Source organism: Nyctibius grandis, chromosome 5, assembly GCF_013368605.1.
Source record: "Nyctibius grandis isolate bNycGra1 chromosome 5, bNycGra1.pri, whole genome shotgun sequence".
NCBI lineage: Eukaryota > Metazoa > Chordata > Aves > Nyctibiiformes > Nyctibiidae > Nyctibius > Nyctibius grandis.
The window spans coordinates 50284550-50356638 of NC_090662.1; the positions used below are offsets into that span (position 1 = coordinate 50284550).

Consider the following 72089-nt stretch of genomic DNA (forward strand, 5'->3'; position numbering starts at 1 on the left):
TTGTGATGTAGAGATAGGTGGAAGGAAAGCGAGAAGGGATGGAAGAACATCTTCCCCAAAGTTTTCTGGTGTGGGGTCATCTGAAGGATCCATTGTGTATAGACTTCTGGTAAAATTCTGAAAAAGATTAAAAACTCTTTTTTCCCTTGCTGGCATAAAGTTTCTTTTTTCCATGTGAGCTCAAGAGAGCAGATCAATAATTTGTGATTTAAAAGGGTATATGTCAATACCAAGCCCTATGACACTGTGTTCTCATGTTTTTGACATTTGTTCCATGTACATGTATTGGAATTGGAATTGTAAGATTATTGCTTAATCTTACAAAAAACTTCTGAGAATTTAATAAGCTATGTTACTGGCAGTGCAAGCCTAACATAATTATAGCACTTCTGTTTGTGTGCTTCATGATTTACGGTGAATATATAAAGAAAAAAAATGCAAAAGTCATCTTTGCAGCTATAGTTTTATAGGAATAGCTTAAAGGGACTTCACAGAATCACAGAATGTTAGGGATTGGAAGGGACCTCGAAAGATCATCTAGTCCAATCCCCCTGCTGGAGCAGGATTACCTAGATCATATCACACAGGAAAGCGTCCAGGCGGGTTTTGAATGTCTCCAGAGAAGGAGACTTCACAACCTCTCTGGGCAGCCTGTTCCAGTGTTCGGTCACCCTCACCGTAAAGAAGTTTTTCCTCATATTTAAGTGGAACCTCCTGTGTTCCAGCTTGCACCCATTGCCCCTTGTCCTGTCAAGGGATGTCACTGAGAAGAGCCTGGCTCCATCCTCATGACACTTGCCCTTTACATATTTATAAACATTAATGAGGTCACCCCTCAGTCTCCTCTTCTCTAAGCTAAAGAGACCCAGCTCCCTCAGCCTCTCCTCATAAGGGAGATGTTCCACTCCCTTAATCATCTTTGTGGCTCTGCGCTGGACTCTCTCTAGCAGTTCCCTGTCCTTCTTGAACTGAGGGGCCCAGAACTGGACACAATATTCCACATGCGGCCTCACCAGGGCAGAGTAGAGGGGGAGGAGAACCTCTCTCGACCTGCTAACCACACCCCTTCTAATACACCCCAGGATGCCATTGGCCTTCTTGGCCACAAGGGCACACTGCTGGCTCATGGTCATCCTGCTGTCCACTAGGACCCCCAGGTCCCTTTCCCCTACGCTGCTCTCCAACAGCTCTGCCCCCAACTTGTACTGGTACATGGGGTTGTTCTTGCCCAGATGCAGGACTCTACACTTGCCCTTGTTATATTTCATTAAATTTCTCCCCGCCCAACTCTCCAGCCTGTCTAGGTCTCTCTGAATGGCTGTGCAGCCTTCCAGCGCGTCAGCCACTCCTCCCAGTTTTGTGTCATCAGCGAACTTGCTGACAGTGCAGTCTAATCCCTCATCCAAGTCATTAATGAATATATTGAATAGTACTGGTCCCAGTACTGATCCTTGAGGGACTCCGCTAGACACAGGCCTCCAACTGGACTCTGTCCCATTGACCATTACTCTCTGGCTTCTTTCCTTCAGCCAGTTCACAATCCACCTCACTACCCGATCATCCAGACCACACTTCCCCAGTTTAGCTGCAAGGATGCTGTGGAAGACTGTGTCAAACGCTTTACTGAAATCGAGATAGACCACATCCACAGCTTTACCATCATCTATCCACCGGGTTACATCCTCATAAAAGGCTATCAAGTTGGTTGAGCATGACTTCCCCTTGGTGAAGCCATGCTGAGTGCCTCTAATGATCCCCCTATCCTTGATGTGCCTAGAGACAGCACCAAGAACAAGTTGTTCCATCACCTTTCCAGGGATGGAGGTGAGGCTGACTGGTCTATAGTTACCCAGGTCCTCCTTCTTGCCCTTTTTGAAGACTGGAGTGACATTCGCTTTCCTCCAGTCCTCAGGCACCTCTCCCGTTGCCCACGACTTAGCAAAGGTGATGGAGAGTGGCCTAGCAATGACTTCCGCCAGCTCCCTCAGCACCCGCGGGTGCATCCCATCAGGGACGTCCAGATTGCTTAATTGGTCCCTGACCCAGCCCTCATCTACCAAGACAGATTCCTCCTCTATCTTGACTTCTTCTGGGGCCTCAGGGGTCCGGGGCTCCTCAGGACAGCCTCCAGCAGTATAGACAGAGGCAAAGAAGGCATTCAGTAACTCCGCCTTCTTTTTATCCTCTGTCTCCAGGACCCCCACCTCATTCATCAGTGGGCCTACATTGCCTCTAGTGTTGGCTTTACCTGCAATGTATTTGAAGAAGCCCTTTCTGTTGTCCTTGACCTCTCTTGCAAGGTTTAATTCCAAGGAGGCCTTAGCTTTCCTAGTTGCCTCCCTACATCCTCTGACAACAGACTTATATTCCTCCCAAGTGGCCAGCCCCTCCTTCCATGATCTGTACACCCTCTTCTTCCACTTGAGTTTGCCCAGCAGTTCCCTGTTTAACCATGCAGGTCTCCTGGTACCCTTCCTTGACTTCCTACTTGTTGGGATGCTCTGATCTTGAGCTCGGAAGAAGCAGTCCTTGAATGCTAACCAACTATCTTGGGCCCCCTTACCTTCTAGTACCCTGTCCCATGGGATTTCCCCTAGCAATTGCTTGAAAAGGCCAAAGTTAGCCCTACTGAAGTCCAGGGTTGCGATTCTGCTAGCTATTCTGTTCCTGCCACATGAGATCCTGAACTCTACCATCTCATGGTCACTACAACCAAGGCTGCCCTCAACCTTCACTGCTTCAACCAGACCCTCCTTGTTAGTGAGGATAAGATCCAGCAGCGCTCCTCTCCTAGTTGGCTCTTCCACCATTTGCATCAGAAAGTTATCATCAATGCACTGGAGGAACCTCCTGGACTGAGGATGGCTGGCTGAGTAGGCCTCCCAGCAAATATCAGGGTAGTTGAAATCCCCCAGGACAACCAGGCCCTGTAATTGCGAGACTGCTCTCAGCTGCCTGTAGAAGGCCTCATCACCCTCCTCATCCTGATCCGACTTGACTTGACTGTGATTACATGACAGAAAGTTTAAATGACCTAAACCAGCTCAGATTTTAAACCTAATAAAATAAGACCAAGTTTCGTTTTTTAGATTTTTTACTTCATACACTCACATGCAGCGGAACTGTCCCAAGCCTAGACTGAAATGGTAAATGAAAAATTAAGAATTAAAGTTGAATTAGCTTGGAAATTTACAATTCATCCTAAAAAGGATGTGGCATACAGCTAAGAGCTAAAGCAGAACACAGAATTAATACCTCTGGGCTATGGTGTTTCCCTTCTCAGTCTTTTGCATTGGTGAAGAAAACAGTCAGAAATTGCTTCCCCTCTTTTATTTTATATGGCAAATTATATTCGCTTTGCATTCATCCATTCTCCCCATCTTCTTTTCACCTATTGTCAGGCGTTGCACACAGAGTTCGCCCACTCTTTGAGCCCTGCGTAGTATCACAGTAGGAAAGATTTACTATGTGCCAGGGCTTTGTCAGTCTAGTTCCTTATGACCTTTCTGCTTCTCTTCCTCCAGTAAAGTGCTCCATGATGCGAGACAGGATAGCAGAAACTAGATAGGAGGGAAAGTCTTAGCATTAGTAGCATGATAGATCCACTCCTGATTCTATTCATTCCCTGGCTCTGACAGAAACTTCACAACTTTGAGTGACTCAGTCATTCTGAGCCCAGTTTCTCACATGTAAGAAGACAGTTTCTTTGTCTGCTTAGACAGTCATTGCATGGGCAGATAAATCTCTACATGGCTTGACATGAGAGGTGTACACTGTGGAGGTGTAGGTAATACTTTTTTCAACTGACAGAAGAGAAAGTAGTAGAGAACTCACAGCTTGATATTTTTGTTTACGAAATTTTCAGTTAGGCTGTGACTACAAATGAGTCTGGGGACATAATAATTCCAGAACAAGCAGATTTGCCCATTCTGGAAACAATGGTGCTTTATTATAAGGAAAACATTTTAGATCAGTGTTTCAGCCCTCCTCTTTCACTTCATCATTTTCTGACAAGGTTTTGTTTCTGAGCAGCTGTAAATTTTAAAAGCAGATTTTAAGACACAAGGATCATCTGGTTTGGTCTTTGCCTAACACAGGCCATAAAATTTCACCAATAATTCTTGTAGTGGAACATATCATTCTTCCCCTAAAATGTAAGTGAATACTGTCAAGGTCAATAACTTGCAGTTTACTAGAGCATAAAAACATCCTGTCTCAATTTCAGGAATCCTGCAGATGATGAATTTCCTTCTTCCTTGGCAATGGATGATTGCTATCACTGCAGAACAGTTGTTTCTAATTTTCATTTTGAACCAGAAACAAATACAGGGCTGCCATATAATATGGGTGGGTATGGCCTGAAAGTTTGTCACACCCACAAGAACGGACAAAATACTCTATATCTGTGCGTATGTCCTTGCTCTGCTGGCCTTTTATAACCATGTTTTAAGGGTTTTATGTTATGGTTGGCTCCAGTTCAACCCTTACTTTACTTTTATCCTATTCCATGCTAAACCACACTTAAATTCATTCCTCTCTCAGGCCTCACAAAAGCTGTCTCAGGCCACAGAAAAGAGAAGGCAGCAATTATCTGATATGTCATGGGATGTAACAGACAGTGGATTGTGTGATGATGGTGCTTTTTACTCATGTAAGATTAGATTATATGTTAGGAGAAAAACTATGGTAGCACAATTCAGCTGTGAGACTCAGAATTATCTGCCTTGTGAACCAAGCATCTGCCAAGCATAAACTTACCAACTTCTGCATAAATCATGCTGGGACCTCAATTACCAGATGCGACTGGTCATATCCAAGCTTTTATAAAACTTTTATAAAAAAGAATAAAACCCCCAACCTCTCCCACAATGAAATCCTATAGATAGTTTCCTTATGCTCTTTATGTGTTGGTGATTTTCCATTCTCGGTGCCAGTCTATACTGTAATTGGCAAAACAATGTATTTGCCTTATAAATACAGTTTTTAAAAGTATTGATAAAAAGTCTATCTCAATAGAGTAGTAGCTGTGATAACAAACTGAAGCGTCTAAAGCTGTGTGCACTGATTATGGGTCAAAATGCTATTTGGGGAGACTCATAGTCTAAAAAGAAGGAAAAGCAAATGTTAATTAACGAAGTATAGATACAAACTATAAGATTATTACTTGGCAATGTAAAAAATTAATTAACCCAGTAGTGTATAAAAACACACACTATGTTTTAAAAATAAAAAAGAAGTCATGTAGAGAATGCTATAAAAGTGGAAAATTAACCAGGAATCATAACAAACCATTGCGCTTTTATGCGGAAATACAAGGATATTAACCTACTTTTAGAAAACAGATGACAGCATTCTTTCCTTGTTTTATTCCACTGAATTTACTTATAGCATAAATTTGAACTACTGTATCACTCATTCAATATAAAAAGTGGTGTAACATTTCTGAGAAAAATCCTACAGTTTTTGTGTACAATTCAGGGGAGCGTCCAATGATGGAATAAAGCAATTTCTCAGATGCCAGATATCAGGATGCTATTTTGATGGATGATTTTCTTGCATACTCCTCTGAGGTTCTGTTGTCGTTCAGTAAATTCAGGTGTGGATAATTTTTTGAGGCAAATGTGTGATTTAAAACCACAGTTTTACCAACCCAAGAATTAAAAGACATTATCAAGACGTCCTGACCATGAATTTAGCCTAAAGGTCATAAAAATTTGTTTGTTTTGAACTAGCTTCTTGTGTTTGAGCAAAAAATTACATGTGGATCATTTTTCAGGCAGTCTTCTGCAAACCTAGAACAGGAAGTTTATTCCTCTCCCCTAGTGAAAGCAGAGTCCCATGTAATCACAAAATTCAAGAAATTAGCTTATCGAGAAATTACAGCTTATAAAGCATTCTCTTGCCATCTTCACCAAGATGCAGTTGTAGAACACTCATGTTACAGCAGATTCTGTGAGATGGCTCTGCTTCCACTCCACAGTCATATATAAACAATTTATTTTTCCTGAATCTCATGAAACTTTGCAGCAATGAAACAGTTACACAAGCACAGGACTTGGCCTTTCTCTAAATGCCTATGTTGCATAGCTCAAATATTGACTTAACTGCAAACACTCTCAGCCTGTAATTTTAGACATCAAAACCAAATACATGAAATATGTGTTGGAAAAGAACACTGAAAGCAGCAATAGTATGCAAGTGACTAATCCGTACAGAAAGGAATAGTACAATTGTTTTTTTCAAAACACTTGAGCTGAAATTTGTTTACATCATTCCACTTTTGCAAAAAAGAGAAACGAAAAACAACTAAAGATCTGCTTGTTAATACAAAGTCTTTCTCAAAGAAATGGAAGGTTCGAATTTACTGAACAAAATCGTTTGCATAGTAAAATAATCATCCAGATGGCAAAAATAAGCAATTGTGAAAATGGTAAATGTTAAAAGGAAGACTACGCCTCTTGGGGTCATCAACAGAAACAGTTTCATAACAACTACGTCAAGATCTCAGCTTTAAACATACCAGAATATTTTAGTGAACATTAGCTAATCCCTGTATTGCTAATCTACTATTCCTGAAATGTGTGACTCTGCAAATCCTGGGTTTATGATTGACCTGGTCCGGTTTGACATGAAAATACCGCAAAAGAAATACCAGTTTAGATTTTTTTTTTTTATAACTCCTCTGCTGTCAGAATTCAGTGCAACTATAAACCATGTAGAAAATATTTTAGTCAAGACATTCCTATGTTACATAAAAGCATCTTCCGATCCACTTAAATTTTTTCATATATAAAGAGCGAAAGTAAGGGCAATTTACTATATGCATACTATTGAGAGGCTAATCAACTTTGTGAATTAAGATTTAAGCAGTAACCTCCTTCCCCAAGAAAGTATGTATAGCTATTTTATGAATATTTAAGCAAAATAAAATATGAAGCAGTAGCTACTTAATCTGCAGTTTAAAACACATACATGCACTCAGAAATAAGAATTTGAAATACAGCTCATCTGAAGCAAAATAGGAATGAACATAAAATAAAAGAGCACGATATTTGATGTTGGAAAAAATTCTAAATAAAATCTGATCTAACCACTGAATAACTCAAAAAAAAGTGCAGATATGAACATAACAGAAGTTGCATGGACCTGCAAATAAAGAAGACTGGTAATTACTTAGGTAAAGTATGGAGAGAATTGGGGAAAACGGTCAAATAAGCTTTACATTCACACAGTCTGTGGCACCCTGCAAAAGAATTAAAATTACCATGAACACTATATTTTTCTGTGGCTACAGTCTAATACAAAAGGAGTCCACGCTACTTCTAGGTCATGAATGACAAAAGCTCTCGGAGTCAAAAGTTCCTTCTTTGTGCCTAGCAAATACTCTGAATACAGATAGAAAGGAATTAACAACTACTTCCTCATGCAAATAACTCTCTCTTTCCCCCTATAATCTGTAACAGAGTTGCTGACATAGTATTCTCAGGAATGCACTGATAAAGTACTCAGATACTTTTGTATCTTGTATACTATTCTAATGCTTTGCGTTGTGGAACAACACAAATTTTTTATCACAGCAAGTAACTCCACGACTTTCTCCATAGTTAATATTATATGATCTATCCAACCTTGATACTCTGTAGGATTAAATTGAACTTCTAGCTGACAGCGAACTTTTTGTACCAGCTGGGCTTTTACTTTATCTTAACTTGATGCTAGCAAGATGATCCCTATATTGCTCTTAACAAAATAATTCCTCTCTCCCCAGAAAGAATCATCATTTCCTGAAAAATGGACATCAGTGAATGGATTGAACATCACAAGTTAAGTTTTCATATATTTGTGTGAATTAAAATCTCAACCAACAGGCTAGTCAAGCAAAATATGCATAAAGTCATTGCATAAGCAAAAACCCGTGTTTTGCTTACACACACAAAGACTACATTTTCCCACCCTTATGTACTCAGCTGACAAAGCTAGCAGAGTCAACAGTTCTTACTGTAAATATTTTTGAAAATGGAATGATAATTTGGTTTTTGAATGAATCATTGATGCAAAACCCCTCAAATTCCAGATGAATAAGACAGAACACTGGTATGAATTCTAGTTAGATTTGAAGTTTTGGATTTTCTTTTTTTTTTTTTTTAAAACACCTGGAAAACAAATGTAGCATAAAATGTAAGCACTTAATTCAGAATTCAGGAAAACTGAAATACTGCCCAAATGTAACTACATGTTCTTATTTGGGAATGTTTCCTCAATTAAACCTCAAGGCTTCTAAAGCATTATGAACAGCTCCCATTGAAATTAGTCACTGGAGTCCAGTTGGACCTGATCTGTTGGAGATGCAAGGCAGCCACAAGTCTGATTCCAGAAAATCAGTCTGTAATCACCTGTCTGAAAAGCTATGTTTGATGTAAGGCATATTAACTAAATATTAGAATCTGTTAAGTATTAGAAAGAAAATCTTGATGTCTGTATTTTATATACCAACAGTCCTGTCTTAGGAAGATAATAATTTCAGTCATGGACAGTTTTGTTTGAGAAAGTACTATGAGATTTTGACATAGTATAATACATTCTGAGCTGCTTGTTAAATTAAAAAAACAACAAACTTTGGAATGAGACTATTACATTTTAGAAAACACTGTATCACAAAGGCAATATAATATTAAAAAAAATGCTCATTTAAACACATTTCAGGAAAAAATTAACAGTTTTAATATATGGGAAAAATGATTATATTATTGACACTGTAAATGTAGTCATATTTGTTTTGAAGTACGTTTATGTTGTCAGATGGAGCCCTGAGAAAGATAGCAAACAGCAATTTATTTTCGGAAGTTATAAAATGCCAAATAACCTAGTTGTCTTTTAAATGCTGTGGTAAAATACCCAGAAGGATAAACATCACAGCTCTAGGAAAAGAGAAATATTATGTTTGTAATCATTATGAGCATGCTACTGTTGGAAGAAAACAGTCATTTATGTTCAAGCTAACTAAACTGGTGAGACAGGAAGAGATGGACTAAGGTAAATTTAGAAAAAAGTCCTTTGGATTAGAGACTTCTGTTTTTAAGTGCATGTTCCACTTGCACTGTTAATGAAAAAGTTTAGCATTACCAAAGATATTTTATTACAAAACCAGTGTTTCATGAGATGAAAATGGAAAATAATTAGTGTTCGTTGTTTTTTTTAACAGAATGAACAGTCACAAGAATACTGAAAATTTAGCAAGGAATGCTCACATATTATTAAAGAAAATATAATATGCATCACACACAAAATCATTCCAATTATTTGCTTAAAGCTAGATGTATCTATACTTTGCTGAATTAGGTGCATGGATCTAAAACTTCATCCAAACTGATGAACACAATTAGGCAATCAGAAATAGAAATTACATGATTTTGAAATAATGATTTATGACACTACATCTATTTATGTCTTTACACAGTTGGAAATATGCAGAAATTAACAAATGATGATTCTGGGCATGTAGAGAAATGTGAAGCCTATTAATCTTAGCAGCCTAACGCTGCAAGTTGAAGCTCTCATCTCTGTGAATTTCAATCTGTTAGTATCATATAACAGAATACCCTGTGTTAGCAATATGTATGTACGTATGTAGCACAAGAGAGCCAGTAGAACAATCCCAGAATGTACAATCTGAAGACAAATAAATAACCTACAAGTCTGAAGCGATAAAAGTTCTTGGGGATTGCTCAGTTTTGCAGGGGGAAAAAAAAAAGCAATAATTCTGTAATTACACGGTCATTTTTAAGAACATAAATGGATGGTAAATACTGTAAATTTATTTCTAACCAAATGACAATTATGTTTTATATTTGAAAGAGTCATCAAGGAACTGAAGCAGGTAATTAAATTGACTCATCTACTTTCAACAAATTTGTAAAAGTACATAATAAAGTCAGGCAGAAACATGAGACTGGGGTATACACTGTGTTCCCTGTAGAGTTATATTGGTTATAAATACATATGTGAAACTATTTAAGTATGCAGGATCCAAAGAACTTTGTATTAGGCAAGTCTATTCATTTCAGTACTGTTAACCCAGATGACAGTCACTGAAGTTCTCTGCCTAGATTCATATCAGGGACTAATCTATCCCATCCCCAAATAGTCATGATACAGGCAGAGTCTGGTACCTACTCACCACAATATTCCTCTCACTCTGAAGAAGTAACTGTGTTTCTGTCAAAATCCCCTTGTACAGATGAGTGTAGTGGACCAAATTTCCTTTCATTTAAGTTCGACATTTCACATTTCCACTCCCTGGGTGGAACTTTTCTCTCCTCTTTGGCAGGACTTTTTCAGTCTTCCCCTTTGTCAGTAAGTATAACATAGTCCATGGAAAAATTTATAAAATAAAACAAAAATGTAAAGATGGAAAGAGAACTGGCTTAAGAGAATGACAGGAAATGAGCCAAAGTGTTGATTGTGCATTTCCTTATGGGAATTAAAAAAAAAAAACATAGATAGTTGACACAAAGGAAGAATGGTTAAGTAAGGAGCATAAAGGTTCATAAAGTATACTTTTAGCATCCTAAAACCAGGTCAAACAAGTATATGAAAAGTGTATAGCAGATAAACTGCACTGACTGCACACAGTCTTTAATCATCTTGCACATTCATCTAAATTCTGAAAGAAAAAAGTTAGTTTGAGATATCAAAGTATAAGCTTCAAATATAAGCTTCAAAACACTGGATTTTTTAATATTTTATTTTTTAAGAAACACTCTCTCCCAAACCTATTTTTCCTATTTTCTTCTTAAAACACAGTAATACTTTTAAGATCTACACGTTGCAGGGGATGTACAATCAACCACGTAGTGTGGATAAAGATAGTTCTGAGAACCAGTACAAGGTCCTATGAGTGAAATAAATCTGATGGAGTATCAGTGGAAATTAGTTCCCCTGTGGGTCTTGTACTAGCCTGCACAGCTGTGAATATTATTCTGCTTGAACTCTTTATCCTCTAAGTATTTATATAAAAAAAAATTACTCATTAGAAATAACTGTTAGCTAAATTCGCAAGAACTCATAGAATACATCAGCCTGCTCTCAGCATTCAGAGCTCTGTGCTCACTACTTGTCACGAGTGATAGCACAGAATTCAAAAGATGCTGAGTTGCGTTAATAAATTATTACAAAGATAAGATAATATATTTGATACATACTTGTGTTTCCATCAGGAGCTGATGAGTCTAAATACGACATATTATTATTGAAGTATTCAAATAGCATTGTATGACAAAAACACAACACAAAATATATTAAGGCAACTAGCACGCTTTCCTGGAACAGAAACTATTTATAATATCCAGGATTAAAAAAACTTGAAAAAAAAACCACAAAAATTGCCTTTTTAGAAAAGGCGCTTTTTATTTTCCCCCCCTTTTTTTTTTTCTGCATCAATTATGTGCTAATCAGCAGTCCTAGCACTTTGGTCATTTTAGAAAACAGATGGTTAACAGACATTTAAGATAAAAATACAGAAAGGGAAAGCAGTGTATCTGAAAGTATTTTACATTTATACCTTCTAGGTACTGTTCATTCATCTACTTTGTGGGCTTTTAATTCCAGGACCTGTTTGAATTTTGCTAGAGCTAAACTTTGTTTAGAAATCCTGTAACTACTTCTCCATTCAACTCATTCAATCAAAAGTGTTAAAGAGATTGATCTGCAAAATAGAAACATGACAATCCAGAAATTACTCATGTGCTCTGTTAGCAGAGTCTCTAGCTCAGAGTTAGAAATCTTGTTCAGTAACTGACAACACCCCAGTTATACACCTTCGCGTAGGATCCACAGCAACGTGTTGGAGAAGTATTTGAGATCAACTACTACATCCTAAGTGAAATTATCTGACTTAACCACACAGTTGTAAAATTCTCTTGTTTTGTGTTCCTTTTTTTTTCCTGGGGCTCAATTTTTAATTAGCTACATAAAGTGGATCAGCTTTAGCTATATCCCAAAGCCTTCAACTAGGAAGTTGGATTTACAGGTCCATATCCCTACTCCAAAACAGCACGAGACGGGATTTGACAACCTACCTGCTATGTGAAAATGGTAACTACCTGGCTATTGGGAAACAGTGTCTAGCCAAAGCCAAAATGTCTGGTTCCTGCCTGTCCCTTCTGTTATTCTTTATTTGGTAGTTATGATCTGAGGAGGCCTAAAACACTGGATCCAACTGCTGAAATAGGCAGGAGAAAGCCTTGCTGAAAATGCCCCTGGGGTTAGGTGTGAGCTTGGGATTTGAGCGTCTAGCACAAGCAGGATGTAGGCAGTTCTGACATGCCCGCTGGCAGAAACTATGTGGACTTAAGCATCACTGGGGCAACTACAGGGTAACAGCAGATAAGTAGGGGTTTAAAGTATCTTAGAAGCAGTTAAACGCTGCTGAAATAGAATTGAAATTAAAAACCTATGTGTGTAAGGAAATTTTTAAAACAGGACTTAGGTGTTTTTGAAAATATCATCCTGATAACTCAAAACTAAATTTAAATATACAGCATAAATGCATTTGCATTTCTTTTGTCCTACAGTATCATAAAACCCATTTTTTAACAGATTATATGCTCAATTATACATTCCTTTACTGCAGCTTCATGGCAGGGAAACTCCAGCTGAATAAAGCTAATGTAACAGAGCAGAAAATCAAGCCCTCTGCCTAGTTTGATCTAATCTCTAATTCACATTCCTAAAAAGTCAGAGATGTAGAAGTGGACACAAAGATTAGGGGATATCAAATCTCCAGACTTTTGGTCCAAGCCAGTCAGAATGCTCCTGTTTCACTGAGTATCAATATTCCAAGGTCTAAACAGTCTGTCCTGATCTAGCAAAGCCAACAACCTTGCACCTATTAGCAGTTAACCCATGAGACTGCCCATGCATTTAAGTACAAATATACTATTAAGCACATAAATAGACACAGTTTACTTTGCTGAAGTGATGCCATACTTTTATCATCTTGAAGAGCTGAACTCTCAAGACAACAAGGTTTACTAATTCTTATAAAAACGTGTGTTTTCAACTATGTTGACAACAGTACCATGTCCCCTGAAGTTATTTCAGAGTCCTGACTGTGTGTAGAGCTGATTCCAGTGTCAGAGTCTGTATCGTTTATGTCCAGATTAGTCACTCTATGAACAAAGTCAGGAACAGCAATGCTGTTACTGGAGATGCCACTGACCTTGGTTGGCTCTTCATTTGATGGAAGCCTAGTTTCAATGTTGTCTTTAACATGTAGTAAATTAAATTCTTCTGTAAGAAGTTCATACTCTTTTTCCTTCTTTTGAAGCAGTGAGTCCCTGTATGTAAGTTCTTTCTGAATGCAGCTCAGGTATGAGTTGATTCTCAGACCATCTTTCATACTTTTTTCCAGCTCATATTTTACACTTTCCAAATTTGAATTTTCCAGTTCAGCATTAGCAGCTCCTTCTGTGTGAACATCATCTCCATTATTTTCTGTGCATATACTGTGTACCTCTCTTTCAATTTCAGCACATAGCTTCTCTATTAATTGTTTATGATGTTTCAGTCTCTCTTCAACCTGTACAATTCCCTCACTTTTGCTCAAATAGTCATGCATCTCTTTTTGATCATCTGGCCTACTCCCTTGCTGCTCAGCCTCACTTGGATTGATCATTAAATAGGAGTCCTGCACATAATTTTCTCCATCATTGGCCACACGATCTAGATGAAATTTCGCTTCACATTTTTCAATTTCCATATCTAGCTCCTTCATTCTGAGGACTTGTTGATGAATGGTATGATCTTGAGAAACGATCAGATGAATCAGTGTCTCCATATTATCTCTCTCTTGCTGAACACTGTCCTGTTTAAGCTTGGCCAGTTTCCGGAAAGTCTTCCTGACAATTTTCTTTTGCTTGTCTATTGGCAGCATCTTCATGTAATTTGCTGGACTGAGCTCCCACTGTTTTTCTACATTTTGTACTACCTTAGCTTCAGCTGTCTTCCACAATGGAAATGAGAGAAAAGCATCTGACTTTACCAACACAAAATGCAAATTAGACTGCTCTTCCCCCCAGGCCTTCCAAAGTCTCAGAATCTTTGTCAAAGGAGGAAGTACTCGCTCTGAGCCTCTCCATTTTTCTACAATGCAGTAATCACTAGGTTTTCCAAAAAGGACCTTTTTCTCTCCAAATGTTGCCTGATGTTCCTCAAGGAGTGCTTGAATCACTTCTGCGCAAGTTGTGCGCTTTGTCAGGCCACATACAATCTTCTCTTCCTGGCAAACCCAAACCACAATCTCTCTTTCATTTGAAGCCATGTCCTTGTTGGGAGACCTGGAAAACAAGAAGAGACCAAATATAAATTACATATTAATGGCACAGACTGTGTGAATAATAACTATAATTCCGATATGACTACTGCATTGAAAAATTCCCATATTATTGTACAAGACAATATACTTGTTTAAATTACATGAAGAAATATATTTGGATTAAGTAACAGAAAACCACACCCATTTCAGCTACTGCTTAAATGCTATTACTAGTCCAGCTGAATGGGAATCTCACACAAGATGTCTTTTATCAAATTTAGTTTTTGTACACATAAAAAGTGTGCATTAACAATAAGTGATAGCTTGGCAACCTGCATTACATTTCCAGACTGTCCTAGGATAACATAACTTTCAGATCTGCATATCTGTTCTCATCGCACAGACATTGCGCAAACATTTGTAAACTCTTAATATCACCAAGGCTTCTGAAGGGAAGAATCATGCCTCCAAACATGCACTGAACATAGATGGACTGAGAAAAGAACTTGATGATATGATAAATCTATAGCTCTTTTGCCACACCTGCACCCACACAAGCATAAACACCGTTGTCTTCCACTGTGATTTTTCACTAACAAGTCTCAAGAAATTTGTTGTTTTTCCTGAAGCACCAAATAGCCTGAATTCCAGTGCGTTGTGAGAGAATACCAACTGCGAAAGAATGCATATATAGGTCTGTATTTTATAACCTTTGTAATGCTACATAAATGCCAGAAAATATAAAAAGGTTTTTTTTATTATTATTTATTTATGAATTCCAGTGAATGTGCTATTAACCTGACATTAGCAGCTCATACCTCCTTATACATTGAGATACGTAACTTCAGCTGTCTAAGATCCCATTACGGCTCCAACCAGTGGAGCCTAGAGAGTAATTCAGCTGACCAAATGTAGAAGTTCACTTTACAGTTAACTCTTTAAGTTTGTCCCCATCTGAGTAGCCCTGGACTGCCATGGGCCAACATTGGCAGAGTGGCCTTGTGGAACCTGTCCAGGATATCCCTGTCCTCCAGCCTCCGCATGCATAATTTGCTGCTTGCCCAGACCTGGTGATTTGGCCTCTTGCTTAAAATGATAAAACAATAAATTCCCTGAGGAAAAATACATTTCTTTGGATTTTCTGGTATCACTTCCCATTCATTTTAATGAACGAAATTTAACCCAGTCTGACAGAGAAAGCTTGAAAATTAAAATGACGATTCGGACAATATTCAAAGGGCTCAATAAGACATTTGTTTCAATCTGGGACTACTTATTTGCAGCACTTTTGCAGACTTCTAAGGTGTAGGGGGAATGGAGTTTTACTTGGCTTAATTAGGATTAGACCCTATGATTATTAAAGCAATCCAACTTGTTTCTTTTTCTTAATTATTATGTAACATGACAGACACACTGCAGTCCAATAAATTAAACTATGATTGACTCATCTCTAGGTGTCACTCTGACCAGGAGGCAATAATCCTCAAAAGACAGGAGACTGCAAATAAATACCAATAACACCTACAAGAGTGAGTTTATTAGTATCATCGCACGGGAGAGCTCTGTTCAACTACATTGCTCCAGGTCTTGGAACATTCCTCTGTAAAATCTGTGTTTTGGTAGATTACTCTGAGTAATGACATCGTTTTCCCACTTCAATAGCTCCCTCCTACAGACCAGCATTTTACAGTAATTATTTCTTAAAAATGGTGTTCAGAAGATTAATAATATTTTCATAGACTACTTCTCAAAATAGGAAAGCATATGTCACAGATAGAAAATGGCAAAATGGTATAAAGAAACAGAAATATTCAAGTTTAAATTGGGGGAGGAGGGAATGAAAGACAGTATCAGATTAAATGACATTACTGTGAAGTATGTCACATTCTAAAAAGTCAGTATCTGTAAGTGGTTTTAGGTTTACAGAATACAGGATGCTATAGAAATATTTTTGTCTGTTGACAGATTGGTAGACAAATGAAACTTACATAAATAGACAATTGCAACATAAGTCAGCTGTGACTGTAAAATAACTCAGTATTTGTTTTACACTATAGATATAAAAAGAAAATACAGATAAACTACAGTTACATTACGTTAAGCATAAAATTACGCAAAATTAGTTCTCAAAAATACAGTGTCTCAAACCATTTCCTACTGATACATAAATAATTGACCTAGAAATAAAAGTGTATTATCAGTCATTGAATTTTAATTTATAAAAGTACTGACAGAAAAAAAAGGCATAAAAATATAAAAAATACCAGATTGGGACTTTGAGACAGTAAATTCAGGGCATGTATTCCCTGTTGCTTTTTTGTAATCAATAAATACATTTCAGGGAATGAGTATTACCTCGGTCTTTTAGCATTCTTCTGAGAGTCTTATGCAATTTGTTTGCACACTGAAACTCTTCCTATTATTTTCTCATTCTTGTTTTTGTTTGATTGCCATATCTTCTCCTAGTCAATATCTTCAGTGTGTTACAGGCTATGTGAGTTAAGCAGAAGCTTACTGTCTCTTTTCCTCCTGACTCCTTCAAAGTTTTCCTATGAAGACAGTTTCTCTGTGATATTAGTAAATCTTCAGATAAACGTGAAAACCCCTAGATACCCCATAGTATTAGTGTACTGATAAATACTTTTGCTACCCCCATTTTTTACATGGACTTCCCACAGATTTCAGCAGGAGTTAAGCAAGCTTCTGATGGAAATATATTGTTTATTATAAAGCAATCTCTACAGGATCTCTGCAAACAATATGGATATAAAATAACATTTTTAAATTACTGTTTTAAACCATTTTTTAGCTGTTTATCACCCCCTGTTATTTTTTCAGTTACGATGCACCTGTCTACCCAGACTTTACATTTAGCTTTTTTGGGAAGGATTCTTTACTTTGTCTATAGTGTATTTAACATACTGAAGTCCATAACTAGTAGTAGCACTGCACGAATGGATAATGTATGCACATGCAGGTACACAAAGAACTCAAGTAGCTTATACATTAAAATATATACTTAGAAATATATATATATGTATGTATGGCTTATGTAACATACACCTTGTAATTACATTGTTACATTTACAGAAAATGAAAGAAGAACAAAAAAGAAATTCTGAACATCACTGTAATTCATGGATCAAAACAGAACTGCAAAGTGCAAATTCTTTCATTATTTTTTCCATGTGTTTGTCACAACATATATTATCTTCATTTTTATTCAGTAGCCTCACTAAATTTTTGATCTTTATTTTTAATCAAAAAGAATTAGCAAGACATTTATAATCTTACAGTGCCATAGAATTCTAGTATCTGCTAAAAAATCAAAATTTTTTTTATTATCTTCCACTAAAAAATTATAAACTGATGTGGCCTACCATAGACCTTTTAAGTAAAATTTATTGTATAATTCTTTAATCATAGTTAATTCAGCTAGTGCCAAACAAAAATGAAGCTTCAGCGTGTCAGTCACAGCACAGCAATTATTAAAGACTTGCTTTCAGGATGCAAGAAGATGCTAACACTAGGAAACATCTTTCATTAAGCTGTGCTTTCGTCATAGAAAATGGAGAGCAGCTTTCGTGTATGCAAAGTGGAATTTATCTCATGTAGGCATCTGAAAGTTAAGATTTCAGTATAAATTCACCATCAAAGTTCCTCTTTGTCATGAGACTAGAGTGGACCTCCACGGAGAAAGTCATCACAGCCTAAACCATTTATGATCATTGGGATGAATTCATCAAATGAAGCTATTTCTCTCTTTCCTTAACTACAAGAGATGTATGTGGCCACCTTCAACTAAACAGATTATTTTCAGGTAGCTAAGTACAGGTAAGAGTAATCCAGTCAGATTCTGGTTTATTGTCTGAGAGAAATGTAACAAGAATGGTTGAAAGAGCAGTAGATTTAACAAAGATAACGAAACGTTACGACTTCATAGCTTAGTTTAGACACCGACTATTCGATTTGCTGTTCAATTTATTACTATCATTTATGAGGAAATCCACTAAGTCATTTTAATTTTAAGGAAGATGTAATGCAGTTTGTAACTCCTCGTCTTGAATAAATATTGGTCATTTACAGTGATTCTTTTTTTTTCCTGAGATGTAATACTAAAAATGACAATATTCAGCAACAAGATATTCTTCTAGATGATCATTTTAGTGAAAAGGCAAGCTGCTCATATTTGCTGCTTCCTTGGCCTTCATATCCTGCAGTTTTATAAAGGAAGCAAAAGAACTATCATTTTTAATAAACTATGTATTAATGAGCCTGTAATAGCTAAAGTGTTTTTCCAGTTTAAATGTTTGTCTTCCTTGAAAAACAGTTTCAGTAGCAACTTCTTCAAAACTAGTTAGGCAACTTCTTCATTTTTTTCAGAAGTTTATTGCTGTTGCTGTAAACAGGCTTTAAAGCTTTCAGTTCTGGCTTGAATTCTGTTTCTTTGAATTGATCTCTGAAATGTTCTACTTAGCCATCTATGATTTTAAAGCCTTGATGTTAAGAACAACATGCAAGTCTGTCTTTTTTTTTGTCAAGTCACTTGTTGTTCAGGAACAGATGGGAACTTAAGCTTAAGAACGGTCAAAAGTACATTTCCAGTCTTTTTTGTTTGTTTTGATTGCTAGTTTCATGCCTTCTACTCTTTGCTTCTCTTCATGATGACCCAAAAAAACATTCTAATCATGTTAGAGACCTCACACAAAGTCTTGATTGTGTTAGCACAAGCTGATTGTTGCATGTCAGATATACACTTTGCTAATTTATTATTCAGGCCTAGGGGAAGAAAGGTAATACATTCCAGCAATGTACAGACAAAACAAAAACATGTACTTATGTTGCAAAAAGTCAAAATATAAGATAGCTTAAATGCTGGAAGCAGCATTTTTGATACTCACTAACCTTAAGCGATGGCCAGCACAAAACCAGACATATCGAACAGATAATGCTTTGCCTTTCTGAAAATTCTAACATTCTTCCTAAATATGCAATATATAGTTTTACAACCAATCATGCTAATCAAATAAAGGAATCCCCCTGCTGTTTAGAATTTCACCTTCATGTCTACAAGATGCTCAGTTTTCCTTACTAATTTCCGCAAACATTCTGTTGGGACTAGATCACTTACACATCATATTGTTAGCAGTTTAATAGTGTTTCTGAAATATCATTGACACTAAAAGAATATTTTGTCTTTGCTAAGAAAAAAACAGATAAAACTCTTCTCTCTCTTCACTGTAATAAATTCTTTGTAGGCACAGAAAAATAAAATGGAATTCCTTTCTCACCATTAGCATATTTCTTGATATATCCTCCCCAAGGAAAAATCAAACTGAGTAACTAAAAAATACCTAGGTAATTGCTAAAAATTTCACAGCCAGGACATTTTTGTGAACTCCTTGAAGCTTTATTAATTTTAATTCAACACTGAACCAATTTTAAGTCATTGTCAGCAATCAACTGGAATTTTTGTGTTAGGAAAGGGATTCAAAACTTGAGATTATGTTTATGATCAAAAATTTTATTAGTTGTTTCCTCCCAGTCACTGAAATAATTTATACGGAATAAAAAAATCTGCAGGTGAAAATAAATGGCAGACAAAGCAATATATTAATCCTTTGCTTGAAAATGTATATAACTGTTAATAATTCATAAATTTGTCATCAAAAAGTTCATGCTGGAAAGCCATCTGTGTGAAATAGCTTAGCCATTTTTTCACCAATTTATTGGTGAAATCATGTTTTACAATCTTAATCTTCAGAGATGGAAAAGCTTTTATTTACTATATATGAATTAAATTACTGTTAATCAGATGTTATAAAGTTGTATCTGTTAGACAGTACAAATGTTTGTGGGTTGGAACATTCTTGTACTTCTTAGTGTAATAATGTCACCTTTTTTTCTTTCATCATTGCGTCTCATCTGCAAGTGTCACATAATCTGTAATTAATTATTGTTTCTAGTATTATGCTAGCAGATGATACAACTAATTTAGTCCATTTTAGTGTAGAAAATGAATCACATTTTGTACTTTTGAGATCTTCTCTTCATCTATTTTTTCTTTTTGATGCTGTGCTTGCATAAATATATTTCAGCAATACAGAAGACCCAGAATGCCAGAAGACACAACTGTCATTTGCAATGCAAAAAAAAGCAACAGAACAATAATTTCTAAACAGCCTCCTATTAACAGCATAAACCCTCTCGACAGCGCATTTGAACATACAGTCTAATCATTATAATTGTGGTTTATGATTGACTGGCTGCCGTGATAAGGTCCTCAGCTGACCGGAGCCCTCAGGTAGGTATGCTGTTGTCATGACCTCCCCAGAATAAGACCAAAGTGCTTCTAAACTTCTAAGAAACAAACCCCTAAATTATGTCATAATACCACCCAGAATAATTCACTTCTTCAATGAAGAAACCAAAAGTGGCTAAGTGACAGAACAGGAAAAAAAAAAAAGGCTTTAAGAGAAAACCCTCCTGCTGCCTACTGCATCCTTGAAGTAAGTCCATGCCTGGAGCTTCGATGTCTGCCATCTCAGTGCCTTCATGGAGTCCACTAAGAAACATGAAACTTTCAGGTAGACTCAGGCAGGGCTGTGCTCCCTGAGCCTCTCAGCAGGCTCTCCCTTCCTGCTCAAGCTGTACATTCCCAGCTCCTCACCAAGACGTTCTGTGCCTCATCTCCTACGTGTCACGCTGCACAGTGGGGAACAATCTCCCAGGCACGCACGCTCAGCTGCTGAACCACTTGCTCTCTTTTGAAAATGGTGTGACACAATGGCATAAAACATCCTGGGAAAACAAGAGTCACCTGCCACAAAAGCATTTAATAATCCGATGTTTTCAAGGGGATGGCGTTTGAGCATGCTGCTGGAGCACATAAATCTTCCCACTTGGATGTTGGCAAGTGTGTGTTTGTGCTACGGTCTTCTCTTTGTGATGCACCCATAAAGGTTTCTTCCATGTGCAAGGGCCCAGAGAACACATGCCTCGTTTAAGCACTCAGTAATAATCTTGTAATCTCTGTGTCTCATATCCAAGTCATAACTACCTATCAAAGAAATCTGATGGCTTTTAAGCATATTTACTTGCCAGAAATAAGGAGAGGCCAATATTACAGGGATACCTATTAGATACAAACAACATGCATTTGTAGCGTAGGACACATGCTACATGTCATTTGAGAGCTTCTGATACCAGTGACATTTATATGTCAGGGTACACAAGGGCTAATTAGTTTATCAGTTGCCACATTCCATTTAGAACTGATAATGTAATATTGCTTTCATTATTTAAAAATCTCAGCATGTTACCATATATATATATATAAAAAGAAAAGCATATATGAGACAGTGAATGATCCTTCTGAAAGAAAAGATCAAAACATATTTTGGCTCTGTGGGATTTTTATCTGTGAAATCTGCAAAAAAGTAAAGCTATTGGTGCCATGTGTTGCAGCCCTTGCTTGGAAGAAACTCTTAACTTAATTTGATCCAAACAGATTTCTGACAGTGAGTTTAAACATTAAAGCTATGAAGAATACATAGCCCATATGAAAGCTAAAGTCAGAAGTATTTCAACCTTTCAGGCACAAATGGATCATATCAAAAGTTCATACTAAGTTTATTCAGACTATCCACATTTAATGCACCTTTTTTCTCAACTTTCTGTTGCCTTCTGTAAAGTCATTAAAAAAGCAATAAAGGTCAAATCTTATACTCAGTATGCCTCCTGCCTAAGTAGATGACAAACTTCTGAGCTTCCTAAGGGCAGCAATGAGGAAGTATCTACTCTCTCACCACCCAATGAAGCTGGAATTACTCCAAAGCCTTAGGGATTCAAGACAGCCTATTAACTAACTGCATTCCCATTCCCCTTCACCTATCCCTAAAAAACAATATTAATGGAGGCACAGTTAATGTCCATATCATGTAGGAAACAGAAATTCCATACATAATGTGTCAGAAACTTGGTCCTTCTTCCTTTCTGCATCACATGAAAGTCAGGGCAATGTCTAGCTAAAAAGTATAATGGCAAGGCAGGACTGGTACTTTAACCATAACAAGAATAAAACCGCTCGATATAGATAATCAGAGTAGTCCCAATACTACAGAAAGACTTGGAAAGACCACCACAGAACCTGTGAAAACAAAATAATGCTTTCAAAAGAAATAACTTAAATTTCTCTCTACCATCTGTTTCTGTATCCATTTAAAGTTGCTCTATGACAAAGCTTCCTCCTTTAGAGAAACATACATAGGCATTTATTAAAAAGAAAATGAGGTGTCCAGATATTCATGTGTCATTTTTCAAATATATACATATACATAGCATTTTACATGTTCTAACTGAAATATTTCAGATATTTGAAACAATAAAACAATTTAAACAAAGGCTATTTTAACTAGCTATGTACAATACATTTCTCCTAGTATAAGTTTATGTTCATTTTGTAATTCTTTTTTAAATGCAAAAATTTTGAACTCAACAAGATTCCCATACTGTCAGGAAGCCTTTATGAAACATTTTAATTAGCAACAGCTGTTGAAAATTATGTCCTATATCAATTACCATTTGTGTGCTTAAAAATATAACTAGTTCCTCAACCCCTTCTGCAGAGGAATGCCATCACCTCAGTTAGCTACTGTACAAAATTGCATACATTATAATTCAGCAATGATCATGGCTAAAATTTCCATTCATCCAATCATTTTACACTATATTAGTGCTCTATAACAAATTTCAGTTAAATAATTTTGAATTGGAATGGGATAGTACTATTCTGTCACAGAATAACTAACCTGAAAGGTATGACAGTTTTAAAAAAATAATTCTCCAAGCTAATTATTTTATTGCAAATAAGTCATTCACACCAGAGTTCTTGCTAACTTGAAATGTCAGACTTCAGTAAAAATCCCATGGGAAATCGTGCACTTTGTTCTAATAACTGTACTGCTTGGACACAGGTGCCAGAACAGGGACCAATATTTAAGAAAAATAAAAAGGGAAAAAAACCCTGACAGTACTTAAAAGAGACATAAAAGAAATAAAAGCAGCCAACAAGAAGAACCAACAAGGACGGACAGTAATAATTTGATCATCTGATAAATTGATAGATTGCAGAGTTTGTACTACATAGAAAATAAGCCAAGAAATTGCACTAACTCAGAATGTTGCACTACCACAAAAAAAGAAATAAAAGACATCGTAAAAGGAATTATACACCTTGCTCACTAGATAAGAGTGATAGTTATGGTGGATTATCCCCCTGCCTCCCCATTTAGTAATGACATAACCCTGTGTCATTGCTCCAGTTGCCGATACTGTTTTGCAAAATCTCATTTGCAAAGTTCGAGTGCGGATTTTCCGCAAAGGTGACCAAACAGCTACAAAGTCCTCCCCTTCACTTGTTAGCTCTGCCCTACCCCACGTTCATGCTCCCAATCACTTAACCTACAGGCAAGTACAAAGGCTGCAGTCTCCTTTCAGATGAAGATTTCATCTGCCCCTGCCCTTTTCTCCTGTCTTACCTCTGAAATTATTCCTCTCCCCCTAAGGGTACACATTCTCTATAAATTACATCTATGTTTTAAACCTGCCTTCCTGTCAGACAAATTATCATTTCCTCATTGTATATTCAAAGTCATAAGGTTGGTAAGTGGATATTGATCAAAAAAAATGTTTGGACCTGCAGTGAGTAACATCAGCAAGTGTGCTGTGTGCACAAAATTCCATGACAGATAACATGTTCATCGTAACAGGTCTGTATTTGTGGTGGCCTGACACAGTGGAGATTTGAGAACAGAGGGGAGCTAGCTGCCCACCAAATATTTTCCAAGATGAGCAACAATAATATTAACAATTTGCTTTTACTGGGAAAACATGCTTGATGTGTGTATTGCAACTGCTACTGAGGAAGCAGCTGTGATACCGGAATGGAAAGATCCAGGAAACTCCAGAGCCAAACAAACACTGACATATTCAGTGGTAGTAATTCTTTAGACCATGATGGGGGGGAATGGGAAGATGGGCATTTTCACATTCCTCAGTGTTAGTAAGCAACATGCAAAGTTTAGGAATATCAATATAGCAAATGCTCCATCTTGATTTTGGGCAGTGGGTAGTTCTCACTAGTTGGCAAATGAAGATGCCACTGGTACTTTTTATCTACCACAAGATTTTTGCTACATTGCAAAAATACAGTTCTCTACATTGTTCCTGTGTCTATTTAAGTGCCCATGCATATTTAAGCACTGGTTACACTACACAAGCTTTATGGGGCTCCGATTAATAATGTACAGAATGTGTCTAAAATTCCTTCACTTTCAATAATACAGAGAAAGCAGAATCATTTATAGCTCATTTAGAACATAGGCTTCTAAACGCTCAAGTTAGAGCTGCTATTACAGCTAATAGAAATTTTGTTTCTCTAAATTCTCCCATTAGAATTTTTATAACTGTCTTTTAGAAGCACCACAGTTGTTTATGAGCTTTTGAGATCAAAGAAGTGAGGGGAATTCCAAGGGTTGAAAGCATGATTTTTTTGTTGTTGTTGTTGTTCCATGAAATACAGGTCAGCTTTTGTAGAAAGGCAACCCCTGGGTTTGTTGACATCTTGCCCAGTGAAGAAATAAACACAAAGGGTTCTGAGGTTGGGTCTGGACTGCCAAAACATGAACAAAGCACACTAGACGTAGACCAGTGGTAATAAGGTAAGTTCAATAAAGGAACAAGATACAGACCAAAAAAAAAAAAGATTTCATGCCACCTTTCCAGTATTCCCTAGTAGTCCATCCGAGGAGGCTGGGATGGTTACTCTCTTATGAAGCCTTATACACAGTGTATGGCTCAAACAGTTCAGTGTACCTCTTCTCTTCTCCTGGTGGCATCTGCCTCCATGTGAGGCAGGTGCTAACCTCATTCACAATGAAGGGAAAAGAAAGTCCAGATGGACTTGGTTTCTTTTCACCAGTCCTCAATCTGAACTCAGGCTCATCAAAGCATCTCTTCTTTTCCTTATAGTCTTTTCCTGATGGTTACCTACTGTAACTACTTCTGTAGCTGCTCTAGCAGCAGCCTGTGGCAAATTTCAGAGTTTGGACACTGTACTTCATGATTCTGAAAAGGAACATTGTAAGAACCAGTATTTTTACCTTCTGTTTTTTAAACACCACAAAACTCCTCAGATCCATCCCCAAAATATACAAAATTATTTACAAGACAACTACCTTAGGCAAGTGATTATCCTAAATACTATTTTTACTGCTAAATCTAGTCTTATATGTTAGCAATTATATGCCTTAAAACATCATGAAGTAATTTACGCAACCTGATGTCTATCTGACATTCCCGTCTCCTTGCTTCTGCCAGATCTGCTAGTTTAACCAAAGGGTTTCCAGCTTGATAAACGGGCAGCAAGCTAACCCAGAAAACAAAAAGGAAAAAAAAAAGGAAAGGAAAAAAATAGGAAAAAAAAAAATAATCTGTTTTTTGAGGAGTGCTTCCTGTTTGGGTTCTATGATGTCAGGTGAGAATAGTACCAGTGCAAAGGAAATGACAGAGAGTGGCCAGGAGTCTGGAAAGGGGACTTAGGACTGCTCTTTGTGCAACAGCAAGCATTTAGATCTGTTCAGCCATTTCATCAAACATCACCCTTTCTTAACCTTTTGACATCTAATGATTTTTCACAATAGCTTTTTTTTGTATATCATAAAACCTAGTTTTAAAAAACTAGGTTTTTTAAAAGAGTTTTACGGTAAAGAGTATCTCTTTACAGTTTGCCAGGAGTGAGAAAGGCAGGATGGGCTTTAATTTTCTTCTATATTTATTGCAATAAATTTTGCAGAGAGTAAACCACCCCACTTTGAAATTATACTGTATGAGCTTCCCCATTTCATTTGCTTTCATTAAATTATGTTGAAGATGTCACCTCAAAAGGGGTTCTATCAAGACCTCATTTACAATCAATTCTTTTTTTTTTTTAAATTTCTCCCTCGAACTTTCTGAAAGATAATTCACTGACAAATGTGTTCCATTACTTACAGTATTTGAAGAGCTGAAAGGATAAAAAGACAAGATGATGAAGTGGACTCTCAAATAAATCTTCACTCTAAAGAGCTAAATTGAGTACTACATACATAATTATGCTATTAAGAAGAGTGGACATAAATTTTTAAAAAAGAAACCTGAAACATTTTAGTGTCCACTGACAATCTGAGAGATTTGTACAGCTTATGCTTTCAAGCAATTTTCTAAAATTGCTTATCAATGAATGCTTCAATATGTAGTTAGTCAGACACAGGCTGATAGGGGTCTCTGAAATATCACCACATCCTCTCTGAAGAAGCTACTGAACAAATGAAATAAATTGTTAACCTTACCAACTGTGCTCTGCCGTAGCAATGGATATGCTAAAGAGGGCACAGGAGCTTGCCAAACCAGTTCTAGCCAGCTGAGCAACAGAGGTAGAGAAGGCAAGAAGGGAGGAATTGCTGTCTGGAAGCAAGGTTAATGCTGGATCATAAAGATCAAGAGTAATGGGAAATTCACTGGATTAATGTAAAGAAGAAAGCGTAGGCAAGAGAGAGATACAGAGAATGGTGTCCAGTAGCACACACACACAATTTTTAGCTGTGAAGAGATGAAGGAAACTGACTGCAGAGGAAAGACATTCCATGATTCAGATAAAAAGCCATATAAATCCTAAAACATTTGAATGATCATGGCTTAAGCCCAAAAACTGTTCTAGAACTGCAATAATAAGGTAAAGATAATGAGTTTTCCAGCTGGGGCAACCTGAAGCATCTTATAGACATGTCCCATCATCTATCACAACCCTCCCACTGGAGCTGAGCTGCTTGTCTGACCTCCAAACAACATAAGTCATGATGAATTAGACCATAAATGCCTTGTTAAACCATCTCAGATAACACACCTGAATGTGAGTCAACAGTTTAGAAGAAATCATTCAAAAATTTGATGCAGCTGAAAAGATGGCAACCCCTGGCAAAAGGTCTGTGATGAACAATGAGAGCGGGTGTGGGCCAAAAGCCTGCAGTGGGCACAGCTGAAGCCAAACAAGGCCAGCTGTCTGTGGCCAAAGACCAAAGCAGGCCCAAGAAACAAGGGGGCTAGTTTTGCGAGACGCATCTATGGCAAGGAGAATGATTATCCCAAGCAGGCTGTGACACCAGGAAGACAACTGCAAAACTAGTTGTTGTCTTTAGTTCACAGAAAGTCAGACTGAGTCAACATTCAAACTAATCTGATATTTCTTTATTTCATATATCCAAATGTCTTTGCAGGTGGGGATCCTTTCAACATATAAGCAATTCAGATGACTTCATAGCTCAGGGAGGATAAAAAGGCAGTTTACTTCTAACAAGGCACTTCATAAGCCGAATGGATACTGCAGTGACAGCTGAATGAAGGCATTCTTCCTTCTGCCATGCGAACAACTCTTGTGATGTTTGGAGAAATATACATATTTAGCATTCTTCTGTGACATGATCACATTCTGTTTGTCACTTCTGTCTTTTAAAGAACTCTTGTATGTACCCAGTTTTGTAATATGTAGATGCGTATGTATGCAATCTAGAGAAGTGGCTAGTTCTGCACATATTGTTTTTATATATATGATGATTTGGGGTTTGTAATATATTTTAGTCTACGCTAGATGTAGATGGTACAGGTTAGATCTATAATAAGATATGTGGCAGTATATCTTATATGCTACACATATGCATTACATGATCACATACAACACAAACTGTCATATATGGATTTATATATTGAATATATGTGTACCATGCACAAGGCAGAAAGAAGTATGCTTAAGTTGCAGTCAAGCACTCAAATATTTTAAACATTGGTGTTAAAGTTTTTCATGCTACTTAGTTCAACAAAAATGAATTTGATTCAGTCTATCCATAGCAAGGTGCATTTTCCCCTTCTTCCACTGAAGCCTTCAACACAAATCTTTGCCTTTCTCTGGGTTACTGTAACTCACATGAGCCAGCACAAAATGGAACAGCTTCAACAGGAAATGCTGAGAGAATTTCAGTTTAGAATAGCTTGACAGGACTTTCCTGAGAAATACACGTTGAGGATGCCAGTGCGGGTATCTCACAGGGGCGTTCTGGTCACCAGTGTGCCTGGTGGCACTTTGTGTGTTGTTGCACTTGCTCTGAACCGGGCGGTTACATGGGACCTCATGGTTGAACAAGCTGAAAGACTGCCTTTTTCTTAATTTTGGTAAGGTGTGAGGGAGGCACATAACTGCAGGGTTTTCAGGACCAGTGTAAGACATGGTGGGAGTACAGGTGGCTGGGGAGTGCCGCCAGTCAAAATGTCACTACCTCAGCATTTAATCATAGTTTTGTGAACATCAGAAGTTCTTAAAGCTTGTCTTAGGTCACTACAATGACATTTAGGTACCAAAGTCTCCTTCATAAATCTAGCTCTTGTTACTTACATCTGTTCAGTATGTGTTCATTTTACACCTTTTCTCCTATGTACAGTGGTACCCTTTATAGAAGGTATTTTTTTAATTTAATCTTTTGCCATAGATTTTTTATCACCAGATATGCAACTGCTTCACAAACTGACACATTACTGAATTTATCTCCACATACTCTTGTAAGGAGAGAACTCCCTTTTACAAACCAAAGCCGAAAAAGATTTAGGCCAAAGCTATCCACTTGTTTAAGTTCCCACTCTGGCTAATGAAATTGATATCTATAGAGATGTCCAAAGCAGGACATCCATAAACTTCCTTTGCTCAGCCCCTTGTGCAAAACAGATTACAGGACACTGAATTAGCAAATGAGGAACATGCAGTGAGTAATCACTTTTTGTAAACTGCGGTTTATGTGACTTGCCCAATATCACGTAGGAATTCTGTGGCAGAGGCAGGGAAGACATCCATGCTATTAGCATGGTTCTCCCTTAATCATACATTACCCACCTGTAATTCACCTCTCCATTCACTATTCCCCTTTTAATTTCTAAAATGAATGGTACAAAGATGGTTAATTAGGTGCTCTACAAAGTCTTGAGCATGCTCCATGAAGAACTTCCCTTTGAAAGTGGACTAGGGTGGAGCTCATGTCATCTACTTTCGCTATTTAAAATGTAGATGTGTAGTCAAGATAATTTTCTGACCTTCCTCTGTAATCAGTGGCACTAAGATAGGCACCTCCAAAAGTGTGACTAATCCCATACTGAAAGCTTGTCTAAGGCTGAATGAATTGCCCTCTGGAAGTGTTTAGATGTATCCATTAACTACAAAGAGTACCTAGATACCTAAATTTTCAATGGCTTGAGCTGAGTAAGATGAAGCTCGACTTTGTGTTTTACCATGTACCCTGAATCTTATGAACAGTACGAGTGTCAGTAAAAGTACATACTGTGACATCCACAACTGCAGTTTTCCAAAAATAATTCAGATCTTTGTCTGATATCTGTAGGGCTTTCATGGGTAAACAAACATGATTAGTTATCTACCTAGACCTTAAAGTACCAGAGGTCTGGGAAAGTGCAGTAAAGTCAATACCAATCCTCAATTTCTGTTAGAAAAACTGTATTTGTATAGAGCTTTTCGGTAAAACAGGATACTAACAACAAAGTGGCCCCAAGAGATACAGGCAATAATCAAGTTAAACAAGTACACTTAGTGCCTTAGCTATCAGTACAGAGGAAGTCTATCAGCAGGTAATGTCCAAGTGAAAGAACAGTTCAGAACACCAATTTACCAATTATGAAGCCAACCGAAACAAGAACAGTTGAAAATCAGCATATGATCCCGCATTTATAAATATAAAATATCACTAAGCCACTCTTTGATTAGTGAGCAGAGATCTGATAACGTCCTATGAAAAATGAGGCATACTTTATGTCACCAAAACAGTGCCCCAACTGTTGCTGTGAAAAATTTTGTAGTTTAGAAGTGCTTTCACAGTGGAAACTTCCCTCTGTAGAAATAATCCTTTTCAATTTGGAGGAGGTTTGGGAAGCAAAGCAAGGTGTTCCACATGGATGAAGGAATCTATTAACACAGAGCAAATTGCAGGTTCAAGACCCAAGGGCAGACTCTCTTAAAAATTAGTAGCCTCCACTCAAAGACATTATTCCACTGAGGTCATGCATCCTTACAAGCTAAAGTAAGGTAAAACATATTTATACCTGACCAAACAAAACTTGGTCCTAACAGATTATTACATTTTTTATAAACCTGATTTTGTCTCCAAACACGATAATGTTATGCTTTTTGCATTTTTTTTAAAAGGTTGTAATTTTTGTATTATAAAAAGGAAGACAAAACAAATATCTCGTGCTTTTAAAGAGAGCTGATCATATTTTCCGTTATGATGGGAAAATTATAATTCAGAATTCTTTACACTAACGAATGAGAACAGATAGGTGTGGAGAATAAAAAAAAGCAAATGAATTAGATTGACAGTTTTGACCCTCAAAATAGTCAAATTATATTTATGTATTTAATTCATAGCAAATACCTACCCTCTGTATAAATATATTTTCTTCCTACCGCTACTCTGCAGCTGACTGATGAAAAAGAAAAAAACAAAACAAACAAACAACAAAACAACAAAAACAAAAACAAAAAAACACAAAAAAACCCCACAAACAACCCAGGAAAACAGAGGCTTACATCACCTCCAAGATTACATCAGAAATAAGTTGGTAGCCTGGCTTCTTCTAATGCTAATACTCAAAAAAATGTATGTCTAGCAACCATCTAATTCAAACTGACAGAGGCAAAACATGTACTGAGGGGAGGCAGGAGTGAGAGTGACATAGGAAAAAGTTGGTGAAAGAGAAACACATCTTTATTTAAAGTGCATTTGAGAGGTGTGCCAAAACCTGCACTGGAAAATTTTCTTTCAAGTTTAGTATCTTTTATTCCTCTCCACATGATATCAGGACTTAGGTTTCATAGCACTGAAAATATAATTACATGGCAACTTTATTATCATTACCAGTGAAAACCTTCCTTTCTGATTTTTGGTTTCAAAAGTTAACTTTATTTCCTCATGTTCAACTCACAAAACCACCTCAAAATCTGTTAAGATACATGTGGCATTTTTTTATTTCCCTTTCTGTGATGCTACAACTCTCCTCACAAGCCATTTTTAACATTATGAAAAATTTTAGACCGTTGAAAATTCCTCAGTGAATCATGTGTAACTAAACCTAAACAATCCACAGTGTATTCTCATTTCTCTTGTGTGGCAGCCAGCTCTAGTGGACTGTACAAGAATTAGAAACAAGGAACTCACAGATTTATTCATACCTCTCCCACTAACTGGCTTTTACGCTCCACACTTCTACAGATTTTACACCGTCTAGTCATGCCCTACTTATTTTCCTGAGGCATGTAAACATCACAACCCAAATTACAGCTAAGGAAAACTAAGTATGCTTATCAGTTGTCTGAGGTCACAAACAAGTCGGTATCGTTATCACTATTACAACACGTGCCACCTGAAGTGCATTTCTGGATAAGTCAAGACAGGAAAAGGGGACTAGTGGGTCATTCTGGTACCTTGTTTGAGTCAAGTTCCAGAAAGGTGCTCAAAAAAATTTTCTTTTAGACAATGCTCCCCAAAAAAATGCAACTTCCAAAATCACTAATTAGCTTTTGGCTTTTATTTTTATGTGTAACTCACATGCATGAGAAATGATTTATGAAAATTTCTCATTTTTATTGCAAGAATTTGCAGGTGGAAAATTTACAACACTGGAAGGTAAATGCTGTCACCAGAATGTGCACGAAAACTATACTACACTCTGTTCTATGTATTTTTTTTCTAATGAGAGACACTGGCATGGAATAGTTGACTAAAAAAAAAGGACCAGACACAAACTAATCTGATAGAAATTTTCAGAGAACTCTGCATGATATTTGTCTGTAATACCAGGTAGTATCTTACCTACCTGAAAATTACACTGAACTGTATTTGGTTAGTACCTACATTCTGTAGAGGATGTTTCTGGCCTTTTGTTATATAAATAAATTTAGACATCTATTTTCCCCTCTAATTTCATTTGGCTGGTCACTCTTTCTTTCTGTTCATCCTGAAACCATTTGACTCTTATCTGTTGTGTCCTATGTGATACTTGGGGAATTGCTAGCTCAGGGTAACTCTGCAGAAGACAAAAAAGTTACCATCTTGAAAGTATCATAAACACATAAGAAAAACACTAGAAGTGACAATAATAACTCAGTTACCTATGCACATGACCTGGTACCAACATGTCCAACATTCAGTTCTAGGCTTCACTTAGTGTGTGGTCTTAAACAAAAAACTTTATCTTGCATCATCCTTTTCTGTCACCATTAATAAGGATTTATCTACATATTAAACATAAGTTGGATGAAACTAATTAAGGCTTGTATCAGTGTGTGTGATGTTAATGCTTGCAAATAATAATGTTTAAGATCACAATTTTAAGTTGTTATTATTCATCATATAAGACAAACAAAAGGAAAAAAAAAGTATTTCTGAGCATAAGTGTATACCTTTGCTGGCCATTCAGGAGGTACTACTCTGTGATTATCACTGGCTTTTATTAAAGTTACTAGAAGTTTAAAAAAATCCCCATCTCTGAAAACCTACATCTCTGCTGAAATCATTACACATTTAGCAACATGTCTGAGTCTTTTCTCCATGTAAAATGATTTTTTTTTATCAGTAAAATAGGAAATTAACACTGACCAGCAAGATTTCTTATCTATTACTAAAACCATGGGTTTTTTGTCTGAAGGGTATCTTCTCAGCCTGACTCTGCATTATTAGTGTTTCAGATTAGCTCCAACTTAACCTAAGTAATGCTCTTTCCTTAGATGGTGTAGTATTACACACATCTATTACTCATTTTATTTACTCCTTTGGAATGAAATTGCTGTCTGCCCTCCTGGAATAGTAGATGATTAACTCTTTAGAAATAAGGTTAGTGTTTTGCTAGACAAAAAGCTCTTCCTGAAAGTGAAGTGAACAACTATGTACAAAGATTATTAGAAAATGTATGCAACCATTTTGACCCCTGAGACAAAGCTGACAAGCCAGACTAGAAAATAAATTATAATGTATGAACTCTGGCTCAAAAATGAACTACTTCTTTGATAGTTCACTAATACATCTCACGCTCAAGGAAAAGTAAAAAGAAGAAGAATGTGTTCTACCATTACCAAACAAGCACCACCTTTTTAATCTAAAAATTTAACACAGATAGCACCACTGATTCTAAACAAGCTTTTATCCACCCCCTCCAACATACATACCAATGCCTGGTAGTCTTGAATGAAAAAACACCTTTATAGCTTCATATAGACTTTTCTCTGAGTATGCTCATCCAAGAGGAGAAGTGTTAGACACCTCACATGATCCCATGAGATTTACAGTGTGGGTCATACACAGTTCATTCAGATAAGCAGCTGATCTCCAAGAGCTTTTCCAGTCCAAACCTAAATGCTGAGTATTTTCAGTTTTTGCTTCACCAAGGCTTGAAAAGTACAGCAGTGTACTCAACCGTAGAGCAGTAGAGATGTTCCGAGTTATACTCAAATCACTGTGCTAACTAGGCACGATGAGAAACTGCTGGAGGGAGGGAGAAAGGGAGGGAACATGGTAATGCTAGGTCAGTATCAGAGAGATGAAGTCTCTAATCTAATTCATTAACCTGTGCTTGTAATATAAAACCTGAGAGAATAATTGAATGTTATCTCACTGGGGAGGAGCCTCTGACTGTCAGGACAGGAAGAACTCCCTCTATATCTGTACAAATGAATGGATATATATATTCTATCTTTCTACCTGTGAACCAGAGATGAGATGATTAAAGAGAGGCAGACATAAACAGTAGGCAAAATAAATCTTTGCCTAGTAGGCAAAATAAATCTTTGCCTCCTATACAGAAACACTATGCTAACTGCTGTGGCACTGAGACATGTACAGTAAAAGGTGGAAAAAAACAGGAAGGAAAAGCAAAAGCAATAAATACATTTCAATAATAACAGATTTGTAGCACAACTGTTTCATCATCAAACAGTATTGTCAGTTCAGATGTGTTGTATGTCAACAGAGCATAAAAATGATTGTGGCAAACTTAGGACCAGCATGAATTACACTGGCAAAAAATATTTCTCAAGCTATTGTGCCTAACAGGACAGCCCTACAGCATCAAGGACAACTATGTGAAGAAGACGGATTCTCTGTACTCTCCCTTTCAAATTGCTGCTTCCCTGGCTACAATTTGCATGTGACAGCAGAGCTTCAACAAGTTTGGGTAAGGTTTATGTGAAACACACAAGGAAGTGGCCTCAATAAAAGAGAAATAGCGATGGATTCAGCTTTCTTGGTGTGAGGTCACTCGGCAGATAAGAGAATGAGACACAGATATTGTCTGAAGTATTTAAATGAATCTAAAGACCCATTCTCAGAAGTGACCAAATCTAGCACCCAAGAGCAGAGAAGTCCTAATCTTACAGAAAATCAATGGGGCATAGATTCCTGTACTACTTAGCAATCAGGAAATCATATACAATGAGAAACCCTGGTACATAAATACTTCAAGTATATATGCTTTCTATTTGTTGCTCATATTTGCATAGGGAGCTGTTTTGTCTCTGTGCAGTGCAATGTGTTAGATCAATACTAGACCTTATCTGCAAAGAACTCAATGCCTTTTCTCTTACTTCCATCTTGGGCTGAGCATTCCCTCACATCACCACACTTCCAAAGCACGATGTCAGCTGAGCATTCCTCACACTCCCAGAAAATAGCATCTTTAAGAGATTTGCATAAAAATAAAGCCCCTTGAGTTTATTCATGTTGTGGAGGCTTATTCCTGCAGGAAACTGTCCCTTTTCCTTTATTGGCCTTAGCGGGTACAGCCTGTCCCTGCTGAGCACATTTGGATTTGTAGGTGGGTGGGCACGGCCTTGCTACCGTTTGGATGTATCGTTCTCCAGGGGACATGCTGACATGCATATACAAGCTCTGGGACTATGATTATTTTCTGAATGTCACAGGAGGTCAAAGAATAGTAGAAAAACTCCTTATAACTCTTGAAAAAGTATCAAAATATCACTCATTCTCTTTCTGGCCAATAAAAATATGTTTGAGGTCACACTGCTAGCGGCTGCTCCTCTTGAAATCAAATCAGGGCTTACAGTGATCTAATGGTTACCTGAGGCCTTGTGCCATCTCTTGCATGAGCAAGGTTTTTCAGCAGCCCAAGAGAGAGTAATACCAACTGAAGATCTTTCAAATACTAGAAGCAGTTTCAGCACAGGTTTTGTCTTCCTGAGGTTTATCTCAAGTGTCTTTCTCTAAAGGCTCTTGCCATCACAGCCAGTGCCCCCCATCTCTTGCTCAAATACCTCATACACACAGATACAGTTAGAGTAACCTCTTTGTTTAAACTCTGGGGTCTTCGGGGTAGAGACTGACCTTTTACGATCTAGATGTGAAAGAGTCTACTATGGCAACAGGGCCCTGATCTGGGACCTCTGGGCAATGCTGCAAGACAAGCACTAATTACAGAGGTGTCATCTTCTTATCTGAGCAAATGACTGTAACACCATCATTTGGCTTCTGGCTCTTCTTCCAAATACCTTTGTTGCCTTGACTTAGCTTTATGTCCTTCTCCTATAAACATAGACTTTATTCCTCATTTCCTTATCTTATAACTCTGAAGAGTTATATTTGCACGTAGTTAATGGTCATTAAATACTTTCAGTGAAAAATCAAAGTGGGAAGAGGGGGGAAAGACAGTGCTTGCTGCTCCTGTACTCCACCTTCACTCAATATTTTTTTCTGTTACAAAAACTTAGTTTCTCAAAGAGAAACACTAGGCCTAATAAACAAAGCAGCAGATTAAATATACACATGTGTGTATGTTCCTTTTTGGTCCCTCTTTACAGGTAGGCAAACTAAGATAAGGTAATGAGCCACAAGTTCTGACTCCGCCAACTCCTACTCTAAACACAGTCAAGGATTTTAAGCTCACTTGACTTCTTTTTCAGGGTTTCAAATGAGTTCACCAAGATGCAATTATAATGAAAAAAGAATTTTTACATAGCTCTTCAATCATACTACAAGACCCTTTTACTAACTGCATTAGCAAAGTTTAATTCTCAAAATTCAGTATCAAAAGCTAATGTTAAATACACAGAAAATTTAAATATTTGAATAGATAATAACACGACTTAATAATGATGTAGGTTGCTTTGTCTCGACCCTCCCGATTTCTGTATCTCACAAGACTTTCAGCCCCTTCTTATTGCCACAACACCTCTCTACCATTAAAGGCATTAACTTCTTTTTTCGGGGGAGATGGGAGGGGTGAAAAAGAAGAAAGTGCTAGATGTTCACAGCAATAGTTCCTTTGGTATTTTAATTTTATTGGCTATTTAAAGCTTTGGATTATTACTTTCTTTTCCCCAGGAACAAAATGTCGCATCAGCAAACACAGTGAGATTGATGAAATTAATACGAAGATATTTTAAACGTCCAAAAGAGAAACAGTTTCACCATTGAACGGAGTGGGACTGTGCTTTGTGATTTAACAGTTATTCAGGTAAGTGACGGCGTAGCAAAACTTCTATTTCAATAGGTAATAAATTTTACAGCTTTATGTAAAAGCAATTTAATGTAAAAGTTCATGTCCACCTTTCCAGATCTTCTGAACATAAAATGGCCACATAAGTACATCACAGTTTTTCTGTTTCCAGACACATTAGCAAAATACACTGTTTAATCAGTAACCTACAGTATTAATAATTCTAAAATAGTATCCTATTGTTTTTAAACCTTGACTGTTACAGTCTTTCTGATTTATATCCCATATAATATGCTAAGTTCCCAACAAATACAATCCCTCCACAACAACTTTCAGTGTATCGAATGGGAAAAAAAACGAAAGCCAAACTTGGAAAAAAAATCAGGGCATTTTTACATGACTTTTTAGGGTCCAATTATATTCCCTCTGGAACAGATTTTTCCCTTACCGCACCCTTAAATATGAACTAAATTTCAGTGGTGAGCACCAGTCAAAGTGTGGGAAGAGATTACAATTGATTTTTGAGTTCGTCCGCTGAGCCAAAATTTCGGTGATGTTTCCGTTCGGCCTTAACTAGAATGGGTTCTGCCACTGTAAATTGCATAAGGATCAAGTAAATTTACTCCATTCCAAGCACATTTACTCTTTTAAAAAAAATATCTAACGCCATCCTAGCACTTAGAATGATTACATAACTCTTTTTCTTCCTTTTACAGCTGCCGTGCGGTGCATTGTGGAAGCACGCACAGCGTAAGGGGCAAAGTCCCCATAAAGAAACTGTGCAGGACCCAACCCAGGGACCTCAGCTGTCACCCTTGAACATTTTTTCTAGGCAAAAAACTATAGGTAGTCAAATCCAGCTCAGACTAAAGGCCTAACTAAAAAAAAACATCCCCCCCACCCCGCCGCCCAGGCTGGAAGATCGATGCGCTCCTACCTGCCAGGCTTACAGCCAGCCGAACGAGTTAATGGACGAGGCTGATCCTCAGTGTGTTGCACGCTGGAGCTCTCCCTCCCGGGAAAACCGGGGAAAAGCGGATGGCGAGGGGCCCGGAGCCCGGTCCGGCCCGGCGGGACTCGGCCCGCCGCAGCCCTCCCCTGGGAAACTCGGGGGAGGATTTTTTTCCAGTGCGGGTGAGGGGCTCCAGGTCCCCCCCGGCCGTGGGCACTTGCCGCCGCAGGCAGGACCCGCACGCCGGGTCCTCCAGCCCCTCCTTCCAACCCCGGCCGAGTCTCACCTTGTTAACACGGGGGGGACTTCCAATGTTCGCCTTGGTTTAGGCGGGGGAGGTTCAAAGTTAGGAAGAGCGATCTTCCCCTCACTGAAAAGACTGCCCAGGAGTCAAAAGAGCCACAGCGAAGAGGGGAGAGACAGGTCCGGGGGGGAAGGGGGGTGGAGATGCGCCCCTTCCCTCCGCACACGCCGACCCGCTCCCTCCGGCCCCACTCCCACTCGCAGGTGAGCCCCGAAGTTACAGCTCCCGGGAGCGGCATGGGTCCGGAGGAATACATCCTCCCTCCAGAACAAAAAAAACACAAAAAACCAAACAGTATAAAAGAAATCCATCCCATTATCGCCGTCCCTTTTCCTCCACGTACCCACGCACTTTACCTGTTTTTATGCCGGGCTTTTAATAAATTCCTTCCAAAAGGAGCCATGATCCCAGCGACAGAAGCATAACATCAGCGATCCCCAAACAATTCGAGGGTGTTCCCTTCTCCCTTATTTTTTTTCCCTGAGCGTCTTCCAGCTTGTTAATAGTCACTGAGCGTAGCGATGAGCTGGAAGTTGTGCAATTTACTGCTAACTTTGAACTCCGGCTTGTTGCTGCTGCTGCTGCTGCACCTTTGGAGTCCTGCCCAAGCTGCAAACTTGAAGGAGGCGTTTAGGAGCAGGAAAAGAAAGGGGGGGGCAACGCACTTGCTCTTTGTGATGTGAAGTTATGCACAAAACTTGCTAAACTTTCAGCCTCGTCACCCTCAGGGCACCAGCCCAGCAAATGGGAAAGACGGGGTTTGCTCTGGTGGGGAACTCTGTAAAAACACAACAAAAGGACTGAAAACTTTCCCCGGGAGGCTCCATCCACTTCAGGTCATGTCGTTCAGCTAAACACCAGCGTTAATGAAGGGCCAGCAACAGTTGCCACACCACTTCTCAAAACATAAGTAACCTGCCTTTTCAGTACCTCTTTACAAGGTGTTGGCACAAGTAATTGGAAGATGAGGGAAAGACCGCTGTGGCCCCTCTGCCTGCCTGGATTTTTAAGCAAACGAGCTATTTGCATGAAAGCCTTCACAGACTAAAAAGACCTCCGAAAACCTCTTAAGCGTTGGCCTAGCAGAGAACAAGTGAGGCAGCAACACGAAAGGATCAGTTTGTACTGCGACGTTGCATGGACCTGTTATTTGTTATTTTAAACTGGCTTTGCCAGTAAGGGAAATGAACGCACACTACGGTTCCCTGTTTGCTGGAACCTCCTGGGAAATTGAGAGATTCGGAATAAAACTTAAGGAGGGAAAACTTTTTAAGATTAAGAAGGAAAAACCTTTTTTTTTTTCCTTGCCTCCCCCCTCCTCCAATGTGGAGTGGAGCAAGGGAGAGCGGACCCCATCCCACCCCAAAGGCTGGGCTGGTGGGTTAAGGTTCCTGGGCAGGTGAGCAGGCGGGAAGTCCCCAGCACAGCCCTAGCCCACCCAAACCCTCTACTTTCTGCAGTTATTTTAACAGGTACAATATTAGATGTAATATCACTCCTTTTTGACTTTTTTTTTGCTTGTTTCTCACATATTACAGGGCAAATTCTTTATTGTGGCTGCCCAAAAGGTGCAGCACAATAGGGAATTGTTTTATTAACCAGGGGAGATGATTAAATAGGAGTCTACTGGAGTAAGGGCTTATCTGAAAACAAGGCTTTTTCTTTTCTAAAATTCCCCTTTCCTCCTTTAGTCAAGATAGTCACAGCAGCCTGAAGAAAACAAAGCAAAGGCCCATTCCATGGGTTACCTATTACTGGCAGCTCTGGGAATAGCCCACATATTTTCAGTTCAGTCCCACGCCTCTAAACTCTCTGAGCTGTAACTACAAAGAGAGGGACCAGAGCCTCTTGAAAGCCTTGTTTGGGTAATCATCCAAATAACACAAAAATAGGGAAGCTGAAATGAAACAACTTTCAGATTTCTTATCCTGCTGCCAGAGGAGATTTTAAGTAGTCTCATTTTGGCATTACGAACATAAGCCCAAACACATTAAGTCCATAGAATTCTTTCCTTTTGCTTTGAATCAGGTTATATATGCTACGAAGAGGGGATTTTCTCATAACTAAAGGACTGGGAAAATTTTTCGGTCCCTAAGAGATGTTAAAAAAATCAAATCACTGTAAAATTTCCTAGAGAATAATTAATGTTCAAATAATGATTTTTATTGGCAGAGGTAAAATGGAATAGCTTTATCTACAGCATAATATTAACTTTTCATTATGAAAATAAATGGGAACTCAATGATATTTGTAGCTGATTTTATTACTTCTGAATAGTCACCTCACAATTTTAACTTATTTAAATATTAAAATGCCATGTAAATTATTCCTCTTTTACTAGCAAATGCAAAATAATTTTCAACAAAAGATACATAGTGTGGGAACTTGGTCCCTCTATGCAAGTAAATCAAAATGCTTCTTACATTCATGTAGCTATGCAAAGAATTGAAGGAAAGACTCCAATATAATAAGCAGACATTTTCCCCACAGCTGAGGGAGCAGAGAAGGCTTTCAGTCTATGCACTTTCACAATTAGGCTAACCAAAACCAGGAGGAAAGTAGGTGGGTGTATGATAAAGTCTTACAACATAATAAAGGAGAAAATCCTAAGAAAGAGGAACATTGCTCTTTACTAAAAACAAGACCAAAGGACATTTAGTATACCATAAAGAAGTGCTGTTTCACTTGGTATTCAGTGAATCTGTGGAACCCAAACAAAAGTATCAGAGGGCAAAAAGACTTACTGAGTTTATACAAACACACAAAACATAAAAATAGATGCATATTTCTCTTAGTAATAGAAGGGACATGAATTTCCATTCCGCAGCACATAAACCAGTCTCTGAATAGAGGAGTAGTAGTAGCAAAACATTTCAGAGGGACAGGTTAATTTTGTAGGCAGTGTTGACACAACAGTTCAGTTACTTTCCCTCAAACTTCCAAAGTGCCTCAAACTATCTGTATCTGTATGTACATGTCCTTAGTTTTCTTTAAACTCCAGCTCTGATCTTCCAGGAATATTGGGCCAACATTCCAGACCAGGGCCCTGGCACTTCCCAGCATGCCACGTGGACATAAAAAGCAACCACTGCTCAAGTCTTGAGCATGATCACCTTCTAATCATGCTTTCTTCATGCAAAAATCTAAAAGGTGAATAGCTGGTAACATCCCATTTTTCACCCTTGAGATGTTAAGCTCCGCCAAATTGTTCTCCTACACAATATCTTCCCCCTAGGAGAAGTAATGAATGAATGGCAGATAGTTCAGTTTGCAGGACTCATTTTTTGAAAACACTCCATAAAATATGTATGTACTGAACTTGAGATCATCAGAAAGATGTGCCAAGAATTCATTCTGGTATTTAAAGGGGAAGGAAAGGGAACTATGAACACCAGAGCATCACCTGCCACTTAGGTAAGCTTACTGAACAATATATCTGGATGCATATCTTGGGTGCTTGATCAGAAAGCTGACGGTTAATAAACTGAAATGTTTCATTTGCCATCTTCCAAAGCTGCTCACACTGAGTGTTGTATACGTCTCTTTGGCAAAAATACTACAAGCATAGCAATGCTTTAAAACCCAACTTTAACCCAGCTTTAAAACCCAGCTTTAAACATATCAGTCTATGGGTATAGTTTCAAATGAACTTCTTACACGCAACAATGAGCGGGTGTGCTACTGCTCTCTCCTTCTGTTTCTTGCGTATCTTACACAGTCTCTGGGAACTCCTCTGATCTCCTGGTACGCTGGCGTAACTCATTCAAATTCCAACCCAGCAACAACAGTTTGTTCCTTCTGTTTTGGGCTGATTGGTGAAGTGGGTTGGCTTACCTCGGGATCAGACAAGATCAGTCAGACAATGTGATTTCCAGCACTGATGCAAGGAAAGCTATAAGCAGGACTAAGAGAATGAAAGAGAGGAAGCAAAGTGAAGGGAGGACTTGGAAATAGGGGGAGGAAGCAAGCCCTCCTCCTTTGGCTGTGTGGGAGGGCAGCTTGGCAGCTCAATGAAACCTATTCTAAGAGTGGGATTACATGAAATTATTTCATCTAATCTAATGGCTTGCTGTCCTTAAAAGTGGGGAGGTCTCATTTCTCTCCCACTGGCCACAGACTCCTGACCCTTTCCTTGTGCCAAGTCTGGCTGTCAACAGGCTTTGTGCTCACACCATTCAACTTTTTAAATAGATGGAAACCTGACTTGACACAGGAAAGTGAATAACAGCTTTTTGTTGGGCTAGCTAGTTAAATTGGTTTATGGAGGTGTCAGACAACTGGCAGGACTGGCATGTGAGGAGAGAAACAGGACCATGTGGCCAAGAGTGTGGGCAGAGAGATGTAGGAGGAAAATGTCCCTGTCTGAGCAGCCTTGAGCAGCTGGGTTGGCTCAGCCACGTTGTGTAACTTCATTCTGGCTGCAGCAGCAAGCAGCTCAATGGAGGCAGCAAAAGCTACCTTAGGAACAGGATAAATTGCCTATTCTTTACTGTAGATTACTGTGCATAGGCTGCTGCTGGTACTTTGTCTGCCTTATTTTAAACCATCATAAATATTTATGTCTGCTTTAAGTGCAGCCACGTATATGAATGCAAGACACTAGACTAAATGGTCCAATAGTCAGTGCTGGGATTATAAGTGGTTAAAGGCAGGAAACTAGGTGATCCATCTTCAGAGAGGTTGTGGATTTGTGCTGCTCGATTTACTCACTTGAGCAGATTTGTAAAAGGGACTCAAAAGACTGGTGGCTGATGATAAACCAGCAGGTGAAGGTCATGTTGATAAGTGCAGAGTAATGTACTGAGAAGAAAATCTAAACAAACCTTTAAATGAACTGTCACATCTCAGAAACATAATTTATTTGGGGCAGTTCACTGAAAGCCTTACGTCAATGTTCTATACTGGTAAAACCAAAACTAAACAAACAAAAAAAAAAGAGAGTTAACAATTAATGAGAAAGGAATACAGAATGAAGTGGAAAAGCTCATTATGCCAGTGTAAACATTCATTCTAAGCCCACATTTTGAATACCCCAGGTACCCCATCTGAAAAGGGATAGAGTGAGAGAGTTTTAATATACAGAATAGCTTAATATATAAGAAATTAAGTAGAGAGATAAGACTCTCGAATCTGAAGGAAGGTGAATATTTGATTATTAGAAAAGATGTACATAATAATCTATATCATGGAGAATATAAATAAGAAACAGTTATTTCTCACAGTAGGAGTTCAAAGGCCTGCTGAAAGAAATAATCAGACAGCATAGTTAAACATACACAAAAAAACCCTGTTCTTGGAAGTAAATGACAGAACTGCCTTCTGACTGCAAATGTCAGTAAGAACAAAAATACGAATGAGTTAAAAAAGAGATTAGGCAAAACCATGGAGCATATGGCCAACAGAGGTCACAAAAATCACTGGGTTCTTGGGTCTTTATTGCCTCAGTCCAGCTGTTTCCCAAACCTCTTTTTTTTTTCCCTTCCTTCCCCTACAGCTCACTAGCTACTGGCATAGTCCTAAGTACAGTAAACCTCACAGGTTACTTTTGATTTGCAGATTTGGTCCAGATGTAGCATCACCTCAGCTGCTGTGACCTCTGTAGAGGACTTTCATGTAAGGATTTTCCTCTGCTTTAATATAGCAGTAAAAAAAACAGGCAGCTTGTCCATCTGTAAGCAGATTTTTATTCAATATTGCAGATACAGAACTATTTTTTACATTCTACAAGCCCCAAGTACTCCTCAGAATATATCTCAAAGCAGGGAGCAACTCCCCAGATGTGGAGTCAAGTTCTTTGTCATCACATGATTGTCCCAGTCAGCATATTCTTCATCCAGTCCCAAATCTCTTTCTTTCCTTGCTTTCTTTAGGTATTGAGATGATGTTCTGGGACTGAATTTACCATTTTCTACATTTACAACACTCTCCTCCTTCATGTGGTCCCATTACTTTCTGTAATGGTGTAAATGTTTGTCAGTTAGGTACTTGAACAGTCTGCAATAAAGAGGCTGAAGCAAATTAAGTGGGCGTTGAGGTATATGAAAGAACATCCTTCTGTCTGTTGCAGGGACTATTAAATATAATGGTCCAAATAAGCCTTCAGCTCTGAAAATTGCTGAACCGCTGATTACCTGATGCTGGAAGTAAAGAGACTACCTCATATTTGCCTTGCTTTTATACTCTTCCCTAAACATCTGCTAGTGCCCACTAGCAGACAGGATATGAGGCCAGCAAGGCACTTGGTGTTATCTAGTCGAGTAACTCTTCTGTTAACGATTGGACGTAACATGACAATTGCTCCTTTCCTTGTGTCTTTTCTCCAGCTCCCTAGCAGATCCTTTTTCTTCACTCTAATTTTGATTAAAATGTGTTAAGAGACATGAACTAAATTTTCACCTGCTACAGATTTGCACAGTAATCGTGGAAACAGCAGACAGGGTTAAATGATCTATCTAATACTCTACTTTTTTTTTTTAATCCTCTTATGAAACATATCATATAATTACTTTTCATAATAGTTTTTGCAGCATGCTGCAATGGGATTTGGTGTAAGTGCCTGACTTAGTAGCAGCTCTGACTATTGTGGCATCTAAGTCAAAAAGAGCAGTACAGATGAACTGCTGTGTCCCAAGCTGCCATACCTGGGTCACCAATAATTGGTGTAGAGGATTTATTGTAAAACCTAAAACTAATCTGAGCACACCTCCAGGAGCTGTAGCTCAAACTCCATCCATTGTGAAAGACACATCGGAAACACACCAGGTACACCAAAGAAAATTCCAATTACTGAAAGGATTTAGAAGTTGAAGAGAAGAGACACAAAGAAAATAATGTTCTATATTTAAAAACATGACACAAATACTTTTTTGATACAAATATAATATAGGGTTCTAAATATCTTTGATAAAATTTTTTCTATATAGCAATTTTTTCTTTCAAAAGATATGCTAAATTTGCATAGTGTACTATAACCTACTCCATATTCTGAAAAAAGCTGCTTATTCTTATGCTGACTACATCCAAGGATAAGCAGTGACAGTCCTTGTAGCACTAAATGGGAAAAGATGAGCATAGGATTTGTAGATAAGCAATTGGCAGTATTATTTTCAATAATTTGAAGACTTTTAAACACATAGAAAGCAAAGGAATACAGGAAGAATCTATGGAAATACTCTCAGAACTGTCCCCCTGACTTTAAACCTCCATTAACGATGATATGCTTTGCACTCCACTATGCAATTAATGAAGGGAATATTAATTGTATGCTTTTTGGTCTGCAATGACAGTGTGCCATTCATTTAATATTTCATGGTTTTCTGAGGTTTACATTTAGTTAGGATTCTCCCAAGATCTTGGTTCACACAATAGAAGAATAAATGGTTTCAAACCACAAACTGGAGAATAATGTTATTGTCCCTCCTCTTCCTACCCAAATTTTAATCACATAAGCTTTAAGGACAAGGACCACGTATCCACCAGATAGCCTCTGAGTTAAGGAGTCTTCATACCCTATATGTAGAGTTTAGCTCTCTTTTTGAATGTTGTGTTTAAAATTGCTTCTTAACAGAGTAACACATTCTCACTGGAATTAAAAATAAACTGTTGGCATGCTCATGGTCAGGTTTGATTCCTCAAATATACACATATACAGAAGTAATACTTTATTTTTCTTGTGGCTCTATTTCAGAAGCTTCTGGATCAACTGAGCTGGATCAATTGGTTCATTATTTAACTTTGGGTCATTATTTGATATTTCAAAAGAGGAACTCGTTTTTAGGTAATTTAAGTCTATTTTACAGTGTTTAGAACTGACCTTTGCAACTGAAAATGATTTTGAGAAAAAAACAAGCCTCTGAGTGTGCTCTTGTTTGCTGAATGAGAACATCTTTTAGAGACAAACATCTGAAACAAATGCCCCCTGGAGGTGTGCACTACTCCAGTCATTATAGAGGGAGTTGTCATGTTCTTTAATGCCAGTCCCTGAGATCCTGTCAGTACCTGCACCCATTAAGCCTATCAGTTTTCAACTTTACACCAAAATCCTTGATATTGTTTTCCTGGTGTATGCTTCCAGCATGTCTGTTCTCGTCTTCCTGCACAGAGAGAGACATCTTCTCCAGATGTTGGCTCACATGTGGGCCAGATGCACATTAAGATACAAGCCTTCTCTCCTTGCTAGATTCCAGTCATGCATGAAAAATACTCAAACCCTACCTAAAAATCAGAATAACTCCATCCTTGCAGTCTATTTTTGTGAAGGACAGAAGCAAACGTTTACACCTCCCCTGCCTCATCTCATCTCGTCTAGGGGAACATGGGAAGTATTACAGATAATTCCACAGTGGCAGAAAGCTGCTGTTTCATAATCTTATACTGGCACACTGCCAGTTCATGTATTGCTTTTAAAGGAAATTAGGGCATCATAAAGAATAAGAAATCTTCTAATACACAACATATGAAAATTCTAGGCTGAAGCAGCTTCTAAATCTTTCTCTCACTCCATTTCTTATTAAAAAAAATCAGCAGAGTAGGAATCTGCATATGATGTAATACCTGGAGAAAATTAAATTCACATTTCTATGTGCTTTTTTGAAGCTTTTGCATTGAAGCCAGTGAGAGTTTTGTCTGATCAAGGCCTTCTTACACAAACGAACAACTGCAAATGTGTTAGGAAAGACTGATCTCTGGGGCAGTGAATCACAAGTGTGTGGTGTCCTTTAGGAGAACAAAAAAAAAAAACCTCATGACATTGGTTGGTAATTCATATCCAAAAAAATTTCTTACTTTCATCCTAGCTGGAAGGCGGATTTATTGCACAAAACATTAATTTAAGAATAAACCTGGTGTTAACTTCAGAATAAAGCAATTCAAATAGGACCAATTTAAGACACAGAAATGAAAATAAAAAAAAGATAAAGCTGTATTGAGGTTACTCTCCAGATGGGGTGGAATATTTGATATTGTATTTTCTAGTGGCTTTGTCTCTTTCAAATAGAATAATACAATCAAAACTATCTGAGTCCTTCAGAAATCTAAGACACATTTGCTCTTTCACAGATTTAGCATTAGTTCCAATAAGGGACATAGGTCTCTAATGAAAGGTTTAGGAGGATTTTACATGCCTGAATATTTCTGATAGAGATGCCAGAGATAGCATTCCAGACCAGCTAATATCAGGAAGATTTTCAAAGGGCGGAAAGCCATGTGAGATGCATGTTTGCATCTGACAGACCAAAAAAAAAAAATAGAAGGATGAGACAGTTTACATAGCAGAGATACGTATGTCAAGATGTACATTTGCTCCTGAAGATGTTACCCTGTATTGAACTGGGGTATAATTCCTCACAATGGAGGAGACTTGCCTCCTTGTAAAGGATTGCTCCTTTGAAACTCTTTTGTGCCTCTTGGTCAAGCATATAGTTTTTCCCACCTAATTTGTTAATTATTATTTCAGCAAGAAAACTACCCAAGGCCCAGGCACCCAAACTCTAGAGGATAAAAGGAATATACTCCACTGGTTTCTTACCCATCCCGACGGCTTCTAGTATCCTAATTCCTGAAACAGTATAAAGGAAATATAGTTATCTAATAAAAAGGTATAGAGTCTTTTGAGTTAATGTTGCCTCAGTCCAAATCCACAAAGATGTTTAGATAATTAACTCCCACTGACTTTAATATGTATGGATATTTTTACTATTCAAGCCTAGCTCCCTTATGTTAGAAGATGTAGCATTAGGGGGAAGATGGTCAATACCTGACTGTGATTATGACTGACTATGTAAGCCTGTGTGATTTCTTGAAGGCCTTACTCAAAAAAAACCCATCTCGTTGGTTGGGTGCATAAATCTGTGACCAGGACTGGTATATACAACCAGCTACATAACCACAAAGAGTATGATCTGGCAAGAAACTGCTACTATTAAAGTATATATGCAAAAGTACAGGTTCAGCACTGCAAATATGACTGATATCTAGCAGCAGTGTATGGTGGCAGGGAGGAGCTGGAATGGTTGTTACGCATGGCAGAGAAGTGTCCTATTCTCTTCTGTCCTCCATAGCGAAAATTGCTGTTAGAAACGTGTATTGAATCTGACCCTGGTACAAAGGCTGTAGGCTGTGTTATGATGGTGCTGGTGTCTGCATTTCAAAACACAACTGCAGGCCCTATTCTGGAAAAAGGAAATGTACAGGATCACCCAGCACAGGCTATCTGATGAAGTCAGCATTATATCTGAACTACCTCTTATAAACAAACGTGTAAACAATAGCCAACGCCTTACCTCTAATGTTGATGTTTCTGAGAAACTTTGGAGACTGGTAAAGTTGGTCAGTGTTGTCCTGTGTTCTCTACTAAGGTCAATAAGAGTTGACTATCTGAAAACCCATAAAGAGGGTTAATCGAATGCATCTGCCACTTTAATTGAGGCATTGGTCCGTGATGCACATCCTTCTTCTGTGGCTTTAGACTGCAGGGAGTAGGAGCTACCTCTACTTGCTGTACCAGTGTAAGCTTGCCATAGATAACATGCTACACCTGCTAACTTTTTGAACTCCTGCACACCTTCTAACACCCCTTAGCTCTATGGGGATGCTATCTAACATTATTCTTTCCGCATTAATACCTCAGCCGGCTGCTCGCACAGCAGAGAGACCTCGTCTGTTTAAATAAACCTTTTCCCTTTGGTGATATTCATTGAAATAGGAGCAGAGAGGTTCACTTCCAATGTTTACCCTGCTCGTAAAGATATGGCCTTATGGAGTGAGACCATTGTATCTACATCTATGCAAAGCTGTCCTTTACTTTTTAGCCCTAACAGTGAATATCAAGCTGTCTCATCAGTTACCAGTGAATACAGCTGGAGCACTTGTTCACTCAGGAGAGACTGGGGACAATGGGGCACAAAGGCGAAAGAAACTGAAGTTTGTCTCTTTGCCCTAAATACTTATCCCTGATTTTCAAGTTTCAGTTTTACCTGAATCAACAATGTGAAATGTTACAGGGCACCATCAAGTAAATGTAATGCTCTTCAAACCTACTTGTAATCTTTGACTGCTAACATATTTTCAGTTGATGCCCAAAGTATTCCATAGGTATCTCACTAAAATCAAGAATTGCAATCCAGGCCTCACTGTTTAAATCAACAATTCCTGTTCCTCAGTGTGGGTACATGCAATTTACAGATACAGACAAACTTAAGTTTTAGCATTTGAGTCATGCTACTCATCTTCTTAAAATTAGGCATGTATGGAGGTGTTTACAGGACTGGGGCTACATCATCGAGTGATTAGAAAACAGTCCCCTCTGGGTCTCAATTAAACATGGCTCCAGTAGCACAAATCAATGCACCAGGGGGGTGGTTTTAAGCTGAGATCATGTCTACAGCACAAGGCATAGCTGACATCACCGTGTTAATCTGGGGCGTGAGCGCTTTGTGCTTGCTGAATCCCCTAGTTTACCTGCAGTTATAACAGCACAACTGTTCTCTTGCCAATCTAACATATTTCTGTTGGGAGGAAGAGGGGGGAGAGAGAGAGGAGCCAGTGAACCATGGCTTGATGCCGTTATGATATGGATGGCGATCGCAGATGTGGAACTACTATCATGACATCCTCCTGTCCAGGAGGATGCACTGCTCTGGATGGTTTTGATAAGGGATAGTTTTGATAAGGGATAGAGGTAAAAATTGCAGCTCTTCAGCATTCCCTGTGATAAGCCTTACCAGTAAAAACAAGGCTGGTATAGGCTGCCACAGATGACAAACATTTTTTTTTTCCCCAGAGCAGTGTATATTTATAAGCTGTATTCTAGTTTAGACATGGCTATAGTTAATTAATGTTTGTAAAGCACTGAAATTGAAAGGTGTTATGCAAATGTAAAATATTCTTCAGCTGCAAAGCCTTATTTTATTTTTCAGAAAGGCTGCTTTCTTTCTTTGTCGGTTATGTTTATGCTTATGTTGTAAATGATTGGTTGCCTGTGTTTGCTGTTGTAACATGTATTCTTATTACCACTTTGTCTGTCTTTATTGAGATGTCTGCTTTTCAGTCTCCAAGGAATTTCTTAAATGCTATGCATGCAAATTTCAGTTCACAGATGTGCAAATTACATAGATGCTTTCCATCCCTCATAGGTAAAAAGGCTGGAAGTTGCAGAAGGATTGTATACTTGGAATGTACATGCTGGCACAGTACTGAAACCACAGCTCTTTGAATTCATATTCTGCTTCTAAGGATTACTCCTAAATCAAAACCAATCAGATTTAACGACTATTTTTAAATGCTTTACTCATAAATGGTCAAACCAAGCACCTTGTATATGAGGAATAAATTTAAAACCAGTGCTTCTGCCCTGCTTAATTAAATTTTCTGAAGAAGACAAGGAAAAATAGCTACAAATTGAATAAGGGAAACACTTCTATGAAATGAGGCTGTGATTCTTAGTCTTTTCTCATGTTGCAGTAGAAGAACTGTGGAAGGCTGTCCATGACTCCTGAGGCTCCCTTTTACAAAAAAAAAAAAAAAAAAAAGAAGAGGTTACTGGTTGTTAGGAAACCTCTTAAGGACTCCTGGTGAAGAACCTGTATCTGGCCAAGATGAAGGTCGCAGCATAATCTCATTGATTTACAGTAATTGTAACATGCTGCCACTCTACTGTGCACAGAGGAAATATTCCTCAGTATTTTTAACTCAAAATCTTTTCATGGCCTGTGATTCCTAAATAACTAGTTAAAGTGAAATTGTCTCTTGGGTACAAGGAAAGGGCACGATTATTTAAGAAATTTGTGAAGGTGGCAGGAAAGACAAAATAGAATGATTTCAAGAGTTTCACAGCGCAGAGTCCAATTCCTACTTATGTGACATAATTAAACCAGTGTAATATAACAGTGCATACTGCATGTCTTCAGTTACCACGTTCCAGGGAAAACTGAGGAATAATTGCAGACAAAAACTGAATATCATGGGAAAAAGAGAGTCACCCCTCTGAATGAGGTGGGGGTCCTGGAGACAGAGGATAAAAAGAAGGCAGAGTTACTGAATGCCTTCTTTGCCTCTGTCTATACTGTTGGAGGCTGTACTGAGGAGCCCCGGACACCTGAGGCCCCAGAAGAAGTCAGGATAGAGGAGGAATCTGTCTTGGTAGTTGAGGGCTGGGTCAGGGACCAATTAAGCAATCTGGACGTCCATAAATCCATGGGCCCTGATGGGATGCACCCGCGGGTGCTGAGGGAGCTGGCGGAAGTCATTGCTAGGCCACTCTCCATCATCTTTGCTAAGTCGTGGGCAACGGGAGAGGTGCCTGAGGACTGGAGGAAAGCGAATGTCACTCCAGTCTTCAAAAAGGGCAAGAAGGAGGACCCGGGGAACTATAGACCGGTCAGCCTCACCTCCATCCCCGGAAAGGTGATGGAGCAACTTGTTCTTGGTGCTGTCTCTAGGCACATCAAGGATAGGGGGATCATTAGGGGCACTCAGCATGGCTTCACCAACGGGAAGTCATGCTCAACCAACTTGATAGCCTTTTATGAGGATGTTACCCGGTGGATAGATGATGGTAAAGCTGTGGATGTGGTCTATCTCGATTTCAGTAAAGCGTTTGACACGGTCTCCCACAGCATCCTTGCAGCTAAACTGGGGAAGTGTGGTCTGGATGATCGGGTAGTGAGGTGGATTGTGAACTGGCTGAAGGAAAGAAGCCAGAGAGTAGTGGTCAATGGGACAGAGTCCAGTTGGAGGTCTGTGTCTAGCGGAGTCCCGCAAGGGTCGGTTCTGGGACCAGTTCTATTCAATATATTCATTAATGACTTGGATGAGGGAATAGAGTGCACTGTCAGCAAGTTCGCTGATGACACCAAACTGGGAGGAGTGGCTGACACAACGGAAGGCTGCGCAGCCATTCAGAGAGATCTGGACAGGCTGGAGAGTTGGGCGGGGAGAAATTTAATGAAATATAATAAGGGCAAGTGTAGAGTCCTGCATCTGGGCAAGAACAACCCCATGTACCAGTACAAGTTGGGGGCAGAGCTGTTGGAGACCAGCGTAGGGGAAAGGGACCTGGGGGTCCTAGTGGACAGCAGGATGACCATGAGCCAGCAGTGTGCCCTTGTGGCCAAGAAGGCCAATGGCATCCTGGGGTGTATTAGAAGGGGTGTGGTCAGCAGGTCAAGAGAGGTTCTCCTCCCCCTCTACTCTGCCCTGGTGAGGCCGCATCTGGAGTATTGTGTCCAGTTCTGGGCCCCTCAGTTCAAGAAGGACAGGGAACTGCTAGAGAGAGTCCAGTGCAGAGCCACGAAGATGATTAAGGGAGTGGAACATCTCGCTTATGAGGAGAGGCTGAGGGAGCTGGGTCTCTTTAGCTTGGAGAAGAGGAGACTGAGGGGTGACCTCATCAATGTTTATAAATATGTAAAGGGCAAGTGTCATGAGGATGGAGCCAGGCTCTTCTCAGTGACATCCCTTGACAGGACAAGGGGCAATGGGTGCAAGCTGGAACACAGGAGGTTCCACTTAAATATGAGGAAAAACTTCTTTACGGTGAGGGTGACTGAACACTGGAACAGGCTGCCCAGAGAGGTTGTGGAGTCTCCTTCTCTGGAGACATTCAAAACCCGCCTGGACGCGTTCCTGTGTGATATGGTCTAGGCAATCCTGCCCCGGCAGGGGGATTGGACTAGATGATCTTTCGAGGTCCCTTCCAATCCCTAACATTCTGTGATTCTGTGATTCTGTGATTCTGTGAATTCAGATCAATCTCATTTTGCTCTTTCAGGAACTGTAGATAATCATTGTTATCTGATCAGTCCAACAGTAACACTAATAAAGCAATAATTTTGCATCTTGTAACTATTTTATGAGTTTAACACAAAATTTCAAAGCATGATCACTCTGGTGAACAGTGGATTACATGAATATGCAATCCTCAACAAAGTTCTATTAGGCTCTTCACCCATGTCCATTGTATATATTATATCCTGAAACTTAAATTAAAATATTCATAGCTCACTGGAGAGAAATGAAAAATTGATTAACTAAGGTATTTGGGGAAAATGTGTAATCAGAGAAAAGCAAAAGATGCAGTCTGGCCTGAGAATGCATTTCTGAGAGGTGAAAGCAAGGAGGAGGTGCCCAAAGCATATCTCCCATGACACACTGTGGTGGCACTTCTAACTGCACTGTTTGCTTTCTCAGGAGGATTCTAGTAAAAGCCAAAAAAAAGGAATGGAAATTAGGAGCAGGAGTGGAGATTGTTTTCTTATGACCTTTTTTTTTTTTAATCTCGAACGACTTTTCCTAAACAATTTCCAAACATTTACACATATATATATGACCAAAAGATTCACATTTTTAGTAGTTTTAACTGTAGGTGTGTAGATGCATACATGCTGTATTTGCTTTATAGTAATGGAAATACAAAATGTATTTTGTCAGGAGAAGGGTTAGGGAATCTCAGAGTCCTGAAAATGTAATGCCCGTGCTTTAATGGAAAAAAAAAAAAATTGAATCCAAAAGAAGAAATGATACTTCAGATCATTCTGTGGAGATGATGTGGAGACAATTTTCTGTGATCTGAGAATCATGATCCCCTGGGGTACTGAGATGTTGTTGCTGTTTGAAGAGTCAAAGCATCAAGAAAAAAAGCTCTGCCATGCATGTAGACCTCATATGTAGAGGCCACATAAAGAAATAGCTCATTAGATGTCCAAGAAGTTTCTGCTTATTTGCAGCTCCTTACACATGGCATAGATTTGCTGCATATTAAGAAATATTTCTGATTCAGATAATAACGTAGTTGCTTATGTGTTTGTTTTTTTTCTACAGCAGTAAATTCTTGAATATTATTCAGTTGACTCCTCAAGGTTTCCTTAAAGTGCACAACCTCACAAATACATAAAATCGAATCACAGAATGGCTAAAGGAGATTGAGTTCAAAGTAGAGAGGGTGCTTAATGTTTTATTTAGGAATGACCCAGTGTGTTAAGCATCATGTCCTTTATACTTTTGATTTTTTCTTCTGATATCCTCTGCAGCACAGGTGGTCTCCGGGATTTTCAGTAAGCAAACACACCATCAATTTTTGAGCATCACTGTCCTGACCAAACAGAATAAAAACCATAGGCATATTTTAAGCTCAGAGAAAGAGATGCTGAGAACTCACAATGCCTGGGAAATTCAGCTGCATTGTCTGACTATGCTTTATGCTTTAAATGTGCTTTCAATATTGTTCCCTGTCTTGCTGTTTTGCTTGACCTTATTGTCCCTTGAGCTGACATGACAGAAATTAATTTGTGTCACCAGTCTTCCGCCCAGCATATTAACCTAAACTGCTAATAGGCAAACTGCTGTAGGGGCAAAACAGCTTAATCACCACAACTAAATTCAAATTTAAGATTGTGAGTGAGCATCTTAAGCCAGTTTGCTGTACGAAATTTTGCCTTGCTGACCGCCTCCAGAATGATTCCTCTTCTAGTTTCCATACTTCTGTAACTACCACAAAGTTTGGCTAAAAAACATAAAAAAATAAGAAATCGACAAAAATTCTCAGATGTTAATATATTTTATGAGAACAGCTTGAATTGCCTTCCATTCATTTTCACTGTTTTTCTTTTCTGTTCCCAAGGCATGAGACTGCTAACTGGAACATCACTGTTCCTTATTATAGTCTTCAGTACCCTCTACTGCAAGATCATTAGCAGAATGGTTTTCTCCTTCTGTTTGGTGATTATGGCTTTTATGTTTGGTGTCATCCATATGTTATGATGGTAGCTTTATGTTCCAGTGACAAAGTAAATGGAGGTTCATGTATCTGTTCCTTCATGAATCTGCCATTTGCCTGATTCTTTCATTATCTTCAGAGGCCTCACAGTTGTGAATGGAGCTGATTTGTAGGCCTGGACAGGCTGTTAAAATTACACATTGAGGGCAAGTAAAGATAAACTGAGTTTCCCAAGCTGACTGACACTAATGAATAGTTATAAATGTTTTTTTTAGCTGAGGAATATTTTAAAAGAAAGAGGGAGAGAAGGAGACAGATCTGCAAAGAGGATTTTTTTCTTATAAAAGCCCTGGAGCACATTTCTCATTAGGAGATGTGATATGAAGATGACTTGGGGAAGTAAAGGTGATTTAGGGAATTAACTGTTAAAAGGGTTAAAATTCCTAGTATGCAATTCTTAAGGCAGCAGCAGAAGCTACGGATGTAGGAAAGAAGTAGAAAAAGTAAGTAAAGGAGCATCTGAGAAACAGAAGACGGTTCAATTCTACTGAGAAAAAACTATAATTGTCGAAGCTCAGTTGTGCTTGATCCAGGGGACTTGAAGATAATACGTCAAGAACACTCAACGTGATAAGAAAGCAAAGAAGATTTTTAACACTGAAGTTTTTGCCTTATCATTTTCCAGGGGGAAAAAAAAAAAGAAAAGATGAAAACAGAGCAATAATAAAAAAGATAATGGCCCATAACATACCATACATTCATCCTCTTAAAATCACTAATAATTAGTATCTTAGGAGAGAAAAAAAAAGGCAACAATTAGGTTATCACAGATTTTAATGGCAGGAAAAATGGCAATTACGCCCTTCTTGAGGAAAAAAAGAAACTTCATTCTTATAAATTCCAGTTACATAAGAATATGGGCAATTACACTATTGAAGAGATCTGTGACAGAGAGTAGGCACTAGAAAATATCTATGAAATATGATTCTCATTCATAGAGCTTTCTGAACTGCAGAACACCCACAGAGCAAAATCAGCTGCAGATTGGTCTTTCTACATCATGAAAATAACAGAAAATGGGACTAGAGGGGAGTGTGAGTGCCTATATAATCTAACCTCCGTGCTAAGGCAGATGAGCGATAGCTGAAACTTTCTGGCAGACTAGCACAGCCCATACAATGTGATAAACGTGTTTTGGGGGGTTGGTTTGTTTGTTTTTAAATTCTTTCTTAGTAGGACAGAAAGATGTGTTCCCAACAGTATGCAAAAATCCGTGTTCTTAAACAGCTAATACCACTGGAATGCACTCAACTTTATTTCTGCGTGTATTTATTTGACCATAAACCAAAACAACATTCAAATTTAAATTTTATTGTGCTGCAAAATTTGATTCGGGGAAGAAGGAATTCAGTTAATTAAACTGTTCTCACCAGGTGTTCCTTGTGGCAGGATTTTGAGAATTCTGTGGTTTTCTGTTTCTGCGGAATCTGTTCAGTCGCATTGATGGGCACAGAGGGTACGGGAGGAAAGCAGCACCCGTCACTGCTCCTTGCATTTTAAAGGCAACTTTCTGCAGTGAAGAGAACATCCACGCTAGCAGAATCTACCGCTCACGGAGTGCGTTTCTGCTATATGTGGTATGTGTATCTGTCCTTAAATGTATTCACAGAGATCAAAATGTTCCGCATTGTAATATCTGCATTCAACAGATGGAGCATTTGTCTGTATCTGAGAAAAATCACAGTAAAAGCAGTTGTGCGAGGGAGGCTGATGCGAGGTTTCAGCTTTACATTTATATACGTTAAAGATTAACCTGCCCTACCCTCTGCTTCGGATAATTTCCTTTGGGTTTTATGGCTCAGGAGGACCCGGAACAGACACCGGCTCCCCCGCACGCACGGAGGGCAGGGCAGGGCGTGCGATGAAGCGACGGGGGACCTTGCGCCCCCCTCCCCGTACCTCCCCCCCCCACCTCCGGCGCCGCCCGAGGCCGTGCACGCCCGTTCCGCCGCTGCGCTGCCTCCCGCGTCGGGTCCCCTGCGTGTTTTACTGGGTCTTGAGCTCTGGATGCTGTTCGCGGAGCCTGCTCTTTGCTGGTGGTTGAGGAAATACAACTATTGTAAAATGCAACCAGGGAAAGTGCATCTTACACAAACGTCTCGTAGGAGAGCTCACTCTTCTGAAACCATAGCTGTCAGCTCATGGCAAGCGCTCTGCAGAAGTAATAAGAAGTCTCGCCGTGTCGGGTATTAAATCTTTCTGCGCATCTATGAGAAATATCTATCAAGTAACTTTCCCGTTATCTTTCTCCATCGCTCCCTCTCTCACACAGACGTGTGTCCCGTCCATCCCCCCGCCCCGCCCGATGTGACACCCCTGCCCATGCCCAGGGTTATACCGCTGCCCATGCCCAGGGTTATACCGCTGCCCATGCCCGATGTCACACCCCCTGCCCATCCCCGGTTTAACACCCCTGCCCGTGACAGGTGTGCGGTTCTCTCCCCGTTTTTTCCCTCGCTGCAGGGAACTGTAAAACAGATGACAGCCAAAGCGCATCAGACGACGACCCCAAGGGGACCGCGGCGCTCCGCGCGGTGCTCAAGTTTAGGCGCAGCCGCTTCCCGCCCCAGACCCAGCGCACAGCACGCGCCAGCGGTCCGAGAAACGGCGGTAACTTTTATTTTAAATAATAAAAAGATAATTATTTCAGGGCTTTTCCAGATTAGAGGATAGTTCGCTTTCAGGAAAGGCCCGCTCCGTCGCGCCCCGCGGGTGCGGGGGTTCGCTGCGCACCCCGTTACGCGCCCCGCGAGGCTCCGCGTGCGTCAGGCGGCCAGTGGCGTCAGGGCTGGCGGGCGCGAAGCAGCGGGGAGGGGGCAGCGGGAGCGGGGAGGGAGGAGAGGGGGAGGAGGGAGGGCGCTTCATCAGGAGGCGATGGCGGGACCGCCGTGACATCACCCCGCGGCTTATATAGTTGGGGAAGGGTCGGGGTGCCCCGTCTGGTGCCTGCAGCCGCCCGGCAGCGCGCGTGCGGAGGGCGCGTAGCGGCTCTGTCTGTCTCTCTCTCTCTCTCTCTCTCCGTCTCTCCCCAGGATTTATGGACTTTACTTTCTAGAGGGCGGCGCAGCAAGAATGAGAGCCCAGCTGGTGTGCGTGGTGCTGCTGGCCTTGGCCTCCTGCAGCCTTTGCTCAGGTAAGCCCCGCCGGCGCACCGCACCGCCCTCCGCCCGGGCGCGCCCCACGGCGCGAGCCTGGCGCTCGCCGCCGTCCCCCGAAGTCTCTCCGGCCGGTCGCACCGAGGCGATCCGGGAGCCTTGGGGGGGACCGACAGAAAGGAGGTGAAGTCGCTTCAGGCTACCGCGGCTGGTACCCAGCGGGCGCCGAGGAGCTGCCCTGATAACGGGCTCTGGCCAGCATCATTTTTTCTGTCACTCCGATAACTTTCTCCCTTCATGAAAACCGTTCCTCTGCACAGCATCCATACCGTGGCAGTTAGTGTAGACTAGTCACTGGAAAGACACATCAGTGTAGACCATCTGCTTGATTATGGTGCCTCATTTGTGATTTATTGAATACCGTGTATTTCCAAACTATCATAAAAATTGTGATTTCTGCAAATCAGATGAATAGCTGCCATAATCCAAATCGACGTGGATATATATGCGCTTTAGTAACTTTTTAGTGGCAGAAATAGAATTTCAGTGTTCTGGGGAAAAAAGTGCTAGTAACTGATCTGAAATTATGACAAAAAATGCTGAATCAGATGCAGATCACACAATAGGAAGGTTGATATAAGTGCATTTCTACTCCAAGAGCAATTGCTTTAGAAACCTAAAAAAAGAGGATCATGTATTAAAATACATTGCCTGCTCCTTTGGAAAATGACACAGCTAAGTGTGTGTCACTTATGCCCTAAGTTTATGACCAAAAATAGATATAGTGGCAATTAAACAGGTGTACACACACAGATATGAAGCAGAATAGGCTTCAAAATCTCATCTTAACTAACTTGCAAATTACTTCATTTTTTAACTCCACAAAATGTAAAGAGTAAATTTATACCTAGCTTCATTTTCCAGCTTCAGTATTCAGGAGAACTCAGAATTCCTAACTCTCACTTTAGATGAAATATTCTAATTTGTATTCCCCTCAGAAGAAAAATTTAACACATATAATACCTGCATGTTTTCACAGTTTAAACATAATCATTCTATATATTGTAGAGAGGTGGTAATCCTAGTGACAAGGCTTAATATTTATTATTTTCTCCCCATATATTTGAAGCTGTTTAAACAAATACTTGACCAGTTTTTTTTTTTCAGTGAGGCAGTTTCAAATTCAACTGTTCATAGAGCCTGAATGAAAGCCATTAAAGTAAAAAATTCCAGTGGAAATTAAAATAGGCTTATAAAAAATGCAGAAACAAAATTGTATGTGTAACTGACAAGGCGGCTTATTTGCTTGAAAATTTGAAATTGTGTTTAAATGAGAAACGCCATGGAGAATATTGTGTGGAAGGGACAAGTTATGGACAATTATGTCATAAAGAAAATGATCATTCATTTCAATATTCTTTTGAAAATATTTGCCCTCAGGGGAAAGTGTGTACCTGTAGAATGTAACTATTCCTGTAGAAGGTGGATATATTAATAGAAGCTATATTTCTTGTCAGTAAGAAGTGAATCAAGAGGATATCAAACTGTGTGAATTTCCCTCTGATTTGAACAATAATGTGTAATCAGACTTTTTATACATTGCTCTCTGAGAGTCTGCTCTTTTTATGCTTTTACTCCTCATCTGTCTCCTTCACTCCTGTGTTATCTGGATGTGCTCTCTTCTCATCCTCCAAGCCTTGCTTTATTCTTCACTCAAGGAATCTTGACCAGCCTCCTAATTAACATCCTCCAGATTTCTTTTCTCAATGAAATTTTTTCTTAATACCTACCTGTCTTCCATGTCTGCAGCTATCTTCCAGCCTTGATGGTGTGGAAGCTATCTTCTATAGAATATAAAAACCAGGTGCTAACCAGACACAAGTCCTTTCATTGTCCTCAGCTGGTATGACCCAGGACACCACAAATCACGATGCTGCCACACGTGTGCTGCTCACCCATTCACAGGAGCTGCTGCTGTCATTAGTAGAAATTCAGCTGAGGTGAACTTGTGCTGCCAGCAGAACTTTGGCTAATGGTAAAGTGGTTAAGAGATTAGGTAATGCTGAAAACCAGTAGTGCTGAAAGGGTTGAAAGGCGTTAGGTTGGAGAGTAGTTGCTAGTGACTTGCTGCAATACTGATCTACAAACCAGTGTTATTTAATATTTTCGATAAGAACTTCAGTGCAAAAAACTGAGTGAATGTAATGTGTTGGTAGTGCAAAGGTGAACAGGAGCATCACTACAGAGGAAGATCAGCATAACACAAAGTTTTTGAGGAAATGAATAATAGAAACAAGAAGTAGTGCAACAGTAGAAAATGCAATAGCTTAGGAAATAATAGAAGTTCCTATTAAAAGCTCCTTTTAAGAGAAACACAGCTGTTGGAAATGTGTGAGGAGATAAAAGACTTGGTCATATTATCTGACCTCAATTTTTTTATGAGATACTAAGTTTTTTTCAGCCGTGAAAATTGAACAAAATAAAAAAATGCGTAAGAGAGCTACTTCCTGTAGCCAATTTTAAGCATTGAGGTAAAGTACTGAGGCTTCTGACCTGAACTGTACTATGCTGTGCTGTCTTGAGATCGTATCAGGCACAGAGGAGGGCCACTCTGATGAGCTGGGGAGTACAAGGCTATTACAAGAGAGGAGAATAGATGAGAGTCTAATAGCTCTGGGCATAGCCTTTCAGTGAAGTTTTTATGGGACTTCGGGGGTATGGTTTATGTCCAAAAGGCACAGTGATCTTCCATTTGTTTGCTAGTCACCATGTAAGCACACCCTAAATATCTAAGCTGGGAAGGGCTGTGGTTGCTCTCAAAAAATATGAGTTGGGTAAATATTACAAATAGAAAGGTATGCTTTATAGTAAAGGAAGTTATATACAAACCATTAATAAATTTGTAATTAGAAATAAATTAGGCTTGAAATTGGAAGAAGGTGAATAACCATTTATAGTTTGGAAGAATTCCCCAAATAAGAAACAACAGTGTGGTGGTGGTGAGATCTTTTTATTAAGATTGAATACGATCGATTTCTAAGAGCATTATAATGGTTGGCTTCCTGTGCTGGCAGAAATCTATGACAGATTAGCACATATTTGTATAAAAGGCCCCTTATAGTCTCATGTTCTGTGAGAGATAGTGACACAACATGATGATGATCTCTGAAACAAAGGCATAGGCAGAATCTATCCACAGATTCTGTGGTAGGGTGTTACATGCCAACAGCATTGGTAATTTTAATGAAAGTGAGATATGACTTACATGAATATGGAATAGATTTTAATTGGGTTTTAAATATAAGTAAGCATCTTGTTTGGCTTTGGACTGCTGGTATTCCAGGAAAGCTAAAAGCCATGTGGAACTCTGTTTTGCCTGAAGACTTAACAGATTCCTGTATACAGCTCATCTTTGAGCTGTGATTGGTGCTACATTTTCAAGGCACCAGATCTTCCTTATGATTCTGTACAGCACAAAGCAGAAAAGTTTGTGGCTGTTTTGTCTTTCTACTGTATTTTTACTGTATTCACCATATCACAGGTCTTGCAAGTCTGCTGATCTATCAAAGGTCAATTAAATGAGTAAACAAAGTCCTAAGACTTTCAGTCAGAGTACTTTGTTTTGGTATATGCATTGTCAAGAGCTTGTATCACAAACTGGTGAAGCTCAGTTCCCTCATATCAGTAAAAATATTCCTAATTTAAGCAAGAATAGTCAAGACTAAAACTTGTCAAGTAATCGTAACTGGCATTCACCTAAATACTTAGCTGCTACTTAAAGAAATATCTTTGAAAATAAATATCAAAAATCTTCTTCTGAAGTAAGCAGAAGTGACAATGATTATGAAAATCATACTGATTTTGAATGAAGAATGAAGCTTTGTTTGCTGAAAGGGCTTCAGACTAGTGGGCTTGTCTACCAGTGAGCTGAGATTAATGAATCGTTTCATTCACTTCAGTAAGCTTGATCATGCTTTAAAAAGGGAGTGAGTATCCATTTTAACATAATGTTGCTGTTACCTGAAGGCTCCTCACAGTCTCTCTAGATCACTTTTCTGTGTTTTTATCGAAGTTTGTTTGTTTGGTTTTCAGAATTCATTGATATATTGATATATCTAAATTCTGTATGCTGAATTGAAATGTCCATGATTTATGATGAAATAATAAACATATGTTTCTGGTTTATTCCCAGATTCAGAAGAGGAAATGAAAGCGTTCGAAGCAGATTTATTGACCAATATGTACACATCAAAGGTAATTATTTTTCCTCCTTTAGCTGACGCATAGGGAGCAAATGAATTCTCATTACAAACTCAGAGGTCTTTGCAGAAAGTAATGACCTATGGTCTAGACCAAAAAGTTCTGTGCTAGACATTATTTTGGTGCAAGATTTTCTCCCGTTCAAAGGAAATTTAAAGGTGTTGATGTGACATACTAAAAGTGCTCCTCGCTCATAACACTGCTACTTTCATTAAACTGTCAAAACTGTTATGTGCAGAGATGTAAATTGATATAAGGAAATGTGTTTCCAATAGGATTATGCCTGATGAAAGCTAAATTAACCTTGAGTCAAATCCCTAGGTGCTTTTTTTATGCAGAACTTTTCCTATATGTGTATAAAATTAAGACAGTCATAAAGCAAAAACTGTTAATACGTATGCTGAGCTTGGTTTAAGAAATTAATCATAGTGTTAGTACAGGAACTGTTAGTACAGTGTTAGTTTTCACCGTCATGTGAAAATACTAATCTGATAAATTACATTTCCTTGACAAGTTGCCAGACTGTGAATGATGTACATATTATTTAATACAGATAGATAAAAATTCAGTTCCAACCTCATATTGACAAGGTGAAGCAGCAAGTGTTGTACATACGTATTGAACAGGCTGATAGACAAACACTTTCTCAACACTGTTATTTTCCACAAATGATCTAAAAATATATGTATGTCTAATATTTCTTCAGTAACATATTAAAGAACAAACCGTGAAACAAATGCCATGGACTTAAGGTTGAATGTTTTAATATTTTGTTCTAATGAAGTTCAAGTGGTGCTTAAATTCAAGGGAAAATAAAATGAGAAATTAAAAATTTTCAAAAAAAGGAATTTCATAAACGAATGACTAGTTGAAAGTTAAGGACAAAACCTGCCTGGAAGAATTCTGTCTTCTATTTACTGTATTTGCTTATATGTGAGCTTTTTCACAGGATCCTTTGAATAGACTAGAATAAGAAATGAGGCCAGAAAATACATTATTTTGATCTAGTCTGGCAGTTCTTAGGTTCCCATGTTCTTTACTGACATGGTAATTAACCTTAGATGCCAAATAAACCTGTTTGCCACTTGCTTCTCTAACGTACAGAAAGATTTGATAGATATTCTTTTCCTAAGACAAGTTTAAATGTAGGAGACTGACAAAAATAGTTCTTCCTCTGTGTGGCAAAGCATAGTATGCCCTAGGAGGAAACCCTGCAGCTATTGGTATTTCTGCTACTGACTTTAGTGGAACTGTGAACCTAATTTCCACTTCCATCTTTTCCTCCCTCTCAGCACAGAGCACAATCTCAGGTAACTAAAAATGCATAAATATAGTGCACCAGTTGATAATGTAATGATGTTTTCCATAATACTCTTGTATGTTGTTGTATGTCATGTAGCTTGTTATTCATTTTCCTTATGGTATATACCATAAGTCAAGTGACACCTGAAGTTGACAGAAGCAGTAGAAGCATGGTGGAGACATTGCTTTAATTCTACATTATACTGCCTTAAATCAACATCTAAAATTCATTAGTTCAATACATATTGTCTCTTGACATCAAAAAAAGGCATGGTGGAACCACTAAAAAGTGTGCATAAATGCTTCTACAAGAGGCATACCGCTATTCCATTCATTACTGAAATGCCAAGATCTTTTTTTTTTTTTTTCTGTTTTCCTCTGCCAGCTTTTAACCCTCTTTAGATCAAATATGGTTCTGGTGTGAGAGAGAAATTTGAGGATGGTATGTGTAATAACTATCTTGTCTTGTGCCTGAGATCTGGTTCCAGTTGAGGGCAATTACCCTCAACCATCTTTGACACTGACTTGGTAACAAGCAGCAAGGGAAATCCAGACAATTTAAATAGCATTAAGATGGGGGAAAAAAAAAAGAAAAAAAAAAGAAAAAACTTGTTTATGAAAGCTCAGATCTAAAAAATGCAGCAAAGAGGATTATTACTTGTGGTTCTAGCATTTGACAGAAAAAATCTTCCTAAGCAGGCACTTGTGAAGTATGATATCAAGACTACAGCTAGGGTTTAAGCACACACCTTTTGCAATATTCAGTAGTCTATCCAATATTATGGAAAGAGTTATTATATGCTTTTGACTTCACAGACTGCTGTCCAGTTGTTTACTGGCCCTTTTCAAAATTCTCATTAATCTATACACTGAATCACTCTCCATCTTTAAAGAAGTATGTCTGTGCTTATTACGACCTGTATTCAACATTTAATACCCTTCCCTGCTGTTACATCTCAAAGAAGATACAGGGATCAAACAAGTCCCTAAAATGCTTTACCAGTCTTTCCTCTAAGAGCAAATCCAAAGAGCCATATAGAAGATCTGGTAAGACAACACAACCTGAAGTGTCGCAAATATGCGGACAGTTATTGGCTGTCTTTCTTTTGTATCAAATAGATAGCTCTATTCCTAGCTTCCTAAATGCTTGCCTGAAACCACCACTTGCATGAAGAATGTCCTTAACTCAAAGAAGATTGAGATGAGGTTAATTAAAGAAAAAAAAAGAAAAAAACTGTTTCATTGGAGAATATATCATCACTAGAATATACTCCACCTTTGGGATCCCCACTCACATTAATTTTCTGAAGTCTCGGACCCTCTGAGCTTCTTACTGTTCTAGGATGCCTATATCCCTATTGCTGACTGTATGTGCCCAGACAGTTTAGCCTCCTTGGCAGAGGCAGACAAGGTTACAGCTGCCTAGGAGTTTACTGACTTCCTGTACAGGCATTAGTATACACCATGGAAGAACTTCCTCTGTAACAGAACTCAATACTATATCTGCTTAAAGACAGAGAGTATTATTATTTCTGAGACAGAGAGTTTTATTATTTCTGTGGTTACATTCTGAAAAATTCCACTACTATTCTGAAAAGGAACCACAGAGATCCTACATTACCTTGGGTTTTCCTTAGTTATGAATTTATTTTTCATCTGCTTTCACTAGATACAGACAAGAATATAAAAAGCAGAGAATTGAACTTTCTTCTTCTAAAAAAAAATATAGTATTTTGGAGGTATGCATTATAACATGAAAAGTATCTTAAACTGTCAGGAGTATCATTCAACTAGAAATGGAAAGAAAAAGATATCATAGAAGTTATATCTTGGGATTCTCTTTAATGTCTCATAGGACAAGCCTGTTGTTAAAGAAGGAAATATTCTCAAGCTCATTTCAGTTTCTTAGATGATTTAAAATTCTCTTTCAAGATATATGAGGTGTGGGAAACCTTATATCTGAGTCTTATTTCAGAAGCATGTTCAACAATGGAAATGCATACATTATATTCACTTCAGCATTAATAACTTTTAAATTCTGATTCTTGCTGCAGCCTCTTCTGTTCCTTCAGATCACTCCCAGATATTTTTCAAGTTAATCTTAAAAAAATTAGTTCCGTCTTGACAGATACGGGTTCCTTGATCTCTTGTGTAGGTGTTTTCCAAAACATGTCTTGAGCAACTGTAGTTGGTATTGCTTAGACCTGTGTGGAAAATCTATCACACATTGGAAATGTATCTGAACATTTGGGTTATGGTCATCTTAAACTGTATTTTCACATATTCCTTTAGGATAACTGCCTCAGAGATTTCCCATAACCTATAAAACAAAGCTGTCTGATTGTAATGCTTGCTGCAGTAGTGAAGTAGAGCAGAAAAGTAACGTGACTGCTCTGTTCAGTGACTGGACATAATCTGGAGAGCTTCATGTTCAGTTAAAAAAAATACTTCACTCTTGACTGAAGTTCTTAATGCTTTATAGTCCCATTCTGTGAGCTGGCAGCAGTGTAAGTCAGAAGCAGGTGTACTCAAAATTCTTTGAGGTGATGTATGCATGGTACTAATGGGAATTAGACTCCCTTAACAAATGAAGTATGCTTGCAGACTGTAATGACTATGGCCAAAAGGGATTTTTTTGTAACTAATGCTAATAGTGATGCCAGCTTTTTGTGTTTCTTACTCACTCTTCTCCATTTTCTTTCTTTTCCCTAGTAAAGTGTGAATATGCATGTCTTGCATACAATGCCCCTTTGTTAGGAAGATGCTTTAAAGAAACAACACATTATGTGATTACCTGATGTTCAGCTAAGTACGCACCGCATCCAGACTCTTGATTAATGCTGTCAGTATGTAAAAGGACATGTCTGTGTTAATGTAATACCTATATTTAACTTTGTACATCCAGGAAAAGAAGCAACTGCATTTCAGTTCATAGGTAAAGTGTAATCCTAATGTGCGCATCAAGGAAGCCCTTGCCAGTAATGAATAGGAGTTTGCTATTTGGCTTTTGATTGGAGCTTGCTATGTCGCCAGTTCTAGTTTAAGGAAACTAGTTTCTATACTCACCACTAAAGGAAATACGATTTGAAAGAAATAATTAATAGTGGGTTATTAGGTTTTTCACTTACATTTTTCTATTGACAATCAAAACTAAAGGAGACTACTGCCACAACTGCTTGGAAAGAACAGTACTAGTATTATTTTTCTCAAAGTTTTTTAAAAGGGTTTAAAATTTAAATAGCTCATAAATAATGCGAGATACTGGAGCAAGCAAAATTTGAGACAAAACATAGTGAAATTTCTCCATCTCTGTCTTTCTGTAACATCTCTGAACACGTCCATTATGGACCACCTAAATACAGTTGGTCTGAGTTTTTTAATCCAGTTACCAAATCAGGAATACATTGTTTGCGCAGCTCTGTTTCATCTTTGCTCCATGTTGATCCAAGCTCATAGTTCTTCGATTCACATCTCCCAGGCTCATGACTCTACAGCATCCAAAACTCCTGGGGCTTACAGATTCCATAACTTCAGACCCAGCCTCATCAGACAGCTTGCCCTGAAGCACGGACTCCGTTCCTTTTCTCAGGGAATTTTGAAATGACTGGTATTTGTTCTGAACTGAGGAGGAGCGTCTAGTTAACCACAGGCATCCACCTTGGATTCCAGTACTGGGAATTTATCCAGTGGGTTTGACTCATTGTCCTGATTTACACCTGTGAATTTATAGTATATTAATTTCCATCTGTGTTTTTGTTTGCACCTGTGCAGAATGTCTATGCAATGCTACCATTCTGGTTTGGTAGTAGTTTAGTTTTTCATCGTGTATATCTACCTGGGGGGTAAGGCTGTGGGGAAGCAGACTTGGTGTGTTTAATAAATGAGTTGTCCTAATTTCAGTACTCTCTAATTATTGTCTAAAATTTGAGCAGATGAAAAGTACTTCAAACACACAAACCTTTTCCTACCAAAATGTTTGAATGTCACACGTCATTACTAAAAAACAAAACAAAAAATGCAACACTTTAAATAGTGGGTATTTGTATTTTCAGATTAACAGAGCAAAACTTCCTTACTGGAAAATGACCCTGCTAAATGTCTGCAATCTTGTCAACAACGTAAACAACCAAGTGGGAGAAATAGTAGAGGTAGATGAAGAGGATCTTGTTTCAGGAAGACAGTTTCCTGCTGCTCTGGATGGCTTCAGCTTGGAAGCAATGCTGACAGTATATCAACTCCGAAAAGTTTGCCACAGCAGAGCCTTTCAGCATTGGGAGGTATAACAAACCGTCGCAAATGCATGTTTCAACTGCTGTTAAACTCTCAGGCTCTGTTTGTAGTGGTTTTAAAATCCATATCCATGTGAACCCCGTCACATTCTTTGAGCTTTCCTTCCCTTTTTTATATTCTCTAATACCTCTAATATGCCTCTTATTGAAAGAGTTGTGAGTTAATGTAGTTTCTTATGAGCTGAGTGTCTGGTTTTTGTAATGACCCATGGATAAATGAGAACTATTCTTAACTACATACTTTCACCACTCTTTGTAGCCATTCCAGGGAACCAAACACATGAAAGTGCGCTCTATGCCAGAACACAAAGTTAATATCTGCTTAACAGACATGCAGTTACTGCAGATTTATTGAGGCATAACTAAATGTAGGCAGAGTTTCTGAAAACCCTTTTAAGGCCCTAAGGCACACTGGATTCAAAATGCATGGACACATGCCCATGTATACAAGTAATTTTACTAGGTATTCTGGACTTATCATTGCTAGGAAACCGCTAGCAAGGGAACTCTGGCTTTTCACTTCCTCACACCTCCAGAGGGCCCTGGAAGTTGACATTGTGACTGTATGAGGATTGCTGCTCTTAAATATGTGATTGTTTATAGTCCATTTGTGATACTTACCTTAGTGCAGTGATCAGACACAGGCAAAATCCACTTGCATTGTTATATATTACACTAAAAGCTGCTTCACGTAGCGAAAAAAGATATCTCAGTGTCACTACCCACTTTCCAGTGAACTCAGTTTCTTCAGCGGCTGCAGGTTCATGGACAGTCTGTCTGAATCTTGATTCTTTTTTTGTTTGCTGAATCACAGTTCTGTATTTTCAGGCTTATTCTCAATCCTTCATATTAGCTGGGATGGTCCATACAAAAGGCTGCAACATTTTTGAGAACCAGAGTTTTCTGAGGCCTCTCTTCATCAGTACGTTTATTTGCTGAAAAGGAGCTACCATAGAACTGACTATATGCAACAGCCCATATGACTTAATCACAGTTCCTTACTTTGCAGTTGCATCATCTCTTGTGGGGCTTGGGAATCATCACTCCTAACAGTACTGCATATGAAATTGAAAAAAAAAATTCCTCTCAGCTTAGGAACACGCTTGTGCAGTGCAGAGGTTTCTAAGACACAATAAAAGAAGGGACAGAGCCAGAGGGAGAAGGATTGAAGGAGGCTTGAAATAAACAATTTATGTAATGAAAGAAGTTCTTGTGATCTTATTCGTCGAGGATTGACTCCAAAGTCTGTTGAAACCATGAGAGTCTTTCCATTCATTTCAATAGAATTTAGATGAGCACTCATTTATTAAGTAATTAAGTGAGTAAGAGTGTTTGATTTGTAGGGAAATACTGAGGTGAGTATAAAAATGTTTTCGGTTTAATGCCTTTCAGCCAGACAGTAGGTCTGTATTTCACCATGGAAGAACATGGTAAGAGAATGGATGAAATCTTAACAGATAAAGCAAGAATGACTCTGAACAAAACACTTTAAAAACTCCAAGTAAAACTTAAAACACAGTTGTACAAGAAATTTTGATTGACAAAATTTTTACTTTCTTGTGCTTTATTTCATTTCTTATTTGTTTATTGCACATTTTGATTTTTTATCTGTAGGAAGTTGCAGATAAAAATATTGCTCAAAAGCTGAAACCGGCAAGCAGCAGGTGTTCTAGGAGGTGTTTAGCCTAAATGAGTGATTACAAAGTGACAATCATAAAGAAGTTTTCAGTCATTTTGAGTTTTAGTCCAAGGAGGACATACCAGCTTTTCTCTCTAGTCAAAACCAATGATCTCATTTATTGCACTGGAACTTAAATATCACCTCCATATGATTCAACTCATCTTTAGCCCGATCTTAGTTTTGTGTCTTGAGTTTTGGGCTGCTTTTTTTTTTCCTTCCCTTTTTTTTTTTTTTTAAAATCCGCAGCTATTATGGTAAAGATTTTTCTTGGTGGCAGATGTTAAAATAAAGCTTTTTAAAACTCTAGAAATTTATAATCTTCATTACCAAAAAAAAGCTGATAACTTTGTGTCTCTTCTTGCACCCTATAGTTACTTCAGCAAGATGCTTTTGATCTAGAGAACTCAAGCCAAGATAAGGAAATAATGAAAAGAAAAAATCCCTATATTCTGAAACGGCAGCTACATGTGAACAAAGCTAGACGACCATACATACTCAAGAGAAGTTCATATTACTGATGCAGCAGAAGAAAACAATGTATATTTAGTTTATAGGTAACTGTGCATTATGGTTATCTTATTTATATTGAAAATCATACTTGTGTGAAAATATGCTATGGAAAATCATCAAGATGATAAAATAACTGTGTCCTTTTTGCAATTGCTGTTTCTTGATTGTGATTTTTTCCTACTGGAGATTAATTGGACCAATACATTTGAAAATAAATCTGGTTTCTAAGCATGATGTATTGTACAAAACTGAGATTTCAACATATTTCCGCCAACATTGTAGTCTTTTCCAATTTTATAAAGCACACTGACATACACCAAGTAAATTGATATTGTCCATAAACGCTACTGAGAATATTACAATTTCTTAATGCAACACCTCAAACACATATATGCTTGCAAATTTTTATACGAACTTCCACAGTATTTTATATATTGCCTAGTTTAATTTATTAGGAATTAGGTCTAAGGAAGGAAGGAAATGCTATCAGCTAACTATTAAATGGCAATTTCAAAATTCATATTTTAAATAGCCTGCTTGTAAATTAATTTTAAGTTCTTGGCTCCTAACTTGCCACTGAAGTCATAATTTAAGAAAACAATACATAAATGAGACTTTAACAGTGTATGCTAGTGAGAACAAACCTAGATGTGCTTCAGAGCCTTGTGTATCACTGACTGAATAAGGAAAACAGTTTATTAAATCAGTAAAAGAATTAGCGGTGTTCACCTAATCTATGAATGCTCAGGAAAAAAAAATAAAGACAAAAAATAAAAGCTGATTCATGGTCCTGTGCTGTCACTGTTAAAATACTAATCCAGTAATATGAGAAACTTGGGAGAAATATTTGAAAGAGGAATTAAAATTAGAACATCTTAAAGATACAATTGAAACGCATTTCCTTTCCCACCCTCTACAAATTTGTAGTAACCGTCAGTTTCAGGGGTTAAAGACAGTCTTGGAAGCTGATAGAGAGAGAAGCTCCCAGCATGGAAAAAATTGTTTTCAAGCCATGAGGAATCAAGTGCCACCTGAAACTTACACGTTTTCCAGCTCTGTAATGTGTACGTGAGACTGGGATCTCAATGATCCTGGGTTCCAGTCTGGAGGAAAATAGTCTGAAAGAACTCGGAGACACAACAACAGTCAAAACAGAGGGATAGTCCCATACCCAGGAAGCCTGAATGCTCAGACCAGGAGGCAAAAATGGGACAGACATTGCTTTTGAAAACCTACCTGTTTTCTGTTCGAGGTGTTTCCTCAAAGCAATGCTGTTCCAACAAATTGTCAGGAAAAAAAACTCAGAGAATTTCCAAATCCTCTCATAGGTCAGATTTTTTGTCAATTATTATTAAACATATAGGGATATGCATAGCAAAACCATACCCATACCAATGGTTATAGCAACTTTTTTACAAGGGGAAGGATTGTTTTTTTTACAGTAAAATGTATCTTCACTATATTAAGGCTAATTATATTTCCTTTTCTCACTGCAAATGTTATTAAACAGTTTGTTTATTCAATAGCCACTAAATGCATGCACTCACAAGATGTAACTGAGCATACACTAATTGCTGTAATAATCATTACGAGTTGAATACAGCAAAGCACTTAAGCACATTTGGTCTCAACGTTTTAACTGCTTAATATGCTTAAGGGCTTTGCTTAAATAAGGTTCTAGTATATTCATACCCTTAATTTTTTTTGTGAAACTTGTAGAATTAGACTGGAGACAGAGTATACTCTCAAGTAGCTAAGAAACATCCCTCTTTCCGACAAACCTACAAGCTCGCTAGTCCTATTATCAACACTTTAAATTGTAAATTACCTCTTGGTCTGAAATAACAAAGCAGAACAGATTTTGTTCCACAATTCACTGCTAGCAATATATGAGGAAAAAAAAAAAGAAACTTCACATCACTATTTCATGGGGAACACAGAAGAATAAGAAGAAATAGGTTGCCGTGATATTTTTCTCTCGTGTTCAGTTTAAGAGTGTAAGAGGTAAAAGGAAAAGT

At 38.5% G+C, this 72089-nt stretch overlaps 2 protein-coding genes across 2 annotated transcripts; one reads left to right on the forward strand and one right to left on the reverse strand.

The window, feature by feature from the left end:
- Window positions 1-12860: 12860 nt before the first annotated feature.
- RASSF9 (Ras association domain family member 9) lies at window positions 12861-38630 on the reverse strand. Its single transcript, XM_068402168.1, has 2 exons — window positions 38520-38630; window positions 12861-14336 (listed from the first exon to the last, which is right to left on the reverse strand). The coding sequence occupies exons 1-2, from the start codon at window positions 38564-38566 to the stop codon at window positions 13061-13063; spliced, it is 1323 nt and encodes a 440-aa protein (XP_068258269.1). The 5' UTR covers window positions 38567-38630; the 3' UTR covers window positions 12861-13060.
- Window positions 38631-58006: 19376 nt separating this feature from the next.
- Window positions 58007-70079, forward strand: NTS (neurotensin). Its single transcript, XM_068402294.1, has 4 exons — window positions 58007-58067; window positions 62222-62283; window positions 67644-67868; window positions 69933-70079. Exons 1-4 carry the CDS (start codon window positions 58007-58009, stop codon window positions 70077-70079), a joined length of 495 nt encoding a protein of 164 aa, XP_068258395.1.
- Window positions 70080-72089: the final 2010 nt, after the last annotated feature.

Coding starts and splice junctions, on each gene's coding strand:
- RASSF9 (XM_068402168.1), bottom strand. CDS start 38,566: ATGGCTCCTTTTGGAAGGAATTTATTAAAAGCCCGGCATAAAAACAG. Junction 14,337..38,519: donor AAAGCCCGGCATAAAAACAG/GTAAAGTGCGTG, acceptor CTTGTTTTCCAG/GTCTCCCAACAAGGACATGG.
- NTS (XM_068402294.1), top strand. CDS start 58,007: ATGAGAGCCCAGCTGGTGTGCGTGGTGCTGCTGGCCTTGGCCTCCTGC. Junction 58,068..62,221: donor CTCCTGCAGCCTTTGCTCAG/GTAAGCCCCGCC, acceptor GTTTATTCCCAG/ATTCAGAAGAGGAAATGAAA. Junction 62,284..67,643: donor CCAATATGTACACATCAAAG/GTAATTATTTTT, acceptor TTGTATTTTCAG/ATTAACAGAGCAAAACTTCC.